This window comes from Squalius cephalus (genome assembly GCF_949319135.1).
Source record: "Squalius cephalus genome assembly, chromosome: 7".
Taxonomy (NCBI): domain Eukaryota; kingdom Metazoa; phylum Chordata; class Actinopteri; order Cypriniformes; family Leuciscidae; genus Squalius; species Squalius cephalus.
The window spans coordinates 17,458,569-17,530,657 of record NC_137128.1 but is presented as its reverse complement, the minus strand read 5'-3'; the positions used below and the strand labels follow the sequence as shown (position 1 = coordinate 17,530,657).

Genomic DNA, 72,089 nt, shown 5'->3' with positions numbered 1-72,089 from the left:
TCAGCATCCCGGATAGCTTAGAAGAACTTGATATTGCAACAGAAACTTTTAACTCTCTCTTTTCCAGCACTTTAGACACAGTTGCTACGTTGCGCTTAAAGAAGATTAAAGAAAATAGTCCAACGCCGTGGTACAACGAGCACACTCGGGCCCTTAAGAGAGCAGCCAGAAAAATGGAGCGCAACTGGAAGAAAACAAAACTAAGGTATTTCGGGTTTCATGGAAGGAGAGCTCGATTACTTACAGAGAGGCTTCAAAAGCTGCTAGATCTGCTTATTTTTCAACCCTATTAGAAGAAAATAAACATAATCCTAGGTATTTATTTGAAACAGTGGCTAAACTAACGAAAAAGAAAGCTTCAAACCCAGAAGTTTCCAAGCAACACAGCAGTAATGACTTTATGAACTTCTTCACTTATAAGATTGATTGACACATTTTAAGATATAAGATTGTCTAGTATCTGTAAAACCGCATTTTTCCATCTTAAAAATATATCTAAATTACGCCATATGCTCTCATTGACAAATGCGGAACAATTAGTTCATGCGTTCATGACCTCAAGGCTAGATTATTGTAATGCTCTACTGGGTGGTTGCCCTGCACGCTTAATAAACAAACTACAGCTGGTTCAAAATGCAGCAGCTCGAGTTCTTACCAGAACCAGGAAGTATGACCATATTAGCCCGGTTCTGTCAACACTGCATTGGCTGCCTATTAAACATCGCATACATTTTTAAATATTGCTGATTACTTACAAAGCACTAAATGGTTTAGCTCCGCAGTACTTGAGCGGGGATCTTAACGCATTATAGTCCTTCACGTCTATTGCAATCTCAAAATTCCGGCCAGTTAATAATACCTAGAATATCAAAATCAACTGCTGGCGGTAGATCCTTCTCCTATTTAGCACCAAAACTTTGGAACAGTCTTCCTACCATTGTCCGGGAAGCAGACACACTCTGTCAGTTCAAAGCTAGATTAAAGACACGTCTCTTTGACCTAGCATTCACATAATACATTATAGACTTCTATAATTCAATATTAGGCTGCATAGATCAGGTCAGCCGGAACCGGGAACACTTCCCATAAATCCTGATGTACTCGTTACATCATAAGAAGAATGGCATCTACGCTAATTTAAGTGTCTTTGTTTATCCCGAGGTCTTCCCGCAGCCTGCCGGATCCAGGCCGTATCCAGATCTGACGAAGGACCTTCGCCTGGACCCGATGACAATGCAGTGCTGAAGTGCCAACTAGTCTCTCCCTATGGAGGATCACTTTACCACTCTACAGATAAAGCGTTGTCGGGAAAATTTGTTTCGCGCACCTACCCCGAAGTGACAAAATAAAATAAAATTCTGTATCAAAATTTATAAGGAAAGACCAGTACTTTGTTTAGGCTTGGTTTGTAGGGAATTACAAACCTGCGCACATATATTCAAACGCACATAACTATAGAACCAATTCTTAATGCGCATGTGAACGCCATCAGAGTTTCTCACAGGTTCGCATTTAAAGTCTGTGTAGAGAGAATGGTGTCGTCTTAGCGGCCCCTAATTTAATAACAAATGATTGTTGCGATGGAAGCGAATCAATCAAAACTAACTTTAGCTGGAAAATAACTTTATTAAAGAACCGCTATAAAGCCAAAACAATCTCTGTTACCTTAAATTATACGTTTATCTCTGTAAAGCTGCTTTGAAACAATCTACATTGTTAAAAGCGCTATATAAATGAAGATGACTCGACTTTCACTTGGTCTACACTATCACACTAAAATGCATTTGAGTGTGTTGAGAGTTATAATGTTATTCTATGTGTTTGTTTGTCTGTATGAGACTAGCAGTAAGCTAGATGAACATTAGAATAACATACTGATCATATTCTAACATTTCATCATGTTGAGCTATATTGATTCATTTTATGTACATTTGCTCACCTGTCTAATAAAGTACATGCAAGACGTCTCTGTCAAGTCGAAGTTTGTCACGGACGTGGAGCTCTCGGCATCTCGAAAACACCACGCTGATATTGATCCTCGTTTTAGTTCTCCTTTTGTCCCAAAGTCTGCTTGCCATGGTCCATAATGTTTGAACGAAACAACTCCATGAGCTAGACGTAACGCAGTTGTCACCATGGTTACTATGGCAGTCTACGAGCGGAAACCAGGGATAACGCGGATATTACGTCATTGACAGGCGACAAGTGAACATGGACGAGCCATTATTTAAAATTGGAATTTCTCTGAAACTCACTTTGCAAGTTATTTTTGGTTATTTTATTACAAAAATCGTACATATTGTAGCTTTAAACACCTTACAAAAAACCACATTTTAAAATCTTTTTTTTTTTTGCATTTTGATTCCCTGTTAACTGTAGTAAGAAACTGTCAGAATAATATACCCATTTGTTGACATTTAGCGAAGAAACCTTATAATTTAGAAAATAAAATCTTATGTCAGAGGTTATGTCTACCTTCAACAATAAGGGTGTCCTCCCTTGAGATGTAGCCACACCCTCCAGTGTCATATTGCATCAACCAAAACCATTTTATCATTGAAAGAAATAGTGTATCTTTAATTAAAGGCCATTGTCATGCTCTTAAAGTGTTAACCCACTGAGCACAGTAAATCAAACTAAACGGCCCACTTTACCAGCATTCACCCTACATTTAAGAGTGCATTTACTATTGGAAGCTATGGCCAAAAAGCCTCTGAAAAGACCAAGAAAAAAAACAAAAACAAAAAAACATGGGAATGTTCATGTTATGAAATATACTTTAATGTAGGACACATACAAAGAATACACAAGGAAAATCATGATTATCCTATTTGAATCTGCCCTTCCACCATATCCGACCCCCTCATCTTTGACTCTCACTTCCTTCCTCCACATGTTTTCTTGGGGAGCACTTCAGTCTTCTGCCACAGACTTGGAGTAGTAATACCAATCACACCCAAAGCAATTATCCGTCCAGCACTCTCCTCATCTGAATCCATTCCCAGATCATCCTCCTTCTCATGAACCACCACCGCACGTCCCAGAATGGAATAAGGGCCAAAGAGCTTGCCGTCTGGAAGCGTCAGGAACTGCCTTATAACTCCTTGCTCGGAAGCAAAGTTGCCCAGGTCTCCAGGATGATGAGGGTGGTCAACGCCGTTTGGATTATAATGAGGACCAACAGTGATGCTGCCTTGACTGAGGTCTCCATACTGATGGATGTGCATGGCACGCTCTTGATGATCGTTGGCAGGCAAACCACGGAGGTTGATTTTCACTTCTAAATCTCCATTGGGGAAGAGCTGCTTGAAGAGGATTTGCCCAAAGATCTTTGGCTGGTTACGTGGCAAATTGGGGCTGGGAGTTACTTCACAAGTGGCATAGATTGTGTTGTCGAACTCCACGACTTCCGGCTGTGGAGCTTGGGCAGGCAAACAAACTGGATTTTTGGAGAACTCTCCTCCTTGTATATGCAGCACCAGCAATATCAGAGGGAATATTAGGATGATTTTCTCCATGTTGATCTTTAAAGCCTACAATGAAGAGTGGATTCAGTGAAATCATGCCATTTGGTTTAAGAATGTAATATTTTTGATAAAAGGTCAAAGCTTTGTTGCAGGGAGCTTTGAGAATGGAAGTTGCATTAGGTAAAATAGCACAACCAGATTAGTTTGCAACAGAAAACCATATCCCAGACAGCAACATAGTGTCGGCCCAGATCCGGCCCACATCTGGGCAGTGTGTAATCCATGTGTACCAGATGTGGGCCAGATCTGGGCCGACACCATGTTGCTGTCTGGAAAACCCTTTAATTTTGGAATTGCTATGTACCCTTGTGGAAAAAAAAAAGTGCTTATTGGTATTGGATGTGTACCTGTAGTATCTTTAAAGTACAATAATTATTAAAAAAAACCTGTAGGTCCACTTGCAAATAATAACACTGATGAATTATAAAAAGCCAATTAAGTGTACACACCGTACACTTTCATAAGTGTCACACCTGCCAGCCAAAGTGCCTATGATATATACACACACAAACATTAACAAACCAATGACATACAGGTGGATGTAATCACACTAAAATGAGTCCAGGCAAAGGTTTATGGAAATGGTCTAGGGAGAAGTGCCCTCTGGTGGCTATCATAGCGCTTCTGCTGGCAGGAGTGACATGAAGTACATCATGTAAACTTTAAGAAAAGTAATGTCAAACTAAGAGTTTTGCTTTAAAGTACATTATGTTTTAAAAATCTTTTTGTGCTTTAAAGAAGTACACTTCATTTGATCTGTTGTAGCCTACATGTTATTCAATATTAAATCTAAAGTTAATATTTTCTGATTCTGATATTTTTCACAAGGACAGGTAAAATAAAAGACAATATCTATACTTTTGCTTAAACTAACTTTTTTTAGTTGTACTAAATCAAGTCAGTTGATGGAGGAAATGGAATGGAGAAAAAAACACAAGCCTAAAACAGCAAAGGTGCATCACCGTATAGCTGAAAAGTTGTCCTCAATCCGTGTGGAGCCTGAATATTGCAGTCACAAAAATACTACAACGCTTAATCCGTGTGCAGTCCTGACCTGGGGTTGAGAGAATGTTCCTTTGCAATCACACTTTTGGCTGCTCTTTTAGGAACTCATGTTGAGCTAAGTTAACCATGATAGTCTGTTAGTCACTAATTAAGTTCACCTGTGTTTCATTTAGCTCCCTTTGTTTGCCTGTTTATATATAGCACTCAGTTTATTCAGTTCTTTGTCTTGCATTGCACAATGTGTTCTCCAGTGTAGATTAACTCCATTGTTTTGTGTTTATTAAAAGAAGTACTGCTATAGATTCCTCTTCTCTTCATTTGGTGGCTCATTTGTGACTCATTAATTCTTAGTGTACAATTCCACTTGACGTTCATGCTTGACACCACTTCTTATAGCAGATATTCATCTCACATAAGTGAATAGCTGACAGTTCTTCTTTTTCAAGAAACCATTTCTACAGACTCTGATGTACAGTACCAAGCCTATATTACACATGCAATTGGACTGTTATTTAATTGTCTTTGAAGGCAGAAGTAAACATTTCTGAGGGAATGATTCTTCTATGGCATCGATGTTAAAATCCCCTTTTAGTAGATTGAATGCAGGTAAGGTGGGACACTTGTCATTTAGATACAGTACCTAGATGTTTATTTCTTTGTATTACTTTTGTTAACTTTAAGGTCCGACTTTAATATTTCATTTTGAATACAGTTGATATGTGTTATTTGCAAGGTATATACCAATAAACAATTTGAGATCATGCACTCCAGACAAATTTCTTTTCAGGTAATGTGACCCATCCCTAATTTATCAAAAAATGATCCTGGATCTTAAAAACACATGATTTATTAACACATCACACAAACATATTCCACAGCATATTTAACAGACCCAAAAGCACATAGATAGGCTATGATGAGTAATACTCATCAGTTCACTCAATGCATTTGTAAAGTTCAAAACAACTAGAACTAGAAACAACTGTTATGTTGACATGAAATTTTATGAAATTTGAATATCAGATATCTTGATGAACTCTACAACATATTACAAATGGAACTACAAGTCAAGTCAAGTCAAGTCATCTTCATTTATATAGCGCTTTTAACAATGTAGATTGTCTCAAAGCAACTTTACAGAGATAAATGTATAATTTAACGTAAGATTGTTTTGGCTTTATAGCGGTTCTTTAATAAAGTTATTTTCCAGCTAAAGTTGGTTTTGATTGATTCGCTTCCGTCGCAACGATCATTTGTTATTAAATTAGGGCCGCCAAGACGACACCATTCTCTCTACACAGACTTTAAACGCGATCCTGTGAGAAACGCTGATGGCGTTCAGATGCGCATTAAGAACGGGTTCAATAGTTATGTGCGTTTGAATATATGTGTGCAGGTTTGGAATTCCTTACAAACCAAGCCTAAACAAATTACTGGTGTTTCCTTATAGTTTTGATTCAGAATTTTATTTTATTTTATCAATTCGGGCAACAACAAATAGGCTAACAAAAATTCAATAAGAGGAACATTTAAAATGGTAACCATCTTGTAAAACTTTTTTTCTGTCTGTTTTCTCTAAACACTGTAAATGAACTTAAATTGTGCCCATATTTTAAAGCGTTATATTCTGAATCTACATTTTAATAATAATAATAATTTGTTACATTTATATAGCGCTTTTCTGGGTACTCAAAGCGCTTTACATGGAAGGGGGAATAGCCTCAACCACCACCAATGTGCAGCATCCACCTGGATGATGCGACGGCAGCCATATTGGGCCAGAACGCCCACCACACACCAGCTCAATGGTGGAGAGGAGACAGTGATGAAGCCAATCAGTATATGGGGATGATTAGGAGGCCATGATGGACAGAAGCCAAGGGACAAATTTGGCCAGGATGCCGGGGTTACACCCCTACTCTTTTTCGAAGGACATTCTGGGATTTTTAATGACCACAGAGAGTCAGGACCTCAGTTTAACGTCTCATTGGAAGGATGGTGCTCTTTGACAGTATAGTGTCCCGATCACTACACTGGGGCGTTAGGTCCCACATAGACCAAGGGTGAGCACCCCCTGTTGGCCTCACTAACACCTCTTCCAGCAGCAACCTGGTTTTCTCAGGAGGTCTCCCATCCAGGTACTAACCAGGCTTAACCAGGTACTAACTCAGATTAACCTGACATCGCTAGCTTCCATTATTATTAGCACAACACTAGTAATTTGCTAGCCTCTTAATGCGGCACCCGTGCGCTCAGTTATTTTTATATTTATTTTTCTCTCGCATGCCCGCGCCTTTGAGTTCATAAAAAGCCCAGGTGATTAAGAATCAGTCAACAAACACGGTGAGTAATGTCTTGTCCTGTTATTGTCACCTGCACTTCATGTCACATGTTTAGCATAGCCTTCTCTGTCGGCAATATTGGATTTATATGTGATAAATGCAAGGAGACAGTCAGGCTGACGGATAAGATTTCACAACTAGAGACACGCATCCAAACTTTAAATGAGGATAGTAAGAGTGCTAGAGCTTTAGATACTATTTTGGATGTGCTTAGCATAGTGAACTCTTTACATGATTCGGTTCCGGCTGAATTAGTGCCTGTGCAGCAAGGCAAATGGGTGACAGTGAGGGATCGCTCTAGTCGCGGATAAAAAAAACACTCTTCCGTTCCGATTACCATAACAAATTGATTTGCCCCGCTCAGTGAGACACCCACTGAGAATTCTGTTGATTGTGCCCTAATAATTGGTGATTCGATCACACGGAACGTGAAAATAGAGACACCAGCCACCATAGTCACATGTTTGCCGGGAGCCAGAGTGTCTGACATCAAAGCAAATTTAAAAGTGCTGGCTAATGCTAATTGTAAATTCTCTACGATCATTATTCACGTCGGCACTAATGATGTTCGACTCCGCCAGTCGGAGATCACCAAAATTAATATTAAAGAGGTGTGTGAACTTGCAAGTACGATGTCAGGCACCGTAATTTGCTCTGGCCCCCTTCCTGTTCGTAGGAGTGATGAGATAGTTAGTAGATTGTGTTCACTCAATGGCTGGCTGTCGAGGTGGTGTCCGCTTAATAATATAGAATTCATAGACAATTGGAAAAGTTTTTGGGGCAAACCTGACCTGTTGAAAAGAGATGGTATTCATCCCTCCTGGGATGGTGCTGCTCTTCTCTCTAGTAATTTGGCTCATAGTCTTAGAGATAAAAAATGACAAATTGGGCACCAGGTCAGGAAGCAGACAGACTGGCTTAACCGACTGTCTGCTAGCGGCCTCGCGTCACCAAGGTCAGATAAATCATATTACATAGAGCCTCTTTCACCTAGATCTCATCATATAGAGACTGTGTCTGTTCCACGAATTTGGAAATCCAAAAAACATCCAAACCCATCTAAGGTTAAAAATTTAATTGATGAATATACGGATTTGGGGAGGTCACGTGACCCATACACGCGATGCTTGAGGGACTCTGATGCTCCTTCCAAACCTTCTTCCTTTTGCTAAATAACAATATATAGTATCGACAGCCAGTTATTTTCTACTCTGTATATTGTCAGCATAATGTACGGAAACAAAAAACAGGACTTCTCGCCGTCCACAACTCCCTCTGGAAAGAAAAAGATGAAGCTAGCGAGCACTGAGGCTAATCTGACAGACGTCATTGCAGAGGCGCTTGCAAAACAACAAGTCTTGCTTGAAAATACGATTCAAAATGCAATTCGGATGGCTATGGAGGATGTTAAATCTTCTCTTATCGAGCTCCACCAAGAAGTGCAATCTCAAACCAACACAGTTCGAGACCTGGGATCAAAGGTAGATAAGATTCAGGGTGAGACGCGACAGATGAAGAAAGATCTAAACTTGTGCACAACAGAGCAGCAAAGCCTCACCTTGAAAATCTCGCCGTAATAATGTGCGTTTGATGGGACTGCAGCAGGGCCGGGAAGGGGATGACCCAATAGGCTTCCTTCAAAAGATGCTCCCTATCTGGATACCTGTGCTGAAGAAGAAGGGACCGATCGAGATCGACCGCGCGCACAGAATCTACGGCTCCGGTAAATCCCGCACTTTGATCTTTCGCATGCTACGTTACCAGGACCGGCAGGCCAGGTAAGTGACGAAAACCGAACCAATTCGTGACCAGGAGTTCCTACTGCGTCTTTTCGCTGATTACAGCGGGTTTACCTCCCGTAGACGACAGGCCTTCGGAAGTATTCAAAAGGAATTGCACACGCTGGGAATTCCAAACTTCCTCATTTACCCCGCCATCCTCCGTGTCAGTTTTGGTGGTAATCAACACTCATTCGATTCAGTTAAAAAAGCGGAGGAATTCTTAGTGGAAGCCCGTAATACTCCTGGATCGGGTGCCAGACGTAAACTGTCCTTTCATGGGCCAGCGCCACCTCCAGAGTCTATGGATGAGTAAAACAAGTCGTCCATGAATGGGTTAGGAGTGAGTACTCTGATAATGTAAAGTGCAAGCAATGTAACGATCTATTTCAGAGGAGTCCTGTTAAAAAAAAAATTCTTCCTCTCTCTCTCTCTCTTTCTTTCCGGCTAAATCGGTAAAAATATATATTTTTTTATTTACATTTTTTTTATATACATATAACATGGCTGTCACTATTGTTTATACTATGTATACTCATTGTTATGCTACATACTTCATGTTCAATGAAGAGGGTGGTTGACGTTGTCGTGAACGACGGTGGATGTTCTCACGAGCCCTTATATTTTGCGGTCTCTGATAGGGGTTTTCTGTTCATTTTATTTCCATTTATCTCTTACAATGTTTTCGTTTTGTCACAGGTCAAGCAGACATATTTTGGTTTTGCAAAACGTATTCAAATTCGCACAATCTTTTCATTAGATTATGGATAAATTAAAAATTATATCGCTCAATATTAGAGGACTTAACAGTCCGAATAAGAGAGCCAAATTCTTGATCTACTTGCGCAGGAAAGCGATTGATATCGCTCTAATTCAGGAAACTCATCTAAAGAGAGCAGACGTTCAGAGATTACAGAATGAATTTTATAGAGTTGCTGCTTTTTCTACTGATAACACTAAAACTAAAGGTACAGTTGTCTTGATTTCTCATAACTGTAACCTCAAGATTGACAGTGAAAGTCAAGATCAATCTGGCAGGCTTGCATATTTTTGTACAAACATTAAGGGGAAGAAAATAGCATTTGTATCAATCTATGTCCCTACAATATTTGAGGCTAATTTTTTCCCACATGTAACTAATCATTTGCTTTCCTTGATAGACTATTCTCTGATTATCGGAGGGGATATGAATGCGGTGATAGACCCTGTATTGGATAGATCTTCCTCCTGCAGTCAAGTTCAGCTTAATTCCTCGACTGCGCTTAATGATCTTTTAAAAGCACTGAATTTGGTCGATATTTGGAGATCTGGGAACTATACCTTTTTCTCGACACGACATCTCTCTTATTCAAGAATAGACTATCTACTGTGCTCCAAGGAACTTTTGAACTATTTTGACCAGACAAAGATACTACCTGCTATTCTTGCAATCACAATCCTTTAATGGCAGAATTTGAATGTGCTCCATTTGTTGAAAGATCTCCGCGGTGGCGTTTTAATATCTCTCTTTTACAGAACAACCAGTTTGATGAAGAATTCAAAGCCAGTCTGTCTGAATTTCTTTTAAATTTAATATTGGTTCGGTTGAAGACCCTATATTTGTCTGGGAAGCTACGAAAGGTTTTATCAAAGATTTCTCTATAGCCTTTGCCACTAACGTAAAAAAGACACAGAATCAGAGAATTGACCATTTAGAAAAAGAATGTCAAACACTTGAATTGTCACTAAAATCTTCATTCTCTCATTCACATTTTAAGATGCTTCAGACCCTTAAAGCTGAACTGAACGATCTTTTGAGAAGGAAAGCAGAATTTGTGATTCACAGAACAAGACAGTCCTATTACTTCTGTGGTGCCAGACCTAGCAAACTTTTAGCCTTAAGATTGAAGCAAAATCAAGCGAAAGCCAACATTGAAAAAAATTAAGCACCCTTCTAAAGGACTGGTTAGGAATAGCAAAGAAATGAACTCCTCATTTTCTGATTTCTTTTCAAAACTCTATACATCTGATCTTAATCCCACAAGTCCAAGTTGTACTGTCTTTTTGCAGTCTCTTGCTCTACCTCGACTTAGTCATGAGGAAGCAGAATTTTTAGGACAGCCAGTTACTTTGGAGGAACTTAAAGGGGCGTTACAAGGTGCTAAGAAAGGCAAAGCACCAGGCTTAGACGGAATCCCGGCAGAATTATTTCTTAAATATTTCGATCTACTCGGCCCTGTCTTCCTGACGGCCATCCACGCGGCAGTAGAGGTTGGGGCCTTTCACCAACAGATGAATACGGCACTTATATCGCTGATACCCAAAAAAGGGAAAGATCATTCGGATTGTGCAAACTACAGACCCATTAGTTTGCTAGACACCGATATAAAGATGTATGCCAGAATTATGGCCTTGCGACTACAGCAGTATCTAAATTCATTAGTCCACCCTGACCAGTCTGGCTTTATGCCAAATAGATTAGCGGCAGATAACATTCAGAGACTACTGCACGTCATTCACGAATCCCGGGGTTGTCCCACTCCAGCTGCTGTTCTTTCGTTGGATGCAGAGAAGACGTTTGTCAGGCTGGAGTGGGACTACCTCTGGTCTGTTTTGGATGTGTATGGCCTTGGCAAAGGCTTCATAAACATGATAAAAGTCTTATATAGAAACCCCACGGCCTCTGTTATGACTAATGGAGTACATTCTTTACCCTTTAATTTACAACGAGGCACAAGACAAGGGTGCCCTATATCCCCAATGCTATTTGCAATGTCGCTCGAGCCCCTAGCCCAACTGATAAGACAAGAAAATGTATGTTCAATTTCAGTTAACTCTTACAAACAACACATATCACTCTATGCAGATGATATTTTATTGTTTATTTCAGATCTTCAAGTTTCATTTTCCCAGATACTGAAGGTATTTGAAAATTTCAGTATGCTCTCTGGGTACAAAATTAATTGGGATAAATCCTCTTTGCTTCCACTTAATAGTATGGCTAAGAAGTTTAGACTACCATGCAATATTTCCATACAAACTTCAATAAGTTATTTAGGCATTGTTGTTCATTCATCCCTCCATGGTATACCTGATGCCAACTATTTACAAATTCTAACTAGGGTTGAACAAGATCTCCAAAAATGGACCTCGTTGCCACTATCATTACATGCCAGAATTGCGAGTGTTAAAATGAATGTTTTGCCACGAATCAATTTTCTCAGTTCCATGATTCCGTTACCTGCACCTAAAAACTTTTGGCACAAACTTAATTCCAAAATTCGTAAATTCATCTGGAATGGCAAGCAACCCAGATTGAAATTTGAAACACTGCAGCGTGCAAAACACAATGGAGGATTAGCGCTTCCGAATTTCGAAATGTATCATAGGGCCTCTCAAATAAAATTCATTAAGGATTGGCTCAACCCGCTCTCCAGGGTTCCTTGGAGAGAGATAGAGGAGAGCTTAGCGGGCAAACACAGGCTACAAGATATACTGTTCTCTGAGCTAAATAGCAAGCAATGTATGCAAGCTTTTGGTCCAATCATGGCCAACACAGTAGTCAATTTTAAACTTATGGAAAAATGTATTCATTATTCACATTTTTGGCACGCCCATACACCCATTTGCTATAATAATAATATCCGTTCGGGGGGTACACCATTTTTCTCTAGAGACTGGATGCAGAAGGGCATTTATACATTGAAAGATATTGCTGATCCTAAAAGTATGTTAAGCTTTCAAGAACTGTGTGAGCGATATGGAACAGAACCCTGTTCTCTGTTTTTATATTTGCGCCTAAGGTCGGCCATGAAGGCCTATGGGGTGCCCTGGGGGGAAACACTTCCTACACACCCGATCATTGCTTGGTTTGAGTTGTCCTCTTCTAGTCACTTCACTTCATGGATGTATGGGAAGGCCTTAGAGGCTACAGCAAACCGCCTAGCTATACAGCACGCATGGGAAAGAGACTGTGAACAAGAGGAGGATGTCACAGACTGGGGGAGAATATGGCAGAACATTTTTACTTCATCTAGGAATCCTAATCACCAACTGATTCATTATAACTTCTGTCACAGAACTTATTGGACACCAGTCAAAAGACATCGTATGGACTCCTCCTTTAGTCCCTTTTGTGATTAATGTCTTGACCAACAACTTGGATCCTTTTTCCATATGATGCGGGAATGTGAAAAGGTTAAATTTTTTTGGATTGAGGTATGTGCTATCTTATTGAGAATCATTGATTATCCGATACCGGTGATCCCCTCTGTATTACTACTGAATGATGATTCTCATTGTGATTTTTCTAAACTGCAAAAAATTGTCTGGCTGGCCGGTTTAACGTCTGAAAAAAACTGATAGCTCAACACTGGCTCCCACCACATTCCCTGGATATTTTCAAGTGGTTGATTCAACTTCGGGACATTATAATGTTAGAAATATCCACAGCTCGGGTGAACTCAGCACAAATCTCAACATTAAAAATCTGGACTATAGCTGCTGAGAAGGTCTCCAAGTATATTGCGCAAAGCAATGATCAGGACCCAGAGTGAATATCTTAACACTTTATCCCACTTTTTTTTTTTTTTTTTATCATTCCTGTGGCTGTTTTTCTGTTGACTTATCTATCCATTATGTACCCCTTTGTAAAGAGACCGCGGGGTGGGGTGGGTGGGAAGGGAGGGATTGGTTGGTGGGTAGTTGATTTCATCCGTGTTTTCATGTTCTCATTCTGGCATGTTTATTGTCAAAAAATGAAAATATAATAAAAATAAATAAATAGAAAAAAAGCAAAAAAAAAAAAAAAAAAAAAATTAATTGATGTTCAACAAATAAAAAACAGCTGTAATACAGATGAGCAAATGCTAAAGCTTGGGTTGCTGAATATTCGATCCCTTACTCCAAAAGCACTCATTGTTAATGATATGATTTTAGATAATAACCTAGATGTGCTGTGTTTGACAGAAACCTGGCTAAAACCAAACGATTACATTAGTTTAAATGAGTCAACCCCACAAGATTACAGTTATAAACATGAACCTCGTCTGAAACGCAAAGGGGGAGGTGTTGCTGTAATTTACAGTAATATTTTCAAAACCACTAAGAAATCAAGATTTAAATATACTTCTTTTGAAGTGTTGGTGCTTAATGTAAAAATATATAGTGTAAACGATAAATCACTTTTGAGATTTGTGCTGGCTACTGTATACAGGCCACCATAAAGATTTTATCAAAGAATTTGCGGACTTTCTATCAGAATTATTATTGACTGCAGATAAAGTTCTAATTGTTGGTGATTTTAATATACACATAGACAGGGCCGTATTAAGACAGTGTGGTGCCCCACTATACCTCAATATAAATTAATTAGTGATTCATAAACAAGTTATGTGTGGTCTTTCAAGAATTTCTAGTTAATAATATAACAATTTACGAAAAATATTTTTAAAGCTTGTGTCATGTGGTGCCCCCCTAGTGGCTGTGAATGGTTGGTGCCCCTGGGCACTGGCCCAAGTGCCCTTATGGATAATCCGGCTCTGCACATAGATGATGAAAAAGATGCATTGGGATTGGCATTTAAAGACATTGTAAACTCTATTGGAGTTAGACAACATGTGTCAGGACCTACTCATTGTTGTAATCATACTCTAGATCTAATATTATCACATGGAATAGATGTTGATGCCGTTGAAATTCTGCAGCAGAGCGATGACATCTCAGATCATTATCTAGTCTCATGTAAATTACATTTAGCCAAGGCTGCAAAGCCGACTCCGTGTTACAAATATGTTAGACCTATCACTTCTGCCACTAAACATTGCTTTATCAATAATATTCCTAATCAGTTTCATCATCTCAGCATCCCGGATAGCTTAGAAGAACTTGATATTGCAACAGAAACTTTTAACTCTCTCTTTTCCAGCACTTTAGACACAGTTGCTACGTTGCGCTTAAAGAAGATTAAAGAAAATAGTCCAACGCCGTGGTACAATGAGCACACTCGGGCCCTTAAGAGAGCAGCCAGAAAAATGGAGCGCAACTGGAAGAAAACAAAACTAGAGGTATTTCGGGTTTCATGGAAGGAGAGCTCGATTACTTACAGAGAGGCTTCAAAAGCTGCTAGATCTGCTTATTTTTCAACCCTATTAGAAGAAAATCAACATAATCCTAGGTATTTATTTGAAACAGTTGCTAAACTAACGAAAAAGAAAGCTTCAAACCCAGAAGTTTCCAAGCAACACAGCAGTAATGACTTTATGAACTTCTTCACTTATAAGATTGATTGACACATTTTAAGATATAAGATTGTCTAGTATCTGTAAAACCGCATTTTTCCATCTTAAAAATATATCTAAATTACGCCATATGCTCTCATTGACAAATGCGGAACAATTAGTTCATGCGTTCATGACCTCAAGGCTAGATTATTGTAATGCTCTACTGGGTGGTTGCCCTGCACGCTTAATAAACAAACTACAGCTGGTTCAAAACGCAGCAGCTCGAGTTCTTACCAGAACCAGGAAGTATGACCATATTAGCCCGGTTCTGTCAACACTGCATTGGCTGCCTATTAAACATCGCATACATTTTTAAATATTGCTGATTACTTACAAAGCACTAAATGGTTTAGCTCCGCAGTACTTGAGCGGGGATCTTAACGCATTATAGTCCTTCACGTCTATTGCGATCTCAAAATTCCGGCCAGTTAATAATACCTAGAATATCAAAATCAACTGCTGGCGGTAGATCCTTCTCCTATTTAGCACCAAAACTTTGGAACAGTCTTCCTACCATTGTCCGGGAAGCAGACACACTCTGTCAGTTCAAAGCTAGATTAAAGACACGTCTCTTTGACCTAGCATTCACATAATACATTATAGACTTCTATAATTCAATATTAGGCTGCATAGATCAGGTCAGCCGGAACCGGGAACACTTCCCATAAATCCTGATGTGCTCGTTACATCATAAGAAGAATGGCATCTACGCTAATTTAAGTGTCTTTGTTTATCCCGAGGTCTTCCCGCAGCCTGCCGGATCCAGGCCGTATACAGATCTGACGAAGGACCTTCACCTGGACCCGATGACAATGCAGTGCTGAAGTGCCAACTAGTCTCTCCCTATGGAGGATCCCTTTACCACTCTACAAATAAAGCGTTGTCGGGAAAATTCGTTTCGCGCACCTACCCCGAAGTGACAAAATAAAATAAAATTCTGTATCAAAATTTATAAGGAAAGACCAGTACTTTGTTTAGGCTTGGTTTGTAGGGAATTACAAACCTGCGCACATATATTCAAACGCACATAACTATAGAACCAATTCTTAATGCGCATGTGAACGCCATCAGAGTTTATCACAGGTTCGCATTTAAAGTCTGTGTAGAGAGAATGGTGTCGTCTTAGCGGCCCCTAATTTAATAACAAATGATTGTTGCGATGGAAGCGAATCAATCAAAACTAACTTTAGCTGGAAAATAAATTTATTAAAGAACCGCTATAAAGCCAAAACAATCTCTGTTACCTTAAATTATACGTTTATCTCTGTAAAGCTGCTTTGAAACAATCTACATTGTTAAAAGCGCTATATAAATGAAGATGACTCGACTTTCACTTGACTTTCACTTGGTCTACACTATCACACTAAACTGCATTTGAGTGTGTTGAGAGTTATAATGTTATTATATGTGTTTGTTTGTCTGTATGAGCAGTAAGCTAGATGAACATTAGAATAACATACTGATCATATTCTAACATTTCATCATGTTGAGCTATATTGATTCATTTTATGTACATTTGCTCACCTGTCTAATAAAGTACATGCAAGACGTCTCTGTCAAGTCGAAGTTTGTCACGGACGTGGAGCTCTCGGCATCTCGAAAACACCACGCTGATAGATCCTCGTTTTAGTTCTCCTTTTGTCCCAAAGTCTGCTTGCCATGGTCCATAATGTTTGAACGAAACAACTCCATGAGCTAGACGTAACGCAGTTGTCGCCATGGTTACTATGGCAGTCTATGAGCGGAAACCAGGGATAACGCGGATATTACGTCATTGACAGGCGACAAGTGAACATGGACGAGCCATTATTTAAAATTGGAATTTCTCTGAAACTCACTTTGCAAGTGATTTTTGGTTATTTTATTACAAAAATCTTACATATTGTAGCTTTAAACACCTTACAAAAAAACACATTTTAAAATCTTTTTTTTTTTGCATTTTGATTCCGTTAACTGTAGTAAGAAACTGTCAGAATAATATACCCATTTGTTGACATTTAGCGAAGAAACCTTATAATTTAGAAAACAAAATCTTATGTCAGAGGTTATGTCTACCTTCAACAATAAGGGTGTCCTCCCTTGAGATGTAGCCACACCCTCCAGTGTCATATTGCATCAACCAAAACCATTTTATCATTGAAAGAAATAGTGTATCTTTAATTAAAGGCCATTGTCATGCTCTTAAAGTGTTAACCCACTGAGCACAGTAAATCAAACTAAACGGCCCACTTTACCAGCATTCACCCTACATTTATTTTTAAGAGTGCATTTACTATTGGAAGCCATGGCCAAAAAGCCTCTGAAAAGACCAAGAAAAAAAACAAAACAAAAAAAACCATGGGAATGTTCATGTTATGAAATATACTTTAATGTAGGACACATACAAAGAATACACAAGGAAAATCATGATTATCCTATTTGAATCTGCCCTCCCACCATATCCGACCCCCTCATCTTTGACTCTCACTTCCTTCCTCCACATGTTTTCTTGGGGAGCACTTCAGTCTTCTGCCACAGACTTGGAGTAGTAATACCAATCACACCCAAAGCAATTATCCGTCCAGCACTCTCCTCATCTGAATCCATTCCCAGATCATCCTCCTTCTCATGAACCACCACCGCACGTCCCAGAATGGAATAAGGGCCAAAGAGCTTGCCGTCTGGAAGCGTCAGGAACTGCCTTATAACTCCTTGCTCGGAAGCAAAGTTGCCCAGGTCTCCAGGATGATGAGGGTGGTCAACGCCGTTTGGATTATAATGAGGACCAACAGTGATGCTGCCTTGACTGAGGTCTCCATACTGATGGATGTGCATGGCACGCTCTTGATGATCGTTGGCAGGCAAACCACGGAGGTTGATTTTCACTTCTAAATCTCCATTGGGGAAGAGCTGCTTGAAGAGGATTTGCCCAAAGATCTTTGGCTGGTTACGTGGCAAATTGGGGCTGGGAGTTACTTCACAAGTGGCATAGATTGTGTTGTCGAACTCCACGACTTCCGGCTGTGGAGCTTGGGCAGGCAAACAAACTGGATTTTTGGAGAACTCTCCTCCTTGTATATGCAGCACCAGCAATATCAGAGGGAATATTAGGATGATTTTCTCCATGTTGATCTTTAAAGCCTACAATGAAGAGTGGATTCAGTGAAATCATGCCGTTTGGTTTAAGAATGTAATATTTTTGATAAAAGGTCAAAGCTTTGTTGCAGGGAGCTTTGAGAATGGAAGTTGCATTAGGTAAAATAGCACAACCAGATTAGTTTGAAAATTAAGTCTGAAAACATTACATTCTTGCACTTAAGTATATTTTTTATAGGTTTATTTTCAATAATATGTACTCTTCTTTTTAAAGCATGCTAAAGTGTACTTTTTCACAAGGACAGGTAAAATAAAAGACAATATCTGTACTTTTGCTTAAACTAACTTTTTTTAGTTGTACTAAATCAAGTCAGTTGATGGAGAAAATGGAATGGAGAAAAAAAAAAACACAAGCCTAAAACAGCAAAGGTGCATCACCGTATAGCTGAAAAGTTGTCCTCAATCCGTGTGGAGCCTCAATATTGCAGTCACAAAAATACTACAACACTTAATCCGTGTGCAGTCCTGACCTGGGGTTGAGAGAATGTTCCTTTGCAATCACACTTTTGGCTGCTCTTTTAGGAACTCATGTTGAGCTACAAGTTAACCATGATAGTCTGTTAGTCACTAATTAAGTTCACCTGTGTATCATTTAGCTCCCTTTGTTTGCCTGTTTATATATAGCACTCAGTTTATTCAGTTCTTTGTCTTGCATTGCACAATGTGTTCTCCAGTGTAGATTAACTCCATTGTTTTGTGTTTATTAAAAGAAGTACTGCTATAGATTCCTCTTCTCTTCATTTGGTGGCTCATTTGTGACTCATTAATTCTTAGTGTACAATTCCACTTGACGTTCATGCTTGACACCACTTCTTATAGCAGATATTCATCTCACATAAGTGAATAGCTGACAGTTCTTCTTTTTCAAGAAACCATTTCTACAGACTCTGATGTACCAAGCCTGACAAGCCTATATTACACATGCAATTGTACTGTTATTTAATTGTCTTTGAAGGCAGAAGTAAACATTTCTGAGGGAATGATTCTTCTATGGCATCGATGTTAAAATCCCCTTTTAGTAGATTGAATGCAGGTAAGGTGGGACACTTGTCATTTAGATACAGTACCTAGATGTTTATTTCTTTGTATTACTTTTGTTAACTTTAAGGTCTGACTTTAATATTTCATTTTGAATACAGTTGATATGTGTTAAGGTATATAGGCCTACCAATAAACAATTTGAGATCATGCACTCCAGACAAATTTCTTTTCAGGTAATGTGACCCATCCCTAATTTATCAAAAAATGATCCTGGATCTTAAAAACACATGATTTATTAACACATCACACAAACATATTCCACAGCATATTTAACAGACCCAAAAGCACATATATAGGCTATGATGAGTAATACTCATCAGTTCACTCAATGCATGTGTAAAGTTCAAAACAACTAGAACTAGAAACAACTGTTATGTTGACATGAAATTTTATGAAATTTGATATCTTAATGAACTCTACAACATATTACAAATGGAACTACAACACATGCAACAACAAATAGGCTAACACAAATTCAATAAGAGGAACATTTAAAATGGTAACCATATTGTAAAACTTTTTTTCTGTCTGTTTTCTCTAAACACTGTAAATGAACTTAAATTGTGCCCATATTTTAAAGCGTTATATTCTGAATCTACATTTTAATAATAATAATAATTTGTTACATTTATATAGCGCTTTTCTGGGTACTCAAAGCGCTTTACATGGAAGGGGGAATATCCTCAACCACCACCAATGTGCAGCATCCACCTGGATGATGCGACGGCAGCCATATTGGGCCAGAACGCCCACCACACACCAGCTCAATGGTGGAGAGGAGACAGTGATGAAGCCAATCAGTATATGGGGATGATTAGGAGGCCATGATGGACAGAAGCCAAGGGGCAAATTTGGCCAGGATGCCGGGGTTACACCCCTACTCTTTTTCGAAGGACATTCTGGGATTTTTAATGACCACAGAGAGTCAGGACCTCAGTTTAACGTCTCATTGGAAGGATGGTGCTCTTTGACAGTATAGTGTCCCGATCACTACACTGGGGCGTTAGGTCCCACATAGACCAAGGGTGAGCACCCCCTGTTGGCCTCACTAACACCTCTTCCAGCAGCAACCTGGTTTTCTCAGGAGTTCTCCCATCCAGGTACTAACCAGGCTTGCTAACCTCTTACAATAACAAAGGTGTAGGTTGATGACGCATAAGCGGAATTATGGGACTTGTCGTCATGCCAAAGGATCTAATAATGTTTATGGATGAGTGAATACATTGATGTTTTTAACATAACTGTGGTATGAAACAGGTCGCGATTGCTAATGAGAGACAGATATCAGCGCCACATGCGAGTCCCGCGGATATAAAGGAATGAGGACATTTCATTCTACCGATCTACCCGCAAGTGCTGAATTAATACTCACACATACCCGTTTTCCACCAGCATGAACCGGGTGCCAGTTCAGAGCCAGAGCTATTGCCAGTCCGGAGTTGGTTCGACTGACAAGCTCTCTAAGATCCGGTTTGCCTTTCCACAAGGTCATTGTATACATCTCATGTTGCCCAGCAACGCTAGCGTGGCAGCGCCAAACACAAACACACCAGGCTTGTTCGAGATGGTTCGGCTTCTCGCAGACCGATCGGCTCATGACATCAAAGCACTGCGAAAGCGATCCAAAAGCACAAGGAGTCGTATGTTCTCCAAACACTCCCGCAGCTCCGATCGGTCCGTGCCGCTCCGATGCATCTAGAACAAGCCTTTCATCAACAATGGAGGTTGTTGCGTTACTGTTGATGCTCATGGCTTTGCGAACCTACATCGGCATCCAAACACAGCGCATCCAACGTGTTCATGCAGCTCGCCGTAACTTGCATAGACGGAGATTACAATCCAGCTGCTATTAGCTCAATTAGCTGCTATTTGAAAAATGGCGGTCACAAGTTTTTGTTCATCTTGTTGGTCACGGTAACCCCGCCCCCAGCCCCTGACGCAAGCTGTTCTTATTTCTAGACCAGCAATGTTTTGGTGCTACTTAAGAACCACTTTTCCTGGTTCAGAGCTGGTGCTTTGGGTGTCGAAAAACAAAGAACCGATTTGAAAATAGGCTCTAGCTCCGAACCAGCACCTGCACTGCCTTGGTGGAAAAGGGTTAACAAGTCAGTTTATTTGGCGAATTAAATTTGTGAGGTAACGCAGCGCTGTTTCAGCCGGGATTGCTGGCTGATCGCTGATCGATTGCTCCTGTCTGCCTCGCTGCCTGCTGTGAGTTTGTTTGCTTCGGTGCTGTAAGCTCCATCTTAGCCTCGTATTTCTTTCTGTTCTTTTGAACCATCATTTACTATCATTTCTAGTTGTTTATACTACTAAATACAGCTTACCCAACATCTCAGATTAACCTGACATCGCTAGCTTCCATTATTATTAGCACAACACGCTAGTAATTCGCTAGCCTCTTAACGCGCCACCCGTGCGCTCAGTTATTTATTTATTTATTTTTCTCTTGCGCGCCCGCGCCTTTGAGTTCATAAAAAGCCCAGGTGATTAAGAATCAGTCAACAAACACGGTGAGTAATGTCTTGTCCTGTTATTGTCACCTGCACTTCATGTCACATGTTTAGCATAGCCTTCTCTGTCGGCAATATTGGATTTATATGTGATAAATGCAAGGAGACAGTCAGGCTGACAGAGAAGATTTCAGAACTAGAGACACTCATCCAAACTTTAAATGAGGTCCCGATCACTACACTGGGGTGTTAGGTCCCACATAGACCAAGGGTTAGCACCCCCTGCATTTATGGGAAGTGTTCCCGGTTCCGGCTGACCTAATCTATGCAGCCTAACATTGAATTATAAAAGTCTATAATGTGTTATGTGTATGCTAGGTCAAAGAGATATGTTTTTAGTCTAGATTTGAACTGACAGAGTGTCAACGGTCCTAGTACTGAGCCTTGTGGTACGCCATACTGAACTTTTGATCGATAAGACATCTCTTAATTTACTGCTACAAACTGATAACGGTCAGATAAGTATGATTTAAACCATGCTAATGCAATTCCACTAATGCCAACATAATTTTCGAGTCTATTTAAAAGAATGTTGTGGTCGATAGAATCAAATGCAGCACTAAGATCGAGTAACACTAATAGAGAGATACAACCACGATCGGATTATAAGAGCAAATCATTTGTGACTCCTATGAGAGCTCTTTAGGCCAGCTTGCCTCAGGTGGTTGGCCTTAGTAGTTTGGGCAGTAGACTCACTGATGGGTAGTAGGCCTTAACATGCCTCCTCGGAAGAGAGTCCCAACGTTGTGGGACATGCATTAAAGTTGCGACCAGGTAGCCAGCCACAAGAGGGCTCCTGTGGCTGGCCCCAATATTTGAGTTGGCATAGTATGGTTCCCAACGGGTGTTGTGTTCGTAGCAGAATAGACTTGCTATCAGCTAGTAGGCCCTACCAGGCCTCCCTGAAAGTGAGTCCCCAGCAGTATGGGTAGTTGGCTAACAGCACTGGCGTGCCTCAGGCCGAGTAGGCCTCTCATGAGTTTTCGAGTGACGGGGTACACAGCCAGCAGATAGGGTGCTTGGTTGTTATATTCACTGGCCAGTCAGACTATTGGCTTCAGTGGGCCTCTCTGGAGGTGAGCCCCGATCATGATCAGCCAAATAAGATTTGCCACTCAAAGCAAACCCCCAACAGCGTGAGTAATTTTTGCCAGCTAGTAAGACCACTGTCCGGCGGTTGGCCTTATCAGGCCACCATGAAGCAGTCCCCAAACTTTCTGGTCCTTGGCAGTCAGTTTCTTACCTAAGAAAACTTTCAGGTGGCCGGTCTTAACAGACCGCTAAGAGACTTTGCCCCAGGACTGGGCAACTGGCCTTAGCAGGCCACTCTGGGACTGACACCCAGAATCAGGGTTCATAGCAACCAGTTTTTTAGCTTGCTATCAGGTAGTAGGTCTCTCCAGGCCTCCCTGAAGGCGAGTTCCCACATATGGGTAACTGGACAGCTAGCCTGACTGGCTATCAGGTATTAGGCCTCATCAGGCATCACTGAAGGTGAGTTAAATTAATGTTTACTGTGCAGCTTCTATATATTAATATTATCTTTCTCAGCTTGTGGAAAAGCTGCTTGTGATGAGCTTTGATTCATCATGTGACTCTCATCACCACTGTGATTGGGTGATTGATGGTTGTCAGTGTATTACAATAGTACAACAGATGTAAGTACTTCAATATATCAGTAAATTAACATTATATCAGATAATGAAATATGTATTTTTACTGTAAATTTAAGTTAAAGGTGCATTGTGTAATATTTAGGAGGATCTGTTGATAGAAATGCAATATCATATACATAACTATGTTTTCAGTGGTGTATAAAGACCTTCCTTAATGAATCGTTTAGGTTTTTATTACATTAGAATGAGACATTTATCTATATACACCGCGAGTCCCCTTACACTGAAATGCGGCAACATGTTTCTACAGTAGCCCTAAACAGACAAATGCGTTTCGTCACTATGTTGTTCTTCGTGCAAGAAAGTTAGCTAAAGTCAGCGAATAAAACACTGACACAATGATGAACAAGTAACAATAATATTCGCAAAAACATATCGTTTTACTGAATAATAAAGTATAATTTCTTATTTTATATTTGTAAAGAGACTGTTTTTTTGTAACTGGCTACTCTCTGCTGTCTCAGACAACTACATCTTTTCCTGTCGCCCACCGTAAATTTTGTTGGTTGCAATTCGCAACCTCACCTCTAGATGCCGCTAGAAATCACACACTGCACCTTTAAGTCTGTAAAGCGTAAAATGTTGCTACCGTATTTTTTTACGGTAAATGTCTGGCTACCACAGCTGCCATTTTTTTACCATAAATTTACCGGATTATTTTTTTACCGCGTACCTTTTGAAACGGTGACAGCTTTTGTACCTTTTTTTCTGAGAGTGCAGGGCTTTTCATGCAGCAAACCTCTGACTGCAGCTCATCTCCATTAGGGCTGCATTAGTGCTGCTGTTGTGATAACTCACTCCGCTGTGTTGTGGAGGCAAAGTTGAGTGACAGCAGAGAAGTATGAAAAAAATCCAAAATCACCTCATTCGCCATTGCGATCTCCCAGCAAGACCTCTTCCTAATTTATGGAGAGCCCTGCTCTCTCAGTGTGGGCTCATAGCTTGGAAAGAGGGGGATGAGAAATGGTGCTTTGCATCTCAATTTCAAACCTCAGAAGAATAAAACTCCCACTGTGTTGATGACAGATGTTAACATCTTGAGTCTTCAGAGATAAATGTCAATGACTTTCTAGTGAGGCTGTTTTAGCTTCTCCAGTACTTTTGATGAATTTTCATAGTTTGTCCTGAGAGGCATTTAATAGACAAGCACCCTACATCCAGTCAATGCCGAAGTCTACAAGAAAGTACAATAAATATTTTGAAAAGAACTTAAAGGGATTCCTTTGATAAAAAGAAGTGTACTTAATTGAATTGAATTTGCCCTTGTAATGTACTTCAAGTTTTATTATGTGTTCTTTCAAACTGTACTTGGAGATAATATACTAATGAAAGATGACATGGTGGCATGGCCTGATTGTTAGAGAGTCAGACTGGTAACCAAAGGTTGAGGGTTTGATTCTTAATACCGGCAGGAAATGAATGAGGTGCTCTTGAGTAGGGCTGAACGATTAATCGCACTTTCCATGTAATCACACTTAAGTCGAGATGGCTTATCGCGATTTTAAAATCGCAAAGGCTGCGATTATTTTTTATGCGCAGTTTGTCATTGATGTACGGCTCTGTAAACGCTGCTCCATCTGAAAGCACTGTGAGTTTGAGTCACTTATAAGTGAATTTATAAATAACGTACATTTGAAAAAAACAACACGCGTCAAACATCTTTCCAAAACATGAGAAGCATTTATGAACCTCTTGTCCAACAACAGACAACATTTAATAACATGCATTTACTCCAAACTCACTTTATAACGACAGCTGAGCATCCTTCTGTGAGATGATGTGCCTTCTTACACAGAAAAAGGCAGTCGTGTATTTATAAGTCATGTTTAATCAAAGCGTTTCAATCTTCTGTTTATTCAGTTACAGCGATAGGGATTTCCTGGAATGATGCACATTATTGTACTTCTGTGGCGGGGCATATTTATCGTGTTTGCGTGAGAGCGCCCTCTGGAGTTCAAATGGGGCAGTATTTACTACCAATCAGCCGCACTCCACTGACAAGCTGCGCATAAGATAATCGCAAATCGCGTGCGGTTTTGTTGTGATTAATCGTGCAAGAGTAATTTGAGTAAGGCACATAACCCCCAATCGCTCCCCGGGTGCCACAGCAAAAATGGCTGCCTACTGCTCCAGGTGTGTGTGTGTGTGTGTGTGTGTGTGTAATGTGTGCGTGTGTGTGTGTGTGTGTGTGTGTGTTCACTACCACTAACTTGGATGGGTTAAATGCAGAGGACAAATTCCGAGTATGTATTATTTAGACGTCAAATTAAGTTCAATTGATTGCATTTAATATAAATTTAAACTGTACATTTTCATTTAATTGCAAAAAAAACAAAAACAAAAAAAAACATGTAAAGTGTCCGATTACATTACATTAAATTTGCACTATTGTTTTTAAAGTATGCTAAAGTGTACTTCTCTTTCACAAGAGTTTCACCCCAAAATAAAACAATTCTGTCATATTTTACTTGCCTTCATGTCATTCCAAACCTGTATGACTTTCATTCTTCTGTAACATATTTTGTAAAATATTGGGAACAGAACAACATTAAAGCCAAATTGCAATCTATGGACTAAAAAAAAAAAGACATTTCAGCAGACATTTCTTTCTTCATTGCAGAAAAAGAATGTCATGCAGGTTTGGAACAATATGAGGTTGAGTAAATAATGACAGAATTTCCTTTTTTTTTTAGGTGAACCAACCCGTTATATAATATAATCTTTTTATAATCTTAATTCACTTGTAATATTCAAGGCAGAAATGTTATTTAATATGACCCCATCAAGCTGACACCAACATGAGCATTAGATGACACCAACAAAATTTTATTTTTAAAGTAAAATTTCACTATTTTCCTCACACAAAGCTATTATTTGACTTCAGAAGACTTGGTGAATAAAATTAGATTGAGATTACATACAGTTATTAAATATTATTATTATACAAATATATATATATATATATATATATATATATATATATATATATATATATATATATATATATATATATATATATAAAATACATCAAATATCAATATATTAAATGTACTATTAATATTAGTATTAGTCCCCCTTTTAAAAAAATCAATTTTACCTTTTATAATTTGTTGGAAGGTTTTTTTTTTTTTTTTTTTTTTTTGATAGGGGGGCCAATAATAATATTAATAATACATTTAATATATTTAATCAATTTTTAATTTTTAATTTGTTGGAAAGTTTTTTTTATTTTTATTTTTTTAAGTTCTTTTCAGTTTTGGTCCCATCAAACAGCTGAATGTTCCTTTAAACTGTGGAATCTCTGTTTTGTTTTGGGCAAACACCAGCAGAGATGTGATTTGACATTACTGGAACAAAAGCTTTCATCTATCCCCACATTTATGAAGTGTACGTAAAATTGTTATCTCAAACACTGTTTCTCTCATCTCTGTCATGGAGGATTGTAACTCTCAGATTTGTACAAGGCTCTGGGCAAATCCAGAGTTGTTCCATATTTGCATAAGGCATAAACAAAAAAAACAGTCAGTAACGCAGAGAACGAGACAGATAATTGTATAATGGCGCCATCTACTGGTTTTAAGCACAACTACACAGTTACTAGTATACGTTTTATACTTTGTAAACAGAAGGAATCGTATTCTTCTCTGTTGTGAATCTGTATGAATGTACTCTTGTCAACATCTACACTTCCATATAAACAACTTTCAACAAGATAGGTTTTTGCAAAACAAAACGGCTGTTGAAAACCGAGACACTACTAAAATAATTCATTTTAAATACCTCATTACTTGCAAATCGCAAGAAAATAAATGATGTCTAACTGCAAGCATTTCTGAAACATAAACGCCAAATAAAAGGCTCATTAAAATAATCACAATACTTACGATGCTGGTCATTTTATTACAAGAATATTCATCTCTCTTCAATATTTTTCGTAAAATGTATTTACACTGTGGTCCCTTAAATGTTTATATTAGAGATGCACCATGTAATTTACACAAAATTGGATATCTTGAGAATGTTCTTCTGTGCATCTATATTCATAGGCATTTCTGAGCCTCTTCCAGGTCCATTCATTACATGAGTCTGAATCACACAGAATCGGGTCATCACCTGGCTCAGGAACATTCAGAACTCCTTTCTTGTTCCAAGATATATGTTGTATTTTGAGCTGATTGTCTTTTTGCTGCACTTGAATGCATTACAGTACCTGTCTGAACTATGTCCAATCCGTATCAATGTGGATTTTGCAGATTACTTTAATGCTCACATAGTCAAACATTTACCATGTTTTGTCTGCTAGTAGCTGATTTTCATTGATCTCCATATAAAGAGTAACTCCCACATTCATGGATTTTTAAAGTCTGATCAGGCTCAACCAGAGCTGCTATTGGAGTTCATGCATAACAATCAAAGAAAGTAACAATCTGATAATAACAAGTTTTTGTCATTATCATTCCGTACATTTAAAATGATGTGCGTGGTGAGCTGGGACATGGCGCCTATGGCTGTGTCACAATGGGAATGTGGAATTTCCTCTTCCTTTTTTTTTTTTTTTTCTCACTGACGGTTTTCATTAGCGCATCAACAGTCGTCTGGACCAATGGCCAGCACAGAGGCTAATGCACCAGATTGTGTAGGCTGCACTGGTCATGGCATCCACCATGGTGACATATGATTGAAAAATTCTGGTCAACATCAAGTCGATCGACTTTGGCTGTGGAAAACGACTGTGTTTTAAATCTCCCTTTTCGATTATTTTCTCAATTTTGCATATTTTATCAAAACATTTGAGCGGAAACTAGACGTGAACATGGGCAACAGGATGGACTGAATAAGTCCTGGGCCAAGGCTATGTCTGTATGCATTTCCCCCGATTGCTCCTGGAAGTTCTAGAGAGGCATCACCAGGACAGGGTTCGTCTACTACTAGTAGCCTGTATGCCCTAAAGTGGGGACTTTTCACTTTATGGTGCAGAGAGAACTAGTTGGACCCAGTCAACTTTCCAGTTGTTTTGAGTTCTGTAGTTCCTTCAGGATAGTTTTTCACCTGGGTTAACTCCCTCCACATTTAAGGTTTAAGTGGCTGCCATGGCTGCTTACCAAGCACCTCTCAGTGTTGAGTCTTTGGGGAGACACCCTTTAGTGTCCTGTTTCCTTCGTGGGACTCTACGGCTGAGGCCTGGGACCACTGTTGTTTTGGAGGGTTTGTCAGTGGCACCCTTTGAGCCTTTTGAATCAATTTCAGGGACATTTCTGACTCTCAAGATGGCATTCTTACTTTCAATCACTTAACTTAAAAGAGTAGGAGATCTGCAGGACCTGTCTGTTGCCTACTCCTGCTTAGAGTTTTCTCCCAGCATGGTCAAAGCTTTTCTTTGCCTTAAACTGGGTTATGTTTCTAAAAGTGCCTAATAATGTAGCACACTCCATTGTTTTCCAGGCCTTTTGCCCTCCTCCTTTTCAGATGGCGGACCCAGAGAAGCTTACTTTGCTTTGCCCAGTTCGAGCCCTCAATTGTTACGTCCACCGCTTATCTCAGTGGTGTAAGTCTGAGAAGTTGTTGGTGTGGTTTTGTTCCCCCAGAACTGGGCTCTTCAGCGTCCAAACAATGGATTGTACAGGCTTTCTCTGTGCCTTACGAAGCACATAATCTTCCTTCACCCCTAGTCATCAGAGTCCATTCTACCAGGAGAATGGCTTCCTCTAAGGCATTATTGGTTTCCCTTCAATAGGTCTGTGGTGCGGCAGGATCGTCCTCTACCCACACCTTCATTAGATTCAGTAGCTTGAATATGGAGTTTACCCCAGGCTCTTAAGCTTTTGTGCTTGTTATGATTCACAACAATTGGCCAGGCATTTGTTCAGTATGACATGGTGGGCATGAATGTTCCCAAAGTGTCAACATGGGAAGGGAACGTTTCGGTTACACTAGAAGTAAGGGACCTACCTAGCCCAACCCCTGAAAAAGAGCCCATATCCTCCTCCACCAAACATTATCGTTTGAAAAATGCAGTCAGGCAGGTAACATTTTCTGTAATCCCCCAAACCCATACGCACCCATCAGACTGCCAAACTGAGAAGCGTGTTTTGTCAGTGTTTCCACTGCTCCTATGGCAGCATGCTTTACGCCACACCATCCAACTCTTCGCATTGTACTTGTTGATGTGAGACTTGCATGCAGCTGCTCGGCCATGGAAACCTATTACATAAAGCTCCCACTGCACAGTTTTTGTGCAGATATTAATGCCAGTGGGTGTTTGGAACTCTTCAGCGATGGAATCAGAAGAGCGCTGGTGACCATGCGCCTCAGCACTCAGTGACCCCGCACTGTGACTTAATGTGATCTTCGACTTCATGGCTGAGTTGCTGCTGTTCCTAAATGCTTCCACTTTCCAATTATACCACTTACAGTTGACCGAATATATAGCAGGGATGAAATTTCATGAACTGACTAATTGCAAAGTTGGCAACCAATCACAGTACCACGCTTGCATTCACTGAGCTCTTCAGAACGACCCATTTTTTCACAAATGCATTTCAGGGTTACGGACCTAGATGAATGATCCCACCACCATCACAGTGCCAATGGTTTTCTTTCCAGTGTTCACTAACCTTTTCCTTTTAGAGTGAACCTCAGTGCTTAAATTTCTTCTGAGATGCAGTGAACCAGACAGGACCTGCAATCTGCTCTCTACCAGATTCATTTAAATTACATACTCTGTTCTACATTTACAACTTCACACTGAATGGAAGTCATGATTTTGCATCTATTTTACAGTCACTGCATTTCAGGGTGAGGTGAGCAAAGGGGTGGAGGAACATAATCCATCAGCGTAGCTAGTTATTATATTAGATTGGGTGTATTTGCCCTGTTGCACTGCAATATTGTGCAGATACTACACTGCCCTTTTTTTAAATAGGCAGTATAGTATCTGCACAATATTGCAGTGCAACAGAGCGAATACAAATATCCTGCTCAAAAGTTATATATAAATAGTTAAAGAGTGAGGAAAAGAGACTTCTTTCATAAACATAATAAAACTTATCAAGCCCAAAACCTTACTGAAGTTCCCCCATTACAATATAAACTTGTGACATAGAGAGACAATACTTTCATGAGTCAAGACTATTATTTAATATATAATTGTTTAATTATATCATCCAAACAACCTTTCATGAATCTCAGTGATAAATTACATGTTAATGTCTTATGGTTGCCTGATACATTTTGTTAACTTCTTCATTAGAGTTCACAAGATTCACACGCCACATCTTAGATATCTTATTATTGACGTACTGCATAATTTGCCTTTCATGTCCGTAATAAAGACACTACATGAGATATATATACAGCATGTTCAGATATGCATCCAAGTGACCTCAAAGTAGAATGGGGCATATTCTTGAGATGTTCTTCTGGTAATAATGAAAACAACAGTTCACACATGGAAATTCATGTTCCCGTCTCAGTATTGTTCAACTGGATGGCTGATGCTGATGGCATGGTGAGAAACACCATAGTCCATTATAGATCAGTTCTTAAAAGAAAAGATAAAACAAGACATGTGACAATATTCACCACTTCCAAGAAACACTCAAAAAGGAATATAAAACGGCAACATTTGATGTGTTCAGTCACAGATATATATGCTCTGAGAATGATCATGCTAACAAATATTTCCACATGGTCATCATTAAGCAGTAAAGCTATTCCTCTGATTGCAGTATCTTAGTTTCCTTTTAGCGGTGCAACAAATGCTATTTTACCCAAACCCATGCCTGAAAAGAGCATTTTATGACACTCAAGCGTGGACTTTACCAGATAAACATTGGGTGTTTGCAAGGCAGCACTGTAATAATAAACTTCACACAAAAAGTTAACTTCTCATTTTATTCTTCTTTTCTGATTGGTAAATCACAGCATTGTAATCTGTACTCTAATGGACTTTGTTTTCTTAGCAGAAGCTACAGCTACATAAAGGTATATTTATAAAATAATTTAAACTCAAATCAATATTTTTTCTGTCCACATATTTATTTCATGTAAAAGTTTCTTTATTTTAGCCGTGAAGAATAAAGTGGAATAATGTACAGTCAGCTATTTATTATCACAAAAAAAAGTGATTTGTGTATTAATAATAATGATAAATGGATTGGAATGTTTTCTGCATTAATAGGCATCCTGCATCCTGATTGGCCAATTCTTGGCATCATTTTGCATACTGTACGCCAGTGTTGGGGAAAGTTACTTTTAAAAGTAATGTGTTACAATATTGTTTTACTCCCTAAAAAAGTAACTAATTGCATTACTTAAGTTACTTTAAATTTACTTTAAGTAAAATTTTTGGGCAAAAGTGAAATTCATGCCTTTACAGTAGAGGGCACAGCTCAAACAAACCTTTCATCTGTACTGCCTTTCTGGATTGGGGAAGGATACACTCAATAAATAGGGAAAGAAAGTGGTAACACTTTATTTTCATGTGACGTAGTTACACGTTACTACATGTACTTTCTATTGTAATAACAGTACATTATTCATAATTACAAGTAACTAACCCTAAACCAAACCCTAACCCTAACTCTATAGTTAGTACATGTAGTTAATTCATGTTACTCAGTACTTATTTGAGTAAGTACAATGTAACTACGGCAAAAAAAGTGTAACCAAAAAAGTAACTTGCGTTACTTATTTGAACATTTTCTTGTTTTTGTTGTAAATTTAAAAGTAATGCATTACTTTACTCGTTACTTGAAAAAAGTAATCTGTTTATGTAACTCACGTTACTTGTAATGTGTTACCCACAACACTGCTGTACGCATGCTGCCCTATTTTTCTAACTACTCTCGCACATTTTTTACAAATTATTTTTGCCCTAATTAGATGGTCTACAAGGTGCCGACACTGTCTGAAAAAGAATCAGAAGAGAAAAAACAACAGCAACAAACCACTGGATACCACGAAAACAATGGCGGTGTTGACAAGTACATGTGTGAGAGAATAAAGAGATACCAGGCCTCAGCTCTAGTTTAAAAGATACAAAGAAATGTAATCAATCATAACTTCTGTTAAGAAATAGCACAGGCACACAACAAAGATCAAACTTTCTAGTGTGCCTGTGTCGAACCGCCTTGCTATCAAATGGAATATAGCTATACGATCAGCTGTACGCATATGCTAAGCGCTCGCGTCTAAACCGAGGTGGACTTTACACTGCAAAGACAATCTTGCATTACAGGTTGTTTTTCGAAGACGGCCAACAGAAGATTCATACAGTAAGTGGCTCTGATGCAGCATTTCCTTCACTGAACCAAAGCCCAAAGCTAAACTTACCCAAAACCTTAACACTATTCTCTTGCTGCCTTGCAAGCACAAGTATTTTCTTCAGAAAATGCAAATATAGCTAATTTCAGTGGTTTTTATTGATAATCTATTGATTCTTAAGGGCATCAGGAAGGTTCATTAAGAATTTCTGCTAAACGGCATCCTTCCGCTTAATAAATTCTCTACAATCTGATTGGAAGCACTTACCAAAAGTCTAATTTTCTATGCTGTGGTTTGAAGTCTGGAAAAAAAGCAGCAGTACAGAACATGGACGGCAACCATACACTCGTTTTCAATTAAACTTTTCAACAGTCAGCGGTACTTTAAATCGTACTGCAAGTTCCCATTGGTCAGCAGAGAGTCAAAAGAACAGTGACGAACAAATGAAGAAATGGAAAGGGGTCGCATTCACACAGGCACATGTACACTAACATACAGAAAAATAAACTCAATATGTGATTAAGGCATTCGACGAAATATTGCATGTAGCCCCAATGTTATATGTCAAGGCCCTTTCTGATTTCCAAGCAAACAGATCCCATATATTCTGCAGATGAATGCAGCTGAATGGAACTCAAATAATGATCGATAATCCAGTCATCTCAGGACATCCCATGTGAATGAAGCAATCCTCTTTGGACACTAAGGGCATATTTGGTTTGGGTATCAGTTTTTCAACACAAGCAAGTATTTCGGAGTGACAGGTGATTTCGCATGTTATATGGAGTATCGAGATCAGCAGTCTGAAGATAAATAATTCTTGAGTCAATTGAAAAGTTGATAATTATGGTTTGTAGAGTACGAGTTCACTCCAGCACAGGACTCTGGGAAGCAAAATGGCCGCCCAAAGCCACACAGAGTTCCAAAACCATACAAAAACAACACATTGTCACCTTCAAAGGCTGACTATGGGTGAAGGAAGTTGGCATGCTGTCCATTTATGCCATCCTTCACTTCTGCCAATTACTTCGACCTTTGAGGGGATTTTTAAGACGGAAATAGTTTTAACAGTGGGAGTGGAACCTCAATTTCTCAGACCCACTCCTGCATGGATCTCTTGCAGTACAGTATGTGGCGCTGCGTGTCCTTCCTCTTGAAGCGGAACACGGTGTAAAGCAACACCATCATGCACAGGGCCAGGACACAGGGGATGGCAATGGCCACCGCTTTCTCCGCTCCACCGCTGCTCTCCAGCTTCAGCACGATATCAACGTCATCATCGTGGTCATATTGAGGCGGTTCCTCTTCTTGTGGGGAGCTCCAGTCCCAGTCGGGGTCGGTGGGCAAACCGTCGCAGCCCATAAAATCCCGCAAGATAGACCTGGGGTAGCCTTGCTCCACTCTCAGCCGCTGGTTGTTGAACTTCCAATACTCCTTCCCCTTGTAGAAGTATGTGAATCCTTAGGGAAGAAGGAAGACAGCTCATATTGAACCACAAATAATGGAAAACATAACCATATGATATTTTTAGAAATTTCAACCAATCCAGTCATTGCTTGTACAATGATTTTGGGTAATAAAAGAATGTAATTAGAAGTCAGTTAAATGTTACTATAATTATAGGCCTATTATATTATATTATATTATACTATACTTTCTTGTGCTCACCAACACTTTGGACCGTGCTTGAATGGACAATAAATAATGCCAAAATGCCTGTTTTGTCAAGTATCCTTGCAAGCATAGTTAAATGAGTAAAATTAAGTCTTAAATGTACTTAAAGAGTTAAAGGATGCGTGTCAGATCCGCATCATGTGTGGCTGGTCTTAAAGTGACAGCAGCCTAATAAACCAGCCACTGTGATGTCTGTCATTAATGTTAATCAACGAACAAAAGACTTGTTCAAAAGACAAAAAACTGCTCTTGACTGAATAACACAGCTTTAAGACGGATTAATCTATATTTAATTAAAAAATGTAAAAAATAATTTTTGTAGTGAAGACTGTGAAGTGTTTGATAACTTTATTTAATTTCTGTATATATCCTACCTGTTAAACCTACCTGAAAATCTTAAAGCACTGTTTACAAGGTTACATGGGTCAAAAACAATGAAAAGAATAATTTGTTGTGCATTTTGACAGGGCAAGTAACAATCTGAAGTGGTCTGACTGGGCCAATAGAAATAGTTGAACCCTGATATATTGAAGTGTCGGATAAATGTGCCATTTATTAATGGGTCGACGTGAAGACTGTTTTAAGTTCACTTAAATTAAAAGTTGTCATATTATTTAAAGCCTAAAAAATGTCATAAAATGATAGCTTTCAATTATACTGTAATGCTGAATGCCTATAATTAAAGGCTAAAATAGAGAGAGAAAAAAAACTATTTCAAAGAGACATCAGTAGCAGTATTGGTATCAGTGATACTGGCCTTCTTTCATAAAAAGATGCCATTAAACAAATATTTAAAATATAAACTACTGTCTTAATGTTGTTTCTACGTTAATTTCTAGATTAAATGCAAACTTATTACAATATAAAAATATATTAAAAACTTTTGTGATTAATTACAGAAAATACGATTGATTCGTTTTTTTTTTTTTTTTTTTGATTGATTGACAGCACTAATATAAACTTGAAATGAAAATTTTACATAATTTTTAGAATGTACCATTCAAAGAGCACCATTGTGTTATCAGATTTGACAAAAGTGGTAACCCACAAAAAAGACCATTCAAATTTAAGTAAAAAAAAGGTATACATTTAGTAAAAAGCTACCAAACCTTTTTTGAAGGTCCCATTTGGCAACTATTGGTTCAATTATGAGGAAGTAGAAGTAGAAGTTGAAGTTATAAATCACCCAAATGCTGCCTAGAACTAGTTGTTCCTTAAAAAACTCCAAGAGATTGTTGAGAGAAGCCACACTGAGGCCAATTATCACACCGAAGGAGCTCAGAGATCAGGTGAGGACTCACTACTTGCACAGAGTACAGACATCATACATAAGTTTTAAGAAACTTTTTATCTTCTGCCAGTTGTCACCAACACAAGGTCTAAAGCTCAGCACCTCAGAGTGAGCCAATTACTTAAACCCTGCGCCTCTGAGGGGATTCTAGAGTTTCCAAAAGACAAGTCTACATTCAGGTCTCTCAACAAAATATTTAAATGTGGGGTAAGGTGACCAGAAGTCTGTTTTTTGGGTACTGTCCCAGTTTTCTTGGTCGCACGCCGCTATTTTAGCCTTGATAAACTGAACCCAGATGAGAGCAGAGCATTATAAGGTACTACTTACATACTAACTATTCATGTTAAAGTAAAACTGTTTGTATAAAACATTTAAATGTTTAAAAGTTCCACATTCAAGATGCAGTATCTTTCAAGACACACATATCTTAACACAGTGGTGAAAATACACCTGATATAAATTAATAATAATAATAATAATAATAAACACACTAAACAATTGTATTTTGAAGAATTCACGTATTTTGTGCTTAAAATGAGCCTAAAGTGCAAAATAGTAAGCCTAATTAGCCTTAGATTTTAGCCAATGATTCATTTCCCAAAGCACAAATATAAAATAACCTTTGAGTAAAAAAGCTATAATTACTGTATATAGTGTATGTTTATTGTTTGGTATTTTTCATTGTGTGATTTTTGGTGAAATGTATTAAAACCAGTTAGACCTGCAAACATCATAATAATTAATAATAATTATAATTATTGAACTAGGAAATGTCCCCGGTTTTGTAAATCTTAATGTGTGGATTAAGTTAAGCAAAACATAATATTTCACTTTGTAATTAAAAAAATATATTAAATATAAAAATAAAATAATATTTTGGGCCTTTTTCCAGTTTTACTTAAAATAGTATAAAATGCAAGCATACTCAAACTTGCATCACCCACATAAAAAGTCATATCTCAGTGTGTCTGAGCATTATGTGCAAACCACCAGACCATGGCACCAATGAAAACGCAATTATGGCACTTACAATGATTCATTTTGATTTCCAGTTTTATTACAAGGCACTGCACAGTTAGCTGGGATCATTTCAATGTCTTACCATTGGCTTTGTCCACAAAGGCTCCCTGTGGAGAGTCTGGGATGCCTTTCCACACAGTAATAGGTTTTGGATATCCAGGGTCCATGGTCCTCATGTCCTCATTGTACCTCCAATACCTTTAACAGTAAAACAGAGAAAGAAAAATCGGTCTCGGACGTTATGGAACAATCCAGTGAAGGGGGTATCCACTGGGTCCCATTGTACACTGTGCCTGGAAGCTATAAAACTGACCTATCGCCTTTGAAGAAGTAGGTTTTGGCCACATCTTCCCACCAAACAGCTGTTTCAATGCTCTGCGTAGGCATTCCATTGCCAAAAAGAGAAATGTCCTGAGGATATGTGGGCTGCAGAGTTGTATCCTTAAACACCCAGAACCGGTTGCCTTCAGAAATACGGAGAAATGGAAAAGATTGACTAAAGTGTTTAAAAAAATGGCATCGTCTTCTCATAATAATAATAATTTGAATACTAATAATACTGATGACAATTATTGCTGCTTTATAAGAATGCTTGTTTCCAGCATGGAATAAAAAAGTAAAAAAGTTTGTGTCTCACTTCTGACGTTTTTTTCTCAGAATTGTGAGTTTATACTTTGCAATTCGGACTTTATAACTTGCAGTTGTGAGTTTATATCTCACAATTCTGAGGAAAAAAAGAAAAAACTTTAAACTCGCAATTGTGAGATATAAACTTCTGACTTTTCAGAATTTTAGCAATTCTGACTTTATTTCTTAGAATTGCGAGTTTAGATCTCGTAATTTTCTCTCAGAGTTGTGAGATATAAACTCGCAATTGTGTTATAAAGTCTGAATTGCGAGATATAAACTCTGAATTCTGAGAAAAAACTCAGAAATATATAAAAAAATACAAATTTCTTAATTTATACCTAACTTATAGTCCTTAACTCAATTTGTTAGCGATCACATCGTTATCTACATAGCGCAGCTGATTGGTTGCGGTGGCATCAGCAGCCAATGAGCTTGCTGCTTATAATTCAAATACTTATCATTCAAATAGCATTCTGCAGTGCGCTTCAGAAACCCTCCACCTTCCCCAGCTCCACCTGTATAGATCTGCCACGGGTTATTTCATGTATGTTACATGTGCAACAGCAGCAGCATGTCTTACTTGTTCACAGCACTGTCTGTGAATGTATTTACTGTAGCAAGTCTCAGTACTTGCTCTGCAGCAGCAGGAGCGTAGCAGATCTATTCCGCCAATACATTAACATTGCCCCATCCATTACCTTGGCAGAAACAAGCTTCCACAGTTTTAATAGACCCTGAAAGCTGAGGCCTTTCCCTCACATATTCACGTCTATATTTAGGCTGTAAGATTTAAAAGTCAGAAGGAGAAACATCTTACCTTTGAAGAAGACAAATCTCCCCTCGCTGTTTTCGTAGACAGCATCGATCTTGGGAGGCAGACCTCTCCAGAAGTAGCTTATTTGCATTGGGTATCCAGGCACCACAGAATTATCTCGCACCCTCCAGAACCACTGATCCTAATAAGAGCGCACTGGTGTTAGGAAACTTTATACGGCACTAATTCTCTGTGAAGCTGTTCATTAGTCATACCTTGAAGACAAACAGCTCCTGTCGTAGGATTGCCAGAGTGTTGAATCCTCCATCGCAAATGTTGGGTTTGGAGTTGGGGTGGGTGGGTTTGGACTTCTGCGGAGGGCGATGAGGGCGACCCTGGCGGTCCTGCTTTCGAGGGTCAGTCGGCGGGTGCAGGCGAGGAGGCGTAGCGGTCGTGAGCAATCGTGTTGGCTGAGGGTTTTTGTCTGGAGGACCTGCAGAAGTAATGAAGAATTCAAATCACAAATAGGAAAAGGAAAAACTATTTTCAAAATCTAGATGAAAACACATGTGGCAAATAAATGTACACTTTGTATTTCATGTGGTTGTGAAAAACTATTATACCATTTTCAAGAAATGTAATGACTTAACCATTAGCAGTGTGCCCCCTATACTCTCATTCACTATTCCCTACATTACTCCACTAATAGAGTTCACTTGAAGGAGTGAATGAAAACAAGTGATTGAATTTGGACACTGAGTGCACAGGACGGGCTTCTGCTTTTGCAGAGTTTGTTCTTGCCGTTTAATAATCACTTGAAACTGGCAGCTCCAGTAGTAATGGAAATACATACGGTTTTCTTTTCAATTATTTCTTTCTTTTTAATGGCTTTTTTCTTCAGTATGACATCAGGATGCTGAAACATGCTCATCATATAAAAGGTATGTCATTGTATGTATGAATTGCATTTTAAATATGTCTTTGAATAAATCAATAGATCAAAAATAGAACATCACTTTCAACGTCCCTTATATAACATATTTGCAAACGATTACAAAAAGGATATGCTTGTTTCTTATGCCACTTAAAGGGATGGTTCAGAGTAAAATCAACCTAGGGTCCTTTGCACCATGACCTCGAGCCAAACACCCCCCTATCCCCCGAAGCCTTTTTTCCTTGGTCGAACATTATTAAAGTTAGAGCTTATTTAGAGATATCAGCCGAATGGCTTAGTGCAGGCGCTAATGGATTTCTTAGAATAGAGGCTGAATAGAGGAATACACCAGGCTGTATCTCGTAAATTACCCCACTAATAATGCCCAGAATGGTACCAAACTTCTACAGTAGTACAAATAGGTTCTGTCCTCATAAAACTAGGCATTGGATAGTTTGTAAGTACATCAGGAGTTTATTTAAATAACACTTGCCTGATGGCTAATGCTACCGCTAACCCGGACGTCGAGGTCACTTCCGTGATTAGGGAAAAGCACGTAAAAGTCCTGGCAGAAAGCGAAGCATAAGGATGTAGTGTAACGACGCCCAGTTCTAGGAATGCACTAATATTTTGTTGGTAGTCCCGGTTTGCAACAATTATTAGTTAACACTAAGTTGTCAACACTTCGTCATTACACTACATTCTTAAGCATCGCTTTCTGCCCTTTACAATTCTGTTAAATCCTTGAAAGTTTAGTAACAAAATACAAATTAAAACTTTTTTAATATGCATGTTTTTAGTGTGTTGCTATGTGGTTGTTTGAGTATTATGGGTGTTGCTAGGCTGCTCTTATTGGTTGAAAGGTAATTGCTTACTGGTCTAAATCAAATAAGCCCACCACCATGTTTTTATAATAACCTGGGCACCATGCCTCGGATATGGAGAAATGTGTCCTAGCGATTGTAAAAGAAAAAAAAATTGTAATAGTAATGCTGTAAACAGGTTTAAACGCACCATATATTTTCTGGATGCCCTGGAGATCATCATGAGGCAGTTTGAAGCTCTCAGTGTCCATATACTGATAGAATGGAGCCATTATAGCCGTAGGATCATTCGAATGTTCCAATCCCAAAGCATGACCAAGCTCGTGGACCGCCACAAGGAACAAGTCATTACCTAAGGAGTAGAAAACAACAGTGAAAATACAATACACAGGATTTGCTTTGTTGTAGTTGTTGTTGTTGTTTTTTTGTCATGCTTGTGTTCTTATTTATGAAAAGTATCAGGCATTATGACTCACTACACAAGTGCTTGACCTGAGATCCATCTTAATGTTGTAATGTGCAAGTGAACGGTGTGTGTGGGCATGACAGAAACAGTAGCTTTGGAAACAGAATGCAAAACAGTTCCCACATTGCTTTAAATCATACAACAAAACTGGAATATTCCATCTTGAACTAATGATGAATGAAAATGTTATGCAAGATATCCTTCTCAGCAAAAATATTGTCTTGAATGTTCACTTGTGGTAGAAGTAAAATATTAAAAGTATGTTTTTGAAAACTGTACTGGCAGATAATATAATATAAATAAAATAAAGTGTATTTTCAAAAAGAGACACACTTTGTAATGAAGTCAAACTTTTATGTTTAAAGTACATTTTGAATAAAAAAGTACACATATGTTGATGTGTTCCCTAACACATGTAAAGTATCATAATTATAATTTCAACTGTAGTGTGTTATTCTATATTACATATATAATTTAATATATTTTAATTGTACTAAATTGCAACTTCATCTTTACAAATGTGCAATTAAAAATAAATGTACATGCATGATGTCACATTCACCGTCTGTCATCGTCCTGTCTGCACTACACTTCCCAGAATTCCCAGTCATCATCACCTGCACCTGGTCTTCATCATCATCATCATCTGCATCACCTGTGTTTAGTTATTAGCCATTGTTCTTCATCACCGTCACCTGTCTTCACTCGTTGTCATCTGTGTATTTAAGTTCCTGTCTTTCAGTCTTCTGTGTCGGTCAATGTTTAATGTTAGGTTTATCTATGTTCTGAGCGCACGCTCCCTTTTTGTTTGTATTTGTTTAATATTGAGAATTAAAACCTTGGAATTCATAATCTTCGTGTTCGTCTCCTACTTCATCCACCCAAGAAGCCTGACACATGACATACATGTTTCAATCGAAATTACATTAATGTATATTTTAGTTTACCACAAATGCTTGCCATGGCAGTAAACCTTCACCATATTTCAAAGACAAAACAGAAGTAACTATGAAATTACATATAAAGATGATCCTACTTACAGTAGGTGGCTCAAAATCACTCTTAAGTTCATTTAAATATGAATTTAAACTGTAATACATTTTGATTTAATTGCACTTAACAAGCAATAATTTTGCCCGAAAACATTACACTCAGTTGGCACTTAAGTATAATATTCTAATATATTATTTTCGTAACAATTACTATTTTTAAAATTGTGCTATAAAGTGTACAGATCAGGGGCCGTATTCACAAAGAATTTTAAGGCTAAAAGTAGCTCCTAACTGGCGAATTTAGGAGCAACTCCTAAAAATAATGGGCGTGTCACTCGTAACTTTAGGACTCCTAATTTTTTTGACTAAGAGTAATTCACAAAGCATTTTAGCCCTAAAAGTAGCACCTAAGCCTGGGACAGCTTAAAAGAAGTCGAGAGGACTCTTAACTCACTAAGACCTATTCACAAACCGCTTTTTGTGGCATTTCACGTTGCGATGTTTTGAAATGCGTATGCGGCGGCTACAGGAGCTTCCAATCGCGAGGGAACAATTTTGCATTGCAGGCATAACTAGGGATGCAATAACGCCACCAACAACCAAAACTAGGCTACTCATTGCATGTAAACTAATTGTAATGTTTCATTGTGAATCAAATTAAAATGTTCTTCTCTTTGCAAACGTAGGCAGAGGCATATAGTGACAGATTAATTCAATAATGTTGCAAAGATATTGCATCAATCCATATGTTTCATTAGGCTATAGCCTATTTGTTTTGCCTTACTCTTTATTCATTTAGGCTATTTATTCAGTTATTCATCATCTTCCGTCCTTCGCACTACTTGTGTAGCGCACGCATTCTCAGACCTGTCACCTGTCACTCATCATCGTAGGGGAGGTGTTTGGAATCATTCCCGCGTTACAATCATCAGCCAATCAAAGTGGTCACTTCAGTCAAGCTCGTGCATGAGTAATGACGTCATCCATAGCAACGAAGACTCACTCTTAGTTTAGGAGTTGTCATTTTTCTTTACTAAGAGTAGGTCTGAAAGGCGTTGTGAATAACTTTTAAGAGAAAACTCCTAGCTAAAATATTTTAGTGCGATTTAGGAGTATGTGGTAAGATAAAATGCTTTGTGAATACGGCCCCTGAACAGACTGAAATTTCAGATCAGTTTCTCACAGAAAAGCTATCTTTTGGTTTCAAAAACAATATAGAACCACACGTCATATGGACTATTCAATTGTTATGATACTTTTATGGTGCATTTTTGAAATTTTTTTAGCTTGACGCTCAAATCTACATTCACTTTCATTATATAGAAAAGAGTGGTCCCGCTTTTTATTTATATGTACTTAAAGGGTTAGTTCACCCAAAAATGAAAATTCTGTCAGTAATTACTCACCCTCATGTTGTTCCAACCCTGTAAGACCTTCGTTCATCTTCGGAACACAAATTAAGATATTATTGATTAAATCTGAGAGCTGGATCACTCCTCCAAAGGCTTCTAAGACATTATAACTTGCTGGCCCAGAAAAGTTATTAAAGACATTGTTAATATAGTCCGTGACTACAGTGGCTCAATCGTAAGTTTATCAAGCGATGTGAATACTTTTTGTGCGCAAAAAAAAAAAAAAAAAAAGACTTTATTCCACTATTCATTTCCTTCTCTCTGGGGTTTTTTCACGTAGTGAAGCAGCGCAGCGCATCTGTGTTGTAGGTCACACGCATCACACACATGACCAGCGTCGGCCAATAGTGAGCCTACATGTGACGTACAACACAGATGCGCTGTGCTGTTTTACTACGTGAAAAAAAACATTATAAAGCAAGTTATAATGTCTTAGAAGCCTATGGAGGAGTGATCCAGCTCTCAGGTTTCATCAAAAATATCTTAATTTGTGTTCTGAAGATGAACGAAGGTCTTATGGGGTTGGAGCAACATGAGGGTGAGTAATTACTGACAGAATTTTCATTTTTGGGTGAACTAACCCTTTAAGCAATTGATACAATTTACTTATTATGTGCATACATGTTGGTGCATTGTAATTACATTAAAAGTACTCACATTTAATTACTAATTTGTAGTTACACTGTTACTTTACCTCTAACTGTAACCCAAACCCTTACCCCAAAAATTAACTCAATCCTAATCCTAACCCTAACTCCTAAACCTAACATTCTTCAAACTCATTAGAAGTAAATGTGGGACTTATTTACAAAGTAAATACATAGTTGTGTATGTATTTAATGTAAGTAGTTAAGGCCACCTAATATAAAGTGTGACCAAAAGAGTAGTTGACTCATCTCATTTTGTGTTGCACTCACGAAAGAAAGTCATACAGGTGTAGAACATCAATTTTTGGGTAACTTTTTTTGCACTTTGTGTAAAGGGTCATCTTGTCATCTTCACTGACCCCTCACAAAACAGATCTGGTACAGTAACAATGAGTGAATGTTGGGGAGGCTTTCTAAATGACTCATCAAAAATAATCCCCTAATTGCTGCTTATTCTATATTACATGCTGATGGCAATCATCCTTAACATAAAGAAAACCACCGTGTTGTCCATATGGACTGTGGTGACTAATGAAGCCTGGCTGAAACCACGGGAAGCTATTATGCCAGGCACGTGTAACATCAGAGACAGCAGCAAAACAAATAGCCGAAGAGTGCAGGTGGCAGTAAAAATGCCAGTAGCGAATGTATTCGCAGCCATTTATTACTGTCTCGACTGAGACATTTTGTGAAAGGAGATGAGCATCTTAAAAGCTCTCTGCATCCAGTCGGCCCAGGTAATTAAAGCTGAGTGCCTCTAAGTGCGGCTCACAGTGAAGAGATGGATCTGATTACCTCTCATTTAATGGGCGCAACCGTAATGCAAATACTATATATCAAACAAAGCAGACACCTGACATGCACACAAACATGAACGCGCATACACAGACTTATTCAGGGAAGAATAACTTAAGAATCAATTGCGACCAATGATAGAATTGTTTACTTGCCTTGTTTTAGCACCTGATTCACTAAAGGAAATATATCAATCGTACCATGACTCAAAAATGTGCTGAACACTATTTGCATGCCACAATTCCCCATCTCGCAGGCCGGTTTTATCAGGACTGTGCAACTCCATTCCACCAATGCGATCTAGAATAGACTTGTCAAATGTCAAACTTGATGTAGCTTGACTACATCACATGGATATATGTCTGGATATATGGCCACCATTTACTGCCATGATCATTAGAAAAGTTTGAGAAACCAGTAGAATCCATTTTACCACATGATACTATGGGCAGTAATAGAAAGCTGCCATGTCTGTTGTAAAATTAATAAAAATGTGTTGTAATGCTTCAACAGGGCAAAGTAATCGAAGTAAATGCAAAAATACATGAACAGAGATACCAATTAAAGCAATGATCAGTAGATTTGATCTATACCATCTTGCAGAAAACATTTTTACAGATCTCAAGTTAGCACAGACCATACAAAATCTAACACTTATTTATACATTACTGTTCAAAAAAGCAGGAGCCAGCTGAGGTGGCACAGGCATCTATTCCGGATGCCTCCTGGATGCCTCCGCGGGAAGGCGTCCAGAAGGCATCCGAAATAGATGTCTGTGCCACCTCAGCTGGCTCCTCCTTTTTTGAACTTCCCCGGAGACCCCGGGGAAGACCTAGGACACGCTAGAGGGATTATGTCTCCCAGATGGCCTGGGAACACCTTGGTATCCCCCCGGAAGAGCTGGAGGAAGTGTTGAAGCGGGGTCTTCCAGTCCCTGGGATGAGCTCTTTTGATCTCGAGAACCCGACAGGAAGTGGGTTTTCGCCACAGGTTGTGAACCCTTCTTTGTTGCAAGGCACCTTCGGGAGTGTTGGAGTTTTTGAGATCCTATGAAGACATTGTTTCCGAGTGGTCGCAGCTTGCACTCTGCTGGCTCCCCTTGATGGCAATGTTTTCATGGTAGTTTTCAATAGTAGGATTTCCAACTCCCTATGAGAGAGCTTGGTTTGTTGCTGGAGTCTCAGTTGAGGATTTATAATGGTGCAGCTAGCACTTTTGCCTAGCCCCCTTAAACTTTCTTGTGATCTGAGACCAAGGATTGCTTCTGGTCTCTGTTTGCCTTGGGCGAACCCCTCCTGTTGTACGGTACCTCAGAGAACTGGAGCCTAGAGACCAAATCATTTTACAGGTTTTACAATGGTTGTAGCTAGCCTTAGCTGGTAGCTCCCATTGGTCATTTAGGAACCTTGAATAGAATAGAACCTTCCCTGTTATGGGCAAGGTCCTCTGCTCCCTGTAATGAGCTCGTTCTGACTTCAGCATAATTCCGTTAAAGACAGTGACATTGAGTGGTATGGCTCTCTGTGAGCCTCCTTGGTGGAACTGTCTATAAGGTGGAGTTTTGTTAGGCCTCCTCTCGCTCTAGAGTCATTCTGCTGAGACCTCCGCTCCCCAGAGCTCCGCTTGGATAGCAATATTGAGTTGTAGGGCTCTATGTGAGCCTCATTGGTGAGGTGGTCTTTTAGTGTAGAGTGTAGCTAGTCTTCCTCTCGCTATAGATGGTTGTTATCTGAAACCTGTCTTCATGGAGGCCGTGGATTTGGTTCTAGGCTCTTTTTGGATCCTCCCTGGTTAACTGTCTTTAAGGTGGCATTGCTAAGCTTCCTCTCACTTTAGAGAGTAGTCCTGCTGAGGCCTCCGCCCCCAGAGCTCCGCCTGGATAGCAGTTTTCATATATATCAGGCTCCTTTGAGCCTCCTTGTAAGCAGTCCTTTGTGTAGACCGTAGCTAGGCCTTCTCTCGCTTTAGAGAGTCACCTTGCTGAGGCCTCTGCTCTGAGAACTCCCCTGAGTGTTGCTAGGTTTCCCCATGTGAGACCTCCACTCGTCAGGGGTGTGTCCGCTGTGGCGACTAGCCGGATATATTTATATCCTTGGCCATATTCAGTTTAAGGTATTCTTTGAATACCAGGCCCTGAGCTAAGCTCTATTTAGCCAGGGTGTTTGGCCCTAGGGAATTGAGTCACGACGACCACTGGTTAGCAATGCTAGGACGGTGACTCCGGATCCATTCTGTAGAAGTCCCTGACTTATGTCAGCCATACGTCACTCATTCCTTCAGGATTCGTGGGCATTTGTTCCCCATTAGTGCCTAGGATGCAGTGCGAGTTCCCATTCGAAAGGGAATGACTCGGGTTACGAATGTAACCATGGCTCCCTGAGAAGGGAGACACTGTGTCCCTTTGCCATGCTTCAGGCATGCCTGCCCATGTCTCCTTCAGACAAGTGAATGACATGTACTAGAGGCACCCTATTTATACTCTGGTCATACCAGTAGTAACGTTATAGGCTGTCGCCGGCCAATGTTATTGTCGTGCTTTGACACGTGCTTCAGACACCGGTCATGCCAGAGGCATTCCCCATTAGCGTCCTAGGACGCAGTGTCTCGTTCCCCTTCTCAGGGAACCAGAGAAGGGGTTCCCTGCTTTGCATCACAGGAAAAATTGTACTTTTTAAAATATGTTAAAATAGAAAAATGTTATTTTAAAGGGGACCTACTATGCCCTTTTGTAATGTCTTGATTTTGTCTTTGGTGTCTACTAGGATAGGGTTTCATGCTTGAATGTTCAGAAGAAAGAAAAAAACATTATTTTTCACATATTTGACATTGTTGCAGCAACTCTCTTCACAGTCTGTTAGTAACACTCTGTTTAGTTCCTGTCTCTATGAAGCCACTCCTTCTGGTAAGCACATGCACTCTAATTGGTCAGCTGTCGACCAGTGTGTTGTGATAAGTTAACTCTGCTTTAAGTGTGTTTCAGAAATGTCCCACCTGTCATGGGGGTGTGTGGAGATGAACCCAATTGCAGACAGTAGTCACAGCAACACAGTTTATTGTACAAATAACAGGAAAAACAAAGCCCACGAGGGGGCAAAACAAGACAAGACAGGACTACGAGTGACTAAACTAGACCATGACTCTGACAATTAACTAGACTATAAACAAACAGCAAAAACAGAACTTTCTCTAGACAATACTCTTGACAGGATACTCACAAGGTTTCACAATGAATAACACGCAATGTTAGACAATGTACCGACACAGGACAGAAAACATGAGGGGATTAAATAGGGAGCAAACTAATCAGGAACACAGGTGAAAGCAACGATCTAATGATTACAAGATGAGATAACAAGGGGGCGGGGTGAGGTGACAAGACAACGCAAGCACACAGCCCAAACAAATGGCCATGTGCTTACACATAAAACATGGGTCTGTCATGATCCTGCCTCAAGACCAGGGAAAATCAAAGACTAGAAGGCAGAATCATGACACCACCACTTACCATAACTTCAAGTTTGAACACAATTCTAATGCAACTCAACCAGGCATCGCCCCTTTTAGCATATGCCTTGGGCAGGAATTATTTAAATGATTAATATTGTGATGTGTTCATTCCTGGAAGACTACAAAGAAGGCATTTCATCGAGTTCAGAAACAGTGTTTATGTGAATGTTAGATTTGGTAGCGTCTGTGCTAACTTGGGGTCTGTAAAACAAAGTTTGTACAGAATTCACAGCTATTACTCTGCCCTGCCATTGATCATAAATATGGCTGTAAAAGTAATGTTCATGATATGCTGCTATGCATCAACTAATGTTAACACTTAGAACTTTATTGGTGTTAGCAAATTACATACTTCACTAACGGCTTCATTACATTTTGTGGCTGCTTAAGCTGGTTAGAAAATGCCCCGGTGAGATACTATGAGCAGGTGGTGCAGCAGTTTAGTGAATTCTCCACCTTAATATGTAAAAAGCTACAAACGGCAGTTCATTAAAACACTAATTTCAGCCTGTAAATTATAGCACTAATTACTTTAAATGAGTCTTATTTTGCAGAATTAGTGTTGGTTTTAGTCATTACACTTCCTAAAGTCATTTATTTTTCAGTGGTACTTGTTAAAGTCTCCAGATGCCATTAAAGATTTAGCTGTTCTGTCACATTTGCATTGCTGAAATGGCAACTTTATTGTTTGTTAATTGTTGAAATTGAAAATGTGGCCTAACCTGCCGTTCTCTCACCATCATGGTTTGGGTTGCCCAGCGTCCAGGGTTCGTCTGAGTCAAAGTGTGTGTCGCCCCCTATGCCCGGCCCTGGGAAATAAGCATGTGCCAGGAAGCCTCCTTCTCCATCAAAAGGAGAGCTGTCACCATGGAAACCAGAGGCAAAGATGATGGTGATGTCGACGTCGCGTTTGCCACTCTCCAGAGCGCTGTAGGGCACGGCCTCAAAGCGTAGCGGCGTGACGCCTTGCCATACGTCGAACGCCCGGCGGATGGCCTCATGTGTTTCTCGTGCTCCCACTTTGGGAGTCACATTTTTAATGCTAGAAAAACAAACAGAAAAAAAACATTATTTAGCAGTGGAGTTGAACTCTCTAGCAAACATTAAGACTAAGTTTGGAACAGCATGAGGGTGATTAAATGATTACCTAATTAAAAAAAATTGGATGAACTATCCCCTTTAATTTCTAAAAGGATCTAAAATATATTTTTACTTGTGTTGTGATTTAAAATTGTTTACATGTTCTACACCGTTAACTTTCAACTTCCATTTTGTCAGACAAACTTTTAAAAGTTATGCAAATAAAGTTGCCATTACATAAATTGACATAAATTAACTGATACATGAGTTAGACAAATTTAAGTTGTTTAGTGTAAAGTCCGCCAAAATAGCATTTTACACCAGTAATGCGATATTATGGAAGCTTGTTTCGACTATGGAATAAAAAATAAAAAAGGTAATTGTGACATTGTATATCATAATTCTGCCTTTTTTTCTCGCAATTGCGAGACTTTTTTTCTTTTTTGTGCGAGCTATTAACTCATAATTGCAAGAAATAAAGACAATTGTGAAATATATGCTTGCAATTGTGAGAAATAAACTTTCAATTCTAAGAAAAAAAGCCCTAAATTGTGAGAAACAAACACGCAATTACTTTTTTTTTAATTTCCTGGTGGAAACAAGCTTCCATTCAATATTAAAATTTAGTTTAGCTTCAAATGCTTGGATCCACAAGTATACATCATGATTGCTTTTGAATATATAAAGCTTATGTTATGTTCGCTGAAACCACAGACCAAATTTAAGCTGATGTAACAAATTTTTCCAGTCGAGTAAACTTTAAAAAATCCCTAAAGCTGTGACGGAGGCCCACTAGTAAGAGTTGTGCGTGTAAAAATCACTCCCCTAGCTGGCCTAAAGAGATGCACTAGCGACTGACGCTAGAGGATTCGGTCTTTAGCGTTCTTGTTAGTGCGCCCATCTCCCGTGCCAGAGACGTTCAAATCGTGTGTAATGGAGGCCAACTAGTAAGAGCTGTGCAAGTAAACCTCACTCCCCTGACCTCGAGCAACTGAAGAGGCACACAAGCAACTGAAGCTAGAAGCTATTATGTGTAACATCCTTGTTAGCACACCCACTTCCCATGCCGGAGAGTCAATTTGTATTACTAAATGGTTAAAGTAGTTGCATTAAGCATAATATTGTGGGAAATGTAAAGGCTCATGTTGCAGTTTCTTCTGGTACTAGGGAGAGTTTGTCTTTACTAGAGTGCTTGTATTAAAATCTTCGTTTCATGTGTGCTATTAATGGGGTGTTTTGAGATTGTGTCAGTGTGAGAATTCTTTTTCCGTTTAATCAGATATTAACATCAAAACCTTCCCACTGATCGAAATCCACCACTATCAAATATCATAGTAAAATACCCTCACCATAATGTTAAGTTAATATCACAGAAAAGAGAGAGCATTTTCATTTCCAAAGTGAATTTCACCGACTGCCCTTAGACTGGCATCTTTGCTGAATTCCCCACATTGAAGTCTTTATCTTCCTCTAACAGACTGAGAGGCCCTGAAAATCTCAGCTGACTTTTCTCTATAGAGGCCAGTCACTCACTGCCAAGCCTGTCTTCATTTACATTCCATTTGCGTAGGTGGCCCATCAATTAAAAAAAGCAGGATTTGAATAAATCATTTCCGTTATCGCCTGCTGTAACCGGGAAAGTCTAAATTGAGGTGAGAGAACACTCTATTTCCTCCGAGCCCTTTAGAAGGTAATCTTCAGGGAATTCAAATATGTTTCTTGAAGGTTAAAGAGTGAATGCTGGAGGTTATTATATGCTTGGCTGTGTCTTCATTGCAGTGCAGGATCCGCTGTAGGATGGCAGAGACGGGACGATTTAAGGGACGTCTGTTGTTCCAAACTATTAGGTGTTGGTTGATCAAAGTTCAGTAAACTGTTGCTCATCTCAAATAATAGTAACCAAACCTTTTAGCCCTAACTTTACTTAAAGTTACAGTCCACCTCTTTTAAGTGATTCCTGAGGAAATTTCTTTTAAACAAATTTGGCTAATGCACTCGCGTTCGCGTAAAGTAGCCTTGATGACAAGTTTGGGTGAGTAAAGGCAAAATGCATAAGATTTAGTACCTTCAATGCCCTGTAGATAGTGATATCACTTCTTGTGTTGCAGAAATAAACTGCTGCACAAAAGGTTAGGTGCCATGCAAAATAGTAACAACATTACTCATCACAAATATTAGATTAAAGAGTTCATATACTTCAGTTAAAAAATGCAGTCAAGTAAAGAGTAAAAGTTGCTAATATCTTTGATACTCAGTCAAGTACAGTAACTAATTACAATAACTCAAATAGTTTGCACCACTGGGCATACTTCCCTAATACATATTCATATTCTATATACATATTCATAATATGTGAAGTACGCCAACAGAGCATTATGTTCAAAGTATGTATGCCAACAGAGTAGTATTTCCAAATTCATAGTATTCGAAAAACAGTAGGCGAAAAGTCCCCCAAAGACCTACTACTTCCGCCGAGATATATGGAGTGTGCATTCGATGGACACTTTACTATCCCATGAGGCCACGGGAGAGGATTTATGAATGACGGTGAAACTGTCGCTGGTAGGTCACGTGACAGTAACAACATGGCGCATATAGTAAGTCTGGATTACATTCATACTAAACACATTCATATTATAGAACATCCTTTTAATACGGTACATTTAAATTCATGGTAACTAAGATGCACCGACAGTGTTTAAAGGGGGGGTGAAATGCTATTTCATGCATACTGATTTTTTTACACTGGTAAAGAGTTGGATTCCCATGCTAAACATGGACAAAGTTTCAAAAACTAAGTTGTACGTTTGAAGGAGTATTTTTGTTCCAAAAATACTCCTTCCGGTTTGTCACAAGTTTCGGAAAGTTTTTTTCGAGTATGGCTCTGTCTTACGTAAGATAGAGCGGAATTTCCTTATATGGGTCCTAAGGGCACTTCTCCGGTAAGATCGCGGCCGCGCGCGCACTCGTAGACCAGAGCAAGAGAGTGAAAGCAGTTCGCCATCAAAGCGCCCTGCCCGGCTTTTGGGAAGTCAATGTCACCAAAGAAGTGTGTTTTTGGTTGCCAGGGCAAGACAACCCTGCACAGATTCCCAAAGAACCCAGCGTTAAGGAACCCGTGGATGGAGTTTGTTTTCCTGAGCATAAACGGAGTTGTGTAAGACTGTTGTTCCCTGTATTTCGACGATGATTGTTTTATAAACAAAGCCCATATCGACGGATTTGCAGATCGTCTAATGCTTAAGGATCGAGCAGTCACAATGATAAAGGTTCGCGGTCGTGCGTTGGAACGGTGAGTAAAACTGTTGAACAAATGTCTCTGTGTGTTGTTAGCTCGGCGCATTAGCACAGCTAAGCTTCGCCCACACGGCCCGCCCCCAGCCGCTCGTTTTTTTCCGGAAAGACTCGGTACAGCCTATCTTTCTGTTAAAAATGTAATAAAACAAAAGACTTTTTGGAGATATGAAGGATGCAATATTACTCTATAGGTACTCAAGATTAACAGGAGATTGAGTGAAAATGAGCATTTCACCCCCCCTTTAATTATTTTTAAAAAAATACAGTGTTTTTTCCAGTTCCTAAAAAGTACCAGTTGGACATGCAATTTTTCCGCCCAACAGAGACGATATGTTAAAACATATACGCTCATGTAAGACTGTAAAAATATGTATTTCAAATGCATTGAAATTCCAATTATAACATTTGTTTTCCTTAATATCATTATGGAAAATAAATATATGGTTTGATTTACATTAATATTATTTAATGGACGTTAGCTAACATGCTGGATTTTCTTTAACTAATGTTAACAAAGATTCATAAAGACTGTAACAAATGTATTGCTCTTTCTTAATTAATATTTGTTAGTTTAATGCATTAACTAATGTTAACTAATGGGGCCTTATTGTAAAGTGCCAGCAGAACATCATATGCACTTGGACCAACATAAAGGTGATTAAATAATTACAGAAGTACATTTTTTGTGTGAACTATCCCTTAATTTCTGTTGTTTCCTTAATATCCATATGGAAAATAAATATCATAAAAATAATCATGTAAAATGGGTATACTATACATTTAAAACAACTTATTTAGAGTGTTGTTATACATTTAGATCTTGTCTGTGCTATATTTATAGATCAAATGAGGTAATTCGCACTAACAGAGACATCATGTCTCTCTCTAACCTGTATGTGATGTGTGTGCGTTGCCACTTCTGTCCAGTTAGTGCATAACGCTTCTTCCTGCGGGATCCAGATACGCCCTCAAGCTGGTCTGGCACTCCACATCTGGGTTTCTTCATCCAGCTAGAGGAGAAGAGAAGAGGAGTGAGGTTATTTCTGCCCTTCATTCAATAACAACAACAACAACAACAACAACAACAACAACAACAACAACAACAAAACACTAGGTTAGCTAAAGTTACAGCTTTAAGGCATTAAAAGAGTTAATGGATTTAAAAATAGCCAGTTCTGTGTTCATTATTCAGAATACTCATCAGAATTTTAAAATGAATCAGTGTTCTTGTGTTTACTCTGTTGTTGTTGTTGTTGTGTGTGTGTGTGTGTGTGTGTGTGTGTGTGTGTGTGTATATATATATATATATATATATATATATATATATATATATATATATATACTGGAGATGGAGATGGAGATGTGCTGGACATGCATACAAATATTTAACACACAAAAAAAATGTCTGTCACATTGTGTTCGCACGAAGACGAAGGAGATCTTTAATAAATCCAAACATTTAACAAAGAACATGCAGGAGATCACAGGAATAAAGCTTAGCACAACCACACTAACATAAACAACAGTGAACAAAGGGAACAAATGTCTTAAATACACAAAGGAACTGTGAACAAGTGAGTACTTAATTAGAAACCCACAACACATGTGTGATTAGGACTACAACAAACAATTACAATGAAAACTAAGACTAGAGAGAACAAAACAAGACAAGGATGTGACATTACCCCTCCCCTCCCCGGTAGGTGTGTTCTCGTGCAAACTACAAAACAAGAGGAAATGGGCGGGGGCTTGGGAGGAGGAAGAAGAACTGGCAGACGGGACAACCCAGGACAAAGGAGGAGCCAGGGAGGAGATGAATGCAGGAGGAGCCAGGGAGGAGATGAATGCAGGAGGAGCCAGGGAGGAGATGAATGAGCCAGGTGGGAACCCAGAGCACTGCAAGGAAGACAAGTGGAACCGATGGTGGCAGGAGCCAGGGTGAAGTCAGCGGTCCAACCACCAGTGGTGGAGCCAGGAGATTTGGAGAGCCAGGCATAGCCAAGGAGACGACAAGTTGCCAGAGGACTGAGGTGGAGCTGGTGTGACTGAGGACCAAGGCTGAGCCAGAGGGAAAGCGGAGCCAGACAGAGCGGAAGGGGTGGAAGGATGAGGCGTAGCCAAAGGGCCGGAATTGTATGGCACAGGCAGAGTGACAACAGACCAAGGCCAAGCCGGAGGGACAAGGAAGCCCGGTGAAGCCGTAAGGACGATGGTTTCCGGTGGAGCCGTTGGGGGTGGGGTGGGGTGGGGTGGGGTGGAGCCGACTGGTTGACGGGCCAAGGTGGAGTGATTGGCTTAGCAGCCCGAGGCCAAATCAGGGGATCCACGTGCCAAGGCGAAGCTGCCAACCTGAAGACTCGAGGTGGATCCGCACAACAGAGTGGAGTAAACAGAGGAGATGCAGAGAAACTGAAGGGAGCCAGGGGAAGCGGGGAAGAAGGACTGGCTGGCTTAGGTAGAGGAGGAGGGAGAGGGAGGCTAGGTGGGACCATCATCGACGAAGGAGACTTGGAACTGGGCGGGACGAGCGGAGACGCAGGAGACTTGGAGCAGGGAGGGACCAATGGAGATGCAGGAAATTTGGAGCTTAGTGGGACCCTCGGGGATGGGAGACTGCGGAGAAATCCCACTTCTTCAAACAATAACACAGAAACCTTGCACAGCTCACTCTCAGCAACGGGAGTATGGGCAGGGCTCTATTCCATTCCCTCAAACTCCTCGATGACACCCACTGATACTGACGATGTTGCCGGCTCACGCACCTGGTCAGACATACTCCGGGGCGAAGTATGGCTCAGGTGTTGGCTTTGGCGCTCTATCCATGGAGGGACCGGGGCTCCGTGTCTGCGGTGGACTCAGGCATAAACACCATGTTGGGTGTTGGTGGATGGCAGCTGGGACTCTGGGTCAGGAGTGTGGCTGGCGTTGGCCTCATCCATGAGGCAGATGGTCATAGGAGAGTTGTTGTTAGCCAGCACCCACTCCATAAATGCAGTCAATTTCCCTCGAGAATCATTAGGCCTGCCTTACACCGCTCATTTAAGCTGGTAAGGCACGCCAGGTCTAAAAAGTCACTCGTGTGGTCCTCGAGGGTTTTATTTTCCTGCCCTAAACAGAGAAATCTGACTGCTGGAAGATCTATTTCTTGTTCGGTCTTCTGTCACATTGTGGCTGAAATGAGCGCACAAAGACAACAAAAACAGTCTTTAATGAATCCAAAAATGTAACAAAGAACATGCAGGAGATCACAGGAACAAGTTTATCACAACCACACTGATTTAAACGAGACTGAACACTGAACAAAGGGAACTAAGGGCTAAAATACACAGGGAGACCAATCAAAGGAACTGGGAACAGATGAGTACTTAATTTGAAACTATGACAAAAGATGAGTGATTAGGAATAAACCAAACAATGACAATGAAAACTAAGACTAGACAGAATAAAACAAGAGAAAGTAACAATGTCAATATAACAGACATTCAGCACCAAATTATAGTCATCAAAATCACAGCTTCTGTAGCTTCATGAAAAAATGCTCCTGAAACCCGCTGTTGTCTTTCATAACAATCTTTTTTTTTTTTTACTGAATGTTACATAAGAGATGAAATTTCACAATAACAGCTAACATTAATTATCATTTGCAAACCTACTACACAGGATGTTTAGATAAAAGATGATACAGTATATTTATTTATATCACTGAATGTGAGAAACAAGGCCTGATCTTAATGATCAATAAACCATAACACAGAGAATAAAAAGAACTGTTTAAAGGCAGACTGAAACTGACTACAAGGTCAAACAGAGAGTGTTATGCTCTATAACACTGTGCTTTTCTCCTCAAATCACTTACACAAGCAGTAGAAAATGTGCATGCGGTGTCCAAGCTAAAAATCAGAGACCAGGGTTGAAACTTTCAGTCCAAAGAAAAAGTGATACATGACTCATTTCCAGTAAACATTTGTGTCATTTGTGTCCATATCACTTACTACTGATAAAAATTGAAGGAAAAAAACTTCATATTGTTTGATAGAGTTAATGCTTAGTGTTTTTATGGAATTTCTGGAAAATCAGCCAACTTGCATGTCCTTATTCATCACTATTACAGTTTAATTGGGTTACATAGAATATTTATTAGAAAACTTTTACTGGAATAAAAATATCATGGTTTCAGTATTTCTTTTAGTCCATGTTTTTGGACTACAGTACATGGTTCATTATATAAATATCATTATGTTTACACATGTGGTGTGATGACATATAATATAGTTAAGACCGTTTTTAGCTATTTTTGTGTTGACCTTCAACTCAGTAACATTCAACCCTGAAACATTTGAAATGTAACAAGGTGAAATAGCTGTTTATGAATTCAAGACTTATTGTAACAGAGTTTAAATAATAGCGCTTTAGGGTTAGGCGAAAATGTCATGGTTTCATGAGAATGGGCCTAGTATGTTGTAATTCCTTGTGAAAAAGAACTTTTAAAAAGTGCACTTTGTAATCATGTTAAATTAAAAGTTTTAATAATATTTTGTCATGCTTTAAAGAAGAACACTTGATGTGTTGACTAACATACTAAAGCACTTGTAAAGAACTAGTAAAGTAGTAACGTGAAATACTTCAATATAAACTGCATCTTCATCATTACAAATGCGTAATTAGAAATACATTTAAATACAGTGCAAGTTCCAATAAAAAATACATTTAAAGTATATTTTAGCTTACTTTATTTTAGTGCTTGTCAGTACATTCAACAATACACAATATTATTTCCATAATAAGTACTCTTTTTAAAAGTTCATGCTAAAGTGTACTTCATTTTCGCAAAGGGTGTTTTGTTATAGTGTGTTGCTTCAGTGTAACAGGGGACACTTTACTGTATGTATCATATGTGTGCTTAGCAGTACTCACTCGACAGTGTCCTTGTTTAGCATCCCTGTGATGTTTAGTCCGTACTTGTGCTGCATGGCAGCAATAGCAGAATGCATGGTTTGCGCTGATCGCAGGACGGCCATGTTAGGTTGTGTATGGTGGAGGTAGCCATACCTCTGTAACCACGCCTGCAAGAGACAGAACAAACAAAACCTGACAACATGTCCACAGCTAAAGCCCGAGGATCAGCTGTAGCTTGAACAACAAAACAATGAGAAGGAGCTAAAGGCTCACAAGGCTTGAAAGGAAGCCTATGTTTAGGGCTTCATTTTACGTTGGTTCTCAGATGGTTTTGCTTGAGGACCAAGGTTGTATATTGGCGACTGGGTGGTAATCACACAAAAGTAACAAAACATTGCAATTGATTAATATTACCATGAATTGCACAGGCCCAACTAATAATTGACATGATAATAAATGAATAGGACTGTTTACAATATTGTATATGCATACACAGCATCAGAAGTGCAAATTACCAGGCAAACATATAGGACAAAAACCTTCAACCAGAACAGAGTCAAACAAACCACTAAAGTTCATTAACTTTTATGCATTCAACGCCGAAGAAATCGATTGAGACTAATGGAACCATCAAAATCCTTCTTCAGGAACTTCACGAAATGTTTCCACTGCAAAGGCCATGCAAGTATACATTTAATGAGGTGCTCTGAAAACGATAAGCTGATGGTTCTTTTCATAGTTAAATGGATCTTTTCCATAGTTCCATTCCCTGCTTCCAGTTTCATTCTGTCATTCACTATTTTACCTATGCATGTATGTACAGTATGTGTGTTTAGATTAGTTATGTTTGTGATTTAGTTAATAAAACGTGTGCACAATACGAATTTGGTTCTGATTCGCGGCTTGCAACAAAGTGTATTTTACGATTTAGATTTTGACTACAGGCTCTTAGTAGTACTGTACAGTAAGAAAGACATTTCCCTCCCCTGGAAATGAATATTTCTTAGAATTAATAAACAATTAACACTGAGTGTTCACGGGACGAACAGGTGGGTTGATTGTAATATTAATTTTACTACATTAGGTTAATTCTATTAACTGATTCAAATATTCATAATCAATTATAAGCTAATTTGCTACAAAGACTTAAGTGTACTTAAAGAGAGCACACTTTTATGAATGTTTCTTAACACACTTAAGTACACTTTGTAATAATAATGTTAAATTAAATGTTTTACTTTAAAGAGTATTTTAAATAATTTTGTTTTAATCTTTTGTTGTGTTTTAGAGAAGTACACACTAACAAAGCACATGTAAAGTACTTGATTAATAGCTGTGGTGTGTTATTTAATATCACATTTAAAGTTAATATACAGTATTTGAAATGTTCTAAACTGCAGCTTCATCATTTCAAATGCGAACTAACAAATAGCCAATATTTAAATGCATGACATTTAAGTTTCAATAGATATGGAATTAAAGTACATTTTAGTTTGTCATAAAGGCTCATCACATTCGGCAGGAAACTTTAACCATATTTCAAAGACAATAGAAGTAAATGTGAAATTACAAGTCGTACTTAAGTATGTAAAAAAAAATAAAATAAAAAAATAACGCTCTTAAATTCAACTAATTGCATTTAATCTAAATATAGACTTTGATATATTTTGCCTACCAAATGAGAAAGTACTGCAGTTTGTTTGGAAATGTCACATGGCATTTGACGTCAACAATAGTAGATTTATATAGCGTCTTGCCGCTCTTTTACTTTGCTAAGCATTACATTATATTGTTAGCACCAATTTATTATTAGCATTTAGCATTGTTTCATTTCTGCTTTACATGACCCCTATCACCTATCAGAACAGAGCTGCGGCCATTTTTAGGTTGCTCTAGTTGACAACCACTTTTTTTGATGTTAAATAATGGCTAAAAACTTTCACGGTTACAGTTTCATCATCAGTTTTAACATGTAACACGCTTCCTTTAAAATCTATTCAGAACTGCATCCTAGCAAACTGCTCTTAGCCTACTACTTTTACCATACCTTTAAATAGCAGAAACAGAAAGAGTAGTATGTTAAAATGTAGTACTGAATTCACTAAAAGGCACAACTAGAGAACACTAACGTTAACGTGTGAGCAAAATAACATTTTATGAACTCTCTTTGTTGTTGAAATGAACAGTAATGGCCTGTTGCAATGCGTCCTATGAGAGCGGTGATTCGAGTAGAGTGGTATTCTGAAGGTACATGTGAAGATCATTTCATTCCAAACAACATTATGCTGGAAAGAGCTTTTAAGATAATGTACTTGAGGTCCAATATGCTTTGGAACAATCTATAAACAAAAGGCAAACTAAACGTTTTAGTGCTCTGCTGCCACTTAAATCAATAATTCAGTATGAATGTTTGTATATGTAAACGTATGATACCGTGTATATATATATATATACAATCTTAGTGGTGTACCGTGTGAAGGACATTAGGTTATATTGTAGGCCTAGTTCTCATTATGAGAGCAAAAACGGTTGAGAGCCAAATTGATTCTCCAGCATTAATCAGCCTCTGCGTCTCTAACAAACACAAGGGCTGATTACTAATTTATATGAAGAAAACACAGATGTGCAATAGAGCCGTAGGGGTCTGGGATGGCAGGGTGTAACCATGGTGATAAAGAGTCATAGATAGAAGCAACTTTGTCATCCTCCGGGTGTTGTAATCACTCTCTTGTGAAGCTATAAATACAGAGCTCAGCCAAACTGATGCGCACTAAAGATGTCAATGAAGGGGGAAAAAATGTTGCCACGTTAATATACTGTACTCAATGTGTGTCAAATAAAACCATGATTGCTCTGCGGGTAAACACAAAGGCGCTCACAAACTCATGTTTATGCATAAATAAAGCAATGTAATGAAAACATTAGGTGAAATATTAAGCATCAAGCAAACATGATCGTATAATTAACATATTCTCTGCGGTCCGACAGTGTTCCAACATCCCCAACCGAAGGAATTTCATCCAAACGAGCCAATCTCTCCAAGATTTGTTTGTATATTTTTTTCACAAGTTTAATCGTTTATTGAGCCGACAAAGCAAAGAAAGAACAAAGATAGGGAAAAACAGAAAGAAAAGAAAAACTAATTGTGTACAATACAAGATACTCTACCGTTCAAAAGTTTGGGGTCGGTAATATGTTTTAGAAATAAGTCTTTTTTAATGCTCACCAAGGCTGCATTTCTTTGATAAAAAAATACAGTAATAAGAGCAATATTGTGCAATATTGTTACAGTTTAAAATAATTGTTTTCTAGTTGAATACATATTAAAATGTATTTATTCCTGTGATCAAAGCTGATTTTCAGCATCATTACTCCTGTTCAGTGTCACGTGATCCTTCAGAAATCATTTTAATATGATGATTTGATGCTTAAGAAACATTTCTTATTATTGTCAATGTTGAAAACTGTTGTGCTGCTTAATATTTTTGTGGAAAAAGTGATAAAAAAAAAAATCAGGATTTTTTTGAGGAATAGAAATCTTAAAAGAACAGCATTTATTTGAAATATAAACAAAAAAAATCTTTTGAACGATGGTGCTGTCAGGATGTGGATTCTGTTTAGGCCGTTACACGACACCGCTTTCAACTAAAATCTGAAAACTTTTTATGCGTTTTGGCCGTTCATTTACAAAGCAACAGTGTTTTGGAGCCTGAAAATGATTTTTTTTTTTTTTTTTTTATACGTTTTTGAAAATGATACTGTGATCGTCACTGTGTAAACTACAAAAAAGCAAATTTGTGAAAATGGTGATGTCATGCACACGCGTATCACATGTTCATTCTATAGGAGCGTAGTGTTTCTTTACAAACGTGACATCGCCATCTACTGGCCTGGCATGAATAATAATACAGCGGTTTTTGTCGTTTCCACTGATCCATGTGAACGGGGATCATTTTGACACCGTTGTCGTCTATACGCAAAAAATGCAAAGGAAAAAAACATTTTTAGTACATCTTGTCTTGTAAACGTACCCTTAGGGACTGTTTACATGACACCACGTTTAACTAAACGGAGGAGTTTTTATGCATTTCGTCCGTTCATTTACACAACTATCTTTTGGGTGGCTGAAAACGCAAACTTTTGAAAACGATCTCCGTGTAAACAACAAAAAAGCGAATCACTGAAGACGATGACGTCATGCACATGCGCATTACGTGTTCAATCTATAGTGTTTCATCGCCATCTACTGGCCTGGCATCAGAATACAGAGTTTTCAGTCGTTTTCACAAATCCGTGTGAATGGGGATCGTTTTGACGATGGCGTCGCCTGTACGCGGAAAACTCAAAGGAAAAACGTCTCAGTTTTAAGCACATCGTTGTCATGTAAACATACCCTTAATTTGGTTTCTCTCTGTGCCTGTATTTTTTGTAATTTTCCTGTGTCTCCCGAGTTTTGTTATTAAGGACTGTTTTTTGGTTGTGCACTTACTACTACAGCCACGCGTTACATGTGCATTCAGTTACTTCTTAAACATACTGTAAAATCATTTAAAACAACCATATTTTACCTAATAATTGATTCCATGTCTCACCATATTTCTCTGGTTGTCTAACATTATTCTTTCTGGGTGAATGTTTGATTTTGTTTTACACTTTTGAATTAAATATATTTAAGCTCCAGTCGAAATAATAAATAAAGCTTATATATATATATTGTTATGGAGAAAACCGTATTATTTATTTTGTGTATATTACCCACTTGCCTAATTGCCTTGACTCACTCAACAATGCAAGTTGATGGACCATTAATATTTTTGTAACTGTAGACAGTAATACAAATGTTATCCAAATGAGCCAAATCATCCAAATCAAATTGTTCCAGGATTTGTCTATAGTGTTTACAATAATACAGGCTTTCTTAATGAAATGATTATGCTTTAAAAGAACCTGAATTATCTCTGTTTGACAGAATCTGACAAGAGTGAATATTACCCACTGAGAGAAGAGATGCTAAACAAAGAGATGACGTGAATCTCCGTGAAGGGCTAAAGCTGAACTCTCATGACGCATGTGCAAGCAGAACTTTAAAACGTGAGGTTTGATTTCAAAAGCGAGGCAGCTCAGGACAGGTTTTATTGATGTTCAAAGTGCTTAGTCATTCGGAGGTGGTGGAGTGCATCCTGTCGCACGTCTCGCCCTACCATGACAACATGAAAATGATCAGTACCCTGAAGCTGCTGCCACATTTATACCAGATGGCAGAGACAGACAGAAAAAGGGTATGGCGCGATGATGATGAAAACATCCTTCTGGAGGACGTTGGAACAATAGTGTACCTCATGAAGACTCTTGAGTGTATCCACTAAAGATGAAAACCCCATCATAAATACAGGTTTTCTTGAAACAGAGTGAGACACGAGACTGCGCTTTTACATATTCTATGAGTACAGTCACATTCAAAGTGTCTGTTTTGTCATTTATATCTGCAATGCTGTAAATGTTTTTGATACATTTATGGTAGAAAACTTGCAGCTTTGAGTGCAACAAAATTGTCAGTGTTACAGTCATTATGATGTGGCTTTTTGACTGTATTGCATATTTTATTGTTCCCAGTTTTATGTATTTAAAGTCCCCCTGTAGTCAATCATTTTATCCTTTAAAACTCATCTTTGATCACCAAAATTACAATTTTAAACGTTTTTTCCTTGAAAAAAATCATCATGCTCTAAAATAGCTTGAATGTAACTCTACACCCTTGCCTCATTTAGTATACGTGGTTCTATGAAAATGCAAATTAGCCCCGCCTCCACTCACTCACACCAGCTCAGAGATCCACTCGTTGTCAATCACCCGTTGATCTGATTGGTTACAAGGTAGTTTGTGAAGTCAGAAACATTTCAAATCACGTTTTTGAGACTGTCTTTGGTTCACTGCAGTTTTAAGGAGAAAATACTCAGCAATGGTGTTGACTTTTGAGTTTGCACATGGTTTGTCTTAAAGCATATTAAAAACACCACAGTCATTTAAACAACATTAAAAGCTGAATTTACACCCCAGGGGGACTTTAAATTATAGAATATAATAATTTTAATGTGACTATAAATGTTCAATGTAACTAATATGGTAATTCATCCCTTTCAAATTTTCCTTTGTATTTTAAAGTAAAATTAAATGTATTGTCTTAAAAAATGTTTTAACCGTGAGTTAAATTTACTTTATTGTGAGTTTATTTTAAGGTGACGTAGTTATGTTGTACTTACTCAAGTACTGAGTAATATTAATTAACTACATGTACTTACTATACAGTAATGGTTAGGGTTTGGTTGAGGGTTAGTTACTTGTAATTATGCATACTTTACGGTTATTACTATAGTTAGTACATGTAGTACCATGTAACTACGTCACCTTAAAATAAAGTGTTACCACTTATAGTTACTGACAGGTTTTTCTACTGTAGCATTTTTTACATTAACTTCTCTTTAAACATTTGACTTTATACTGCATGATTTGCATGAACACGAACTGCTCAGGACTTCATCTGTTTCTGCTTAAGGGAGCATGTCTTTCTTCTCCTTCCACTGCAAAATTTTCTCACTTGTCTTTCTCTGTAGCTCATTCTCACTTTCTTTCTCTCTCTCCCATTTGCATCTTGCAGCAAAAGCCAATCAATGAAGTCAATTACAGGTTTCGGTATGTGAAATGCAGTTGCATCCAAAAATGTGCTACTGTTTCCAGGCAAACCGTTCTTTGTGCAAATTAGCTGCTATATTTTCCAGAGGGCAACACCACCAGTTTCCTAGGGGTCAGTGCTAAAACTAACCAACGGCAGAGAGGTAAAACCTCAAGTGCTGCTTACATAGTCTGCCCACAGTTACACTGTATTTTAAGGTGTCATTGTTACAGTGTAATAATATATTTAAGTACTAAGTAATATTAAGCAACTACATGTACTTACTATAGGGTTAGGGTTGGATTAGGATTTGGTTGAGGGTTAGTTGCATGTAATTATACATAATTTACTGTTATTACTATGGTAAGTACATGTAACATATGTAACAAGAACACTGTAAAACAAAGTGTTATCCTGCCCACTAACCAAAAGCCAGGAATATACTACCCACTCTTGCTTTTGTCTGTCTCTCCCTCCTTCCCCTTTTCTTTCAGCAACTTCCTGCTGAGCCAAACAACCCCCTTTATCTGCTTTCTATGCCTTTAATCAGCAAGCACATGAGTAAGTGTATGGTGTGCATTATGAGGACAGGTTTCAGGCCCACGCGATACTGTGAAATTTGGTTTATTTCCACTCTTTTCTCACAACACTCAAAGAGATTTTTGGTGATTGTCCATACAAAGCTCACAGCCATAATGCTAGGTTGTTGTGGGTGGTTGCCAAGATGTTGCTATTTGGTTGCTAAGTGGTTTTTAAACGGTACCTTTTATGCCCTTTTTCAAAGTCTTGATTTTGTTTTCAGTGTCTACTAGTTATTTTTCACACATTTTAACGCTATGGGGTGCATTTCCTGTACAACTATGTAACTTGCTGCTTAACTATTTTGGAGAAACGAATCAACTAGTCACAACTGTTTCCCGAAGCTGTAGTAACATGGTTGGATGGTGTGGTTGGAATGACAGCTCTCGACCTGTGGTTAGAAGCAGAGCTTCTTGTTTTCATGACATGGACTTAATACATCCTTATCTTGAGCCAAATATGCAAGCTGACATTCATTACAATCTATATCTTTTATTTAGAATACATACAAATGTAATTTACGTCTTTTAGTTTGTCAAGAGATTTAAAGGAACGTTTTTGTAGGGTGCGCATGTGCTCTAGTAAGTAAGAACGAGCCAAATTGAATCTGGAAATAAAGCTAAATAACTGAGGAAAATGAGGAAAATAGTCCTCAGATGCCATGTCAGTAATTTAAAGGTACTATGGTGGTAAAGCAGTGAGTCGGGAAACACACCCCATAATAACTTCTGATAATAAATCTATTCCAGATCTCCAGATTAATGAACATGGCACCCAATGTCTACTTCACTGTTTTTTGTTCCATGTCATTTTCCTTTATTTGATCTTTGATTAATCTCTGGTTCCCTCATAAGTCATACTCCAGAGTTCCCTTACAAAAACTGATTGTTTACACGCTAAAATATAGATTGAAATGTAAATAGTATGAAAGATATAGAATGTAATGAATGTTGGCTTGCTTATTGTGACCATGAGCATGATTTATATAAAGGGATAGTTCACCCAAAAATGAAAATTAGCCCATGATTTACTCAACCTCAAGTCATCCTACACTCAAAAAAAAGATGGTTCTTTAAACTAACAGTTCTATTGTTCTATCAAGAACCCTTGATATGCTGAAATTGGTCCTTTGTGTTAGAGTTTAGGGTTCTTTATTCTTGCTTTTTTGTTTTCCAAATCTGTAACTGGCAAAGCCTCCTCATTGCTGATTTTCTGGAGCTCAGCTATACAACTACAGTTACTACACAGACTGTCATCATACTCTCTCAACAGGTAAATGATTTATTTCTTAAAATGTCTATAAATTATAACTTTAAAAATTGTAACAGTCATTTCCTAACAATCATGTCTTTTTCTCTCTAGTTTAACTGAACATGTAAGTGTGAGCAGCTCTGTTCAGTTAAGTATACTCCTCTTCTCTTCTCCACAAAGTAAGTAACAGAGATATAGAATTTATGATCCATATTGTTTGATTTCTTTTTAATTATGACTTTATGCCTAAAAATACCCAGTAACAAAACAACATTAAAGCTATACCATGACTTTACATCACTTTTTCCTTTTAACATGGTAAAGGGCTCATTCTGTCCATTTTTGCTAATTTTGACCTTCATGAACATAATAGTTTTTACATAATCAAATGGAAGAGACACAATGTAACTCTAAACTCGATTGTGTATTTCAGATGCTGTCCCGTATCATCACCTCATCGTCTGCAGAGAGAAACTGCCACTCAGAATACACACATAATGAAGGACGTGAAGACATCATAGGGGATTGTGAAGATTTTTCACTGGAACTTGGTCTTCATAACTGTATCGTGTTCAATGTCAATTGTTATTTATTAATATATTCAGCTAACCTCTGTTGTAAGAGCACTGTCATTTTTGATACAATCTGCCATGTCAGTAAATAATAAAAGTACCTAATTGACACAACATGCTGTTTAAAAAAAAAACAAGTAAAACCCAGATAGAGGCAACAAGGTATAAGGACAGATAGAGGGCTAAAAAAAACAATATTAATAAATAATTTATAAAAAATAATATTAATATTAATAACATGAAGATACTAATATACTAATATTAATGAAAATAAATATCATTGAAAAGGTTTTTATAACACCATTAAAGTCCTATATAGCACTTTCAAAGCATTGGTTCTTTATGGAACCTTATAAAAAGGGTTCTGCTATTGTTACAAGCCGAAGAACCCTAATTGACATTCTTCTTTCAGACGAATACAGAGTTATATATAAAAAAAATGTCCTGGCTCTTCCAAGCTTTATAATGGCAGTGAATTGATGTTTTTTTTTTTACAAAAACATATGATTTTTAGAAAAACATAGCATGAAGATCCACCCCTAAACCAAACTCTCAGTTGGGTGTAGATTTTCACGAATTCACCACCAATTCTTCAAAATGTAAAGTTACGAATTGTCATGAGAGAGTGTTGATACTTTACTGCAATGCTTATTTTAATGAAAATGAGGTACAAGTCAATATTCATTTTAATCAACATTATGCTACAAGTGCTGTTGCTTGAGCCTCTAATGATCCCGGAATATCCCTATAAGGCGCCTTTCACACGACACTGTTTTCAACTAAAACGTAAAACTTTTTTTGACCACTCATTTACACGACAACAGCGTTTTTTGGGCCTGAAAAAACGCAAACTTTTGAAAACGTGTTTCAAAGTGCAAGTTTTTGGAAACAATACCGTTATCGTTTCAAAAAACGGTGACGTCATGCGCATGCGTATTACATGTTCAGTCTACAGGCGCGTAGTTTCTATACAAAGTGACATCGCCATCTACTGGCCTGGCATGAATAATACAGCATTTTTAGTCGTTTTCACAGATCCGCGTGAACAGGGATCGTTTTGACAATGTTGTCGAATGTACGCGGAAAGAGGAAAAACTTCTCTGTTTTTAGTACATCGTTGTCGTTTAAACATACCCAACCGATTTTTTTCATCCTTTTTATCAGAAAATCAGATCTGATCATTGGTTTTATGACCTCTTCATGACATTCAAATGCATTTTAAACTTCATTAAAAATGAATTACTTATCATCTACAAAACCCACAGCCTTATCTGAACCAGTATGACTATTTACAGTATCTCAGTGGTCCATAGCATGTAGCAACAACCCCTGACTCTCTATTAATCACATATAGACCCAGAGCTACATGAAATGTCATTATCAACTGAGCACTAAGCTAAGCACATTTGCACCTGTATGCGAAAGACGTGCGTAATTAAAGCCCTGGGGGTCCAATCTTGATTTCTCTGCTGAATCCTTGAACCTTGCGCTCTCTAGTCTATTCCTAGTTCGGGGATCAGAAGTCCCCCCTCCGAGCAGTCATTACTCATCTCTCTCTCTCTCACACACACACACACACACACACACACGCACACTCTCTCTCTCTTCCCCAAAGACCACTGACCTGTGCACTCAACTCACAACTGCTGCCAACCACTGCAGCCCTGCCAGCAAAAAAACCCACACAGGAGCAACATGGGTGGCAGAGAGCTGAGAAGAACAGTGGAGTGAAGACCATTCATTTAGCATTCTGATGGTTCTGTTGTTGATGACTGGTATTGTTGTAATTTGTGAAGGACAGTTTCATCAATAAAGCCTGTTCCGAAACAGCATCAATCTTATCATGACAATAGCATGTCCACCACGAGCTGATCCACTGGCACAACGCCCTCTACATCTCTCGCCTCCCAGCCAAACAGAACCAGGCGGGTGACAAATTCTCTCAATGTCAACCAGCGCTGCCAGCAGCACTAAACATCACATTTGCGCCCATTTCGGCCCAGAGGAGTTTGGGGGAGATTTGCTAAGCAACTTAGATAATCTTTATGTACTTCACATAATCACAAGAGTCTGTGGTTGAGTAGCACTGAGTGAATCAAGGTCTTGCTTTCTCCATCACCTCAATGATTGTCACATGGCCCGTTAGAGGCGTGTGATTGTCATCTCTGAGGGAATGGATTTGGACTGGAGGAAGGAGCAGTAGCTCTGATTGTTACTGATCTCTCTCTCCCTCCCTCTCTCTCTCTCTCTCTCTCTCTCTCTCTCTCTCTCTCTCTCGCCTATGAGTGTGCAGTGTTAGGAGCTATTAGGAGCTTGTACATTAAATTGCGTAACAGTGTACAATTGAGTATGAAGCATGTTTAAAGGTATACTTCATAGTATCGATCAGTACACAGAATAGAATATGATATAATAGAATATAATAGAATTCCTGTTTAATCAGTGCACAATTGAATAGGTTAAATTAGTATTTAACAGAACAGAATTCATGTCTACTTATGACTAAGAATGGTATTATAGAATTGTATTCTATTCTAGTTTAGTCAAATATGCTTAATTCTATTCTGCATTTCAATGTATGCAAAGATAGGAATTATATTCCAGCACACAGAATCGAATAGTCTAGACTAGAATGGTATAGAACAGCATCTTTGTATTACACACAATAGAAAAGAATAGAATTATGTTTAGTACACCGAATCACAGAATATGATAGACTAGACTTGAATGGAATAGAATAGCATTTCAGTTTCCTTTTTAATACAGAATAAAATAACATGTTTCTGGTTACTGTGTATCAAAGAATAGAAGAATTCTATTCCATTCTTGATTAGTCGAACCTACTTTTCTTTTATTCTGTAATTTGGTGAACTAAGAAAACAGGAATGAGAGTCTACACTTTGTATACACACTATACAAAATAGATAGGAATTATATTTTATTCTGTTCGTTTCTAATACAGTGTAAACAGGAATTATATGTTATTCTATTCTGTACTACAAAGCAAATGCTATTCTTTTCAATTCTACTCTATAGTCCATTCCATTCTGAAATTTGGTGTACGGAATTGAACAGAATATTAATTTTTACTTTGCATACAAAAATGACTGAATACAACAGTATAGACTTGCATAGAATATTACAGGATAGAATTGCATTCTTGTCAACTCAGTGCACAGGATAATTGCATAGGGTAAACCAGACTAGACTAGAATAGAACAGAACAGCACAACATCTCAGTTTACTAGACTAGGTATAACAGAATAGAATTGCATTCCTGTTAACTGAGCACAGATAAGACCAGACTAGAACAGCTGTATATATATAGCCTTCAATTTCACATAATCAGGCGGCACATGGTGCAGATCCACCAAGTGATTCAACGTGATTCTGTGCTGTCCTGATTTATTTATGACCTGGCTGCAATATATCGTGTTTTTGTAGGTCTTAGTAAAAGCGTATTGTCAACACACAAGCAGAAGATGCTGATGCTGATGTTGGGCCAGTCTTACCTCAACGCTAAAATGATACTCTTCGGCCGCGGAACAGCACATCCACACACCGTGATGGAGCCAAAACAGCACCGCATACACACAGTCCAGCCTTCGCTTTTTAAGCAACGTAACGTTCATATTTGTAGATTTGCTTTATATCCCTTTATCAATGACTGTTTATGTCTCTATCCTCGTATGTCAGTTAAGCAAGTGGCATTTTGGACCGAAGATGAAACCATCGGAGCGCGGAGAAGCATCGGCGTCCGCACATTTTGTCATTTGGCTGGCAATCCTTATTTCATCTTGCATATCTGAAGCACTATTTCGAGACATTTCTTCTCCTTTAAATCGTTACTTTGGCGAACAGGCAGCTTGCTTTTCTATATTGAGCAGCATGCAGAGCGTAAGCACTGCGCATGCGCTCTGACTCACTGGGCAGTGATGCTTGTTGACTAGTAGGCACCATTCATTCTGCCTTCATTCTTCTTTCTCGCCTGTCAATCACTGATCAATGAAGGTGTAAAAATGGGTTTTAAGTAGGCGGGACACTGAAACGGGGGACACTGACGGTGACTTCTGGCAAAACAACTTCAGAATTTCCAGTCGTCAAGTAGGCTACTATCCTTCTCTTTAATAAGATAATAATAATAACAACATTAGATCTCTGATTCCAGGGGAGTGGGCAGAACAGGCAATAATTATTTTTTATTTCCATATTGTATTGTTCTCTATGTTTGGGTGCAACCACCTGCTTCCATTTGATTTCATGTTTTCCTCTTTGTTCAATGTGGTTTGAATGAAAAAATAATATGTCAAATATATTATGATTATTTATAAAAATTATTATTATTTATTTTATTTTATTTATTTTTTACAAAAAAAAGTTGCTATTCTAAAAATGTTGTGGATATTTGGAGACATTAAATAGCCTAATTAATTATTTCATTTGTATCACACAGCATTTTAATTGCTGCATATCTTTCTACATTTCTCCTTGAATCACATCTATAAAAAAAAGAAAGAAAGAAAAATGTGAGATTTGAAAGGTAGGCCTACATCTGTTTAGCATTGGACATGTCAACCACAAGATGGGGGTGGTTCACTATATTAAGAAATGTACAGATTTAGTGTTTTGTTTGTGTGCGTGCGTGCGTGCGCGTGCGTGCGTGTGTGTGTGTGTGTGTGCGTGCGTGCGTGCGTGTGTCACAAAGATGGTAATATCAAAAATCCTTGTCCTTGTGGGGACATTGTTTTTGGTCCCCATGAGGAAAACCGCTTATAAATCATAGGCTATTAAGTGATGCTTTTTGAAAATGTAAAAATGCAGACATTTTTTTGTGATAGGTTTAAGGTTATAGTATATAGTACGGTTTGTACAAAAATCTTTATGTCTATAGAAAGTCCCCATAAAACATGGAAACCCCATGTCTGTAATTTTAGTATTAAATTTAAAGTTAATACACAAGTCATCTAGTGCCATATATAAAGCAGAAGTGCCCTCAGTCTTCTTAGGGCCTGCTCACATATCGCGTCTTTTGCGCGCGCAAGTTCGTTATTTCAAATGTAGCCGCGCGGTATGCGCGCTCATAATGGAAGCGACGCGGTCTTAGTCTGGATCCAAAATGGCACACTCCGGTCTTGTGGACCTCCTTCGAGTTCACACTTGGTGACGTCAGGAAGTGCAGACCTTAGGGGCGCTGGCCTCGAGTCCACGAGGGCACGCGAGAGTGTATTTTGGGACAGGCTTGATGACATCATGCCACCGAAAGTCAAACAGCCACGAAACTCCTCCATTTATCTGATTTGGCGTCCGCAATGATTCCTGGGTAGGTAACTCATGTGGAGGGTGCGAAAGTGTGCGCTTCGCCGAAGTCCGTATCGAGGGCACAAAGGCGGCGCTCGCGAGCACACTTCTGAGCGCTGAAATGCCGAATGGGACACCTTAGGGTCCCGTACACTTGGCGAGCAAGCGCAATTTAAGGCCACGAGACTGCGAGTCCACATGAAGTGTGCCATTACAAGCACGCTTAGAACTGCACATGCACATTGGCTGTTCTAGCCTGAAAAATAAGCATATTTAATGCTTATCATACACCCGGCACTATGTGGCACATTCTTTTTTGTTATTTAAAGAGCGCGTTAGTAATGTGCGCCTATAGGCGGGTCGACAACGCGCATACACTTTGTCCGGTAGATGGTCTGCTCTTTAACCTCGTGCACGAGCAGATCCGTTTCCTCTCTGGAGAAGCAGTCAGTTTTTTTGCTTGCAAATTCCGCCATGTAAATAGCGAATCCGCCATGGCGCGAGCGCATCTGGCTTTTAAAGGGAATGGGAGATGAGACTCTGATTGGTTTATTGCACGTTACGCCCAAAACACATCCATTACTCATTAAGAGAATAGGAACAACCCTTTTAGACCATGCGCTGGGCGCGCCGACCATTAGCAAAATTGGAGTCGGACAAAGTGCACTTGCGCCGTGTGCTTTAGACCATGCGCTTAGATCGGTAAAATCGGGCCCTTGGTCTTGAATACCTGAAACAGACGTTCCTTGAAAAGGACTTTGCTATTGCTGTGATGTCATGTGATTGACAGGTTGTCCTGCCCACGTGTCAGTAAACACATCATCAGAGGAGAGAAGAGATGAGCTGCAAGAGAGAGGGGAAGTTATTTTGATTAAAGATTATGAGGGCACATGAATTAACAAAAAATAATGATGTACACAGATGAATCATTTATAATAACTACTGCAATATTATACTAA

At 38.7% G+C, this 72,089-nt stretch overlaps 3 protein-coding genes across 6 annotated transcripts; all 3 read right to left on the bottom strand.

Annotated features, from left to right (window-relative positions):
* Positions 1–2,799: 2,799 nt before the first annotated feature.
* Positions 2,800–4,635, bottom strand: LOC307160855 (extracellular superoxide dismutase [Cu-Zn]-like). 2 transcript variants are annotated; one of them, XM_079875144.1, is made up of 2 exons: positions 3,875–3,899; positions 2,800–3,533 (listed from the first exon to the last, which is right to left on the bottom strand). In XM_079875144.1, the coding sequence occupies exon 2, from the start codon at positions 3,516–3,518 to the stop codon at positions 2,877–2,879; it is 642 nt and encodes a 213-aa protein (XP_079731270.1). In that variant the 5' UTR covers positions 3,519–3,533; positions 3,875–3,899; the 3' UTR covers positions 2,800–2,876. The 2 variants fall into 2 exon arrangements, with proteins under 2 accessions (XP_079731270.1, XP_079731269.1); XM_079875143.1 differs by lacking the exon at positions 3,875–3,899 and adding an exon at positions 4,490–4,635 and having other exon boundaries at positions 2,803–3,533.
* Positions 4,636–17,344: 12,709 nt separating this feature from the next.
* LOC307161612 (extracellular superoxide dismutase [Cu-Zn]-like) lies at positions 17,345–18,611 on the bottom strand. Of its 2 annotated transcripts, none has more exons than XM_079876467.1 (2): positions 18,518–18,611; positions 17,345–18,032 (listed from the first exon to the last, which is right to left on the bottom strand). In XM_079876467.1, exon 2 carries the CDS (start codon positions 18,015–18,017, stop codon positions 17,376–17,378), a length of 642 nt encoding a protein of 213 aa, XP_079732593.1. In that variant the 5' UTR covers positions 18,018–18,032; positions 18,518–18,611; the 3' UTR covers positions 17,345–17,375. The 2 variants fall into 2 exon arrangements, with proteins under 2 accessions (XP_079732593.1, XP_079732592.1); XM_079876466.1 differs by lacking the exon at positions 18,518–18,611 and adding an exon at positions 18,426–18,511.
* A 12,573-nt stretch (positions 18,612–31,184) lies between these two features.
* mmp16b (matrix metallopeptidase 16b (membrane-inserted)) lies at positions 31,185–69,744 on the bottom strand. 2 transcript variants are annotated; one of them, XM_079875504.1, is made up of 10 exons: positions 69,345–69,744; positions 56,779–56,927; positions 52,755–52,874; positions 48,210–48,529; positions 39,859–40,020; positions 38,186–38,403; positions 37,974–38,112; positions 36,840–36,990; positions 36,609–36,724; positions 31,185–34,001 (listed from the first exon to the last, which is right to left on the bottom strand). In XM_079875504.1, the coding sequence occupies exons 1-10, from the start codon at positions 69,462–69,464 to the stop codon at positions 33,634–33,636; spliced, it is 1,863 nt and encodes a 620-aa protein (XP_079731630.1). In that variant the 5' UTR covers positions 69,465–69,744; the 3' UTR covers positions 31,185–33,633. The 2 variants fall into 2 exon arrangements, with proteins under 2 accessions (XP_079731630.1, XP_079731631.1); XM_079875505.1 differs by having other exon boundaries at positions 33,574–34,001; positions 48,225–48,529.
* Positions 69,745–72,089: the final 2,345 nt, after the last annotated feature.

Excerpts from the sequence above, each read along its gene's own strand:
- mmp16b (XM_079875504.1), bottom strand. The coding sequence starts at position 69,464 with ATGAACGTTACGTTGCTTAAAAAGCGAAGGCTGGACTGTGTGTATGCG. Across the intron at positions 40,021-48,209 it reads TGATGGTGAGAGAACGGCAG|GTAATGACTTGTTCCTTGTG; the intron begins GTTAGGCCACAT and ends TCTACTCCTTAG. Across the intron at positions 34,002-36,608 it reads CTTTGTGGACAAAGCCAATG|GATTCACATACTTCTACAAG; the intron begins GTAAGACATTGA and ends TTCTTCCCTAAG.
- LOC307160855 (XM_079875143.1), bottom strand. The coding sequence starts at position 3,518 with ATGGAGAAAATCATCCTAATATTCCCTCTGATATTGCTGGTGCTGCAT.
- LOC307161612 (XM_079876467.1), bottom strand. The coding sequence starts at position 18,017 with ATGGAGAAAATCATCCTAATATTCCCTCTGATATTGCTGGTGCTGCAT.